This window comes from Diospyros lotus, chromosome 14 (assembly GCF_014633365.1).
Source record: "Diospyros lotus cultivar Yz01 chromosome 14, ASM1463336v1, whole genome shotgun sequence".
NCBI lineage: Eukaryota > Viridiplantae > Streptophyta > Magnoliopsida > Ericales > Ebenaceae > Diospyros > Diospyros lotus.
In genome coordinates, this window is record NC_068351.1 from 14,412,009 (window position 1) to 14,472,956 (window position 60,948).

Consider the following 60,948-nt stretch of genomic DNA (forward strand, 5'->3'; position numbering starts at 1 on the left):
AGAAAAATTTTAATATATTTTTCTAACAAGTGCATGTTAGTATATTCACCATTGAGAGCCTTTTCAGCATAAAAAGTACATTTTCCCTATAATTTCTTGCACCTTGCAGAAGGTAGACACAGAGGATTCTGACAAAGAAGAGGTTCCTGATATTAGTCTGTCGTGTACGTAGGGGAGCTTACTGTGATAAATGCATAATAAGAGAGGCGGGTGTCATTACTAGAATTCTATAGAAGATTGAATGTGGTAATAGGGCCATTTTGTTGGCGCCAACCGCTGGGAACCGAGTATATAAAGTTCGACCCAATATAATTGTAAGCATCGAACACTTTTGAATTGATTCCTATTCAAATTCTCCCCCTAATTCTACAATTCTCTCCCTCTCAATTCTTCTCCATTCTCTTTCCCTACTATTCTGATTCCCGCCTAAACTTTCTCATAAGAAGAACCCCTGTCGGATCCAAGAGGATACGACAATTGGTATCAAAGCATTCGCTCCTTTCTCCCAAGGAATTGAAGACAATAACAATGGCGGATGGAACTCGCATGAAGCAAATGGAACTGCAGCTTCAGCAAGTGTCGGCTACGGTGATGGATGTCTAGGCTCGAGTTGGATCAATGGAGGAGTCATTAGGTTCGGTGATTGATCGGAGGTTGGAGGAGGTAACAGATCGATTGCGTGGGGATATGCGCAACCAAATCAAAGAAAAGATGAGAGAGCAAAGCAATATGCTGCGTGATCAGATGCAACAATTTATGCTTATGTTCTCGAGTTAGGCTCGGGTGAGACTATCTCCAGATTTTCCTCTGAGAGAAAGATCGAATCCAATCTTACCAGGAGTCGGTACGAGCCGGAGAATGGTTGGCTCATCGGAAGCGGAGGGTGATCCGACAGTATTGGAAGACAGCGGAATGGGAAGGAGACTAGAAACTTAGGTGAATTCTAATTTTCCCTTACCAAAATTAGAATTACTGGTGTTTGATGAGGCGAAACCTCGCTGGAGGTTCCGTCGATGTGAGAAACTATTTGGCAGGTGGCGGAGGACCAGAAGATCAGCCTGGCAGTAGCATATTTGAATGACGTAGGGGATGTGTGGTACCAAGGCTGGTCATAAGTGAGGGAAGATTGTAATTGGGAGGATTTTGTCAAGGGAATATGTGAGCGGTTCGGGGAGAAGAGAACCATGGACATCATGGAGGAATTTAACAAGATGAAACAGAATGGTTCGATGCAAGACTACCAACTCCAATTCGAGGAGCTGAAGTCCCAGATGTTGAGCCGTAATCCCTATTTGATCGAAGATTACTTCGTGGCAAGTTTTCTTAGCGGTTTAAACGAGGAGTTAAGGTTCGCAGTGAAGATGACCAAGCCCCAAACAGTACAAGAAGTAGTAGAGAATGATCTGCTTCAGGAGATGAATGTAAAAGCAATAATGAAGGTGCAAAGGACCCAAGCGAGGGGACATGGATCCGTTCCAGCCCCAACGGCATTACCGTCACCAACTAACGCGATGCAGCAAGGAGGAAGAGTAATGGAGACAAAGAGGCCTCTGGGATTGTGTTACAGATGCAGAGATAAGTATTACCCCGAGCATCACTGTGGCAGACAATTGTTATTATTGGAAGGAGGTGAAGTGGAGAATGATACAGGGGAGGAAAATTTGGTGGCTGGAGAGGAAGGAGAAGAGGAGGACAATGGCACCATCTCTCTCCATGCTATAAAAGAGGTGGCTAGCAGTAAAATAATCAAGGTGGAAGGGAAGGTACCAGAGGGGTCACTCATGGTGTTGATCAACAGTGGGAGCACACATAGCTTCATCGACGAGGGAACTACAAGGAAGATGAAGTGTGAGTTATCCAACACTCAACCATTGGCGGTGATAATGGCTAACGGAAGTCAAGTGTTGAGTAAGTTGGCATGTCTGGGGTTTTGTTGGACAATGCAAGGGGAATCCTTTGAAGCTGATCTTAGATTACTAAAATTGGGGGGTTGCCAAATAGTGTTGGGAGTAGATTGGATGAGAGAGGCCAGTCCCATCAGCTTTGACTTTAACAAAATGGAGGTTACATTGGCCAGGGGAGACAAGAGAATTATGTTGCAAGGAAATGTTGAGATAGGGGTGTGCAAGTTGATCAGAGGAAGAAGGTTGCACATCTCTTTACCATTGAGGCTTATGTTGATCAAGAAGAACAAGGAGGCCAACGTTTGATGGGCGACAGTATCCCCGCGACTAGCCAATGGTAGGTACATGAATTATCTTCTCTTGATGCACTACTTATTGAGTTTGGGGACTTATTTGCAGAACCTAACAGCCTACCCCCTAAGAGACCCTTTGATCACACAATTCCCCTACAGCCAAATACAGAACCCATCAATATTCAATCATATAGGTACCCTCCTAAACTTAAAACCGAGATTGAAACCTTGGTCAAAGAAATGCTCGATCAATCCTTGATCCGACCTAGCAGAAGTCCTTTTGCATCTCTCGTCCTTTTAGTTAAGAAAAAGAATGGAACTTAGCGCTTCTGCATTGATTACCGCTAGCTCAACAGCATCACCATTAAAAATAAATTCCCTATCCCTATCATTGAAGATCTACTCGATGAACTAACTAATGCCTCGATATTTTCTAAACTTGATCTAAGGTCCGGATATCACCAAATTCGGATGAACCCCACTGACATTCCTAAGATCGCTTTTAGAACTCACCATGGGCATTATGAATTCACCGTAATGCCTTTCGGTTTAACCAATGCTCCCGCAACCTTCCAAGCCCTTATGAATTATATCTTTGAACCCTACCTCCGCAAATTTGTTTTGGTATTCTTTGATGATATCCTAATCTATAGCCCCTCTTTCACCCAACACCTAGAGCACCTTAGAACTGCATTTCAAGTCCTTAGACTCAATCGGTTGTGCATCAAAAAGTCCAAATGTGCCTTTGCTTAGACGTAGGTGGAGTACCTAGGCTATGTGATCTCTAGTGCTGGAGTTAGCACTGATCCTAAGAAGATATCGTCAATGTTTGTTAGATATGAGCCCTAAAGACCAATTCTAGTCACACAAAGGAACTCGATCTTGTAATTCTTTAAATATTATTTAAATGACAAGTTTATGTTTTATTTAAATTGCAATATGGTTTAAATTATAAAACATATATCCATTAGTATAATAAGGAATGGATACCATTCTTAAGAGTTAAGAAAACAAGTTACGAATAATCCACAGTTCGTTATACTATAAACATGTTCCTGGCCCTAGAATTCATAATCTGGATAGTAGCAACTTGTAAAGGCCAACACATCGTCTTCTTCTTTATTCAGTATGAGATACTGAAAGATAAGGTTGGTGAGTCTCATGCCATTCTGTATGAGATATAGAAGGAAGATGTGTAGGTGTTCGTTACAAAAACGAGTTCACTGAACGGGACTGTTAACATTAAATCACATGGGTTATTTCTCAGGGGTCAATGATTTAATGTTAGCTGTGATTGTGCAACTAGTGCTTAGACCTGAGATGATATGAATATCTATGTATTGGTGAATTAGAATTTCAGCGATATTATGTGGTTGTTCTAATCAAGAATAATCATACGTATCTATGTGCTTGATTCAGTGATACATGAGGCATGTGTGCATCAGACATGAAATCTATCACCTCGAGATTTTTGAGGAATATATCCTATGCGATCTAGTAATCACTTGACAATAAATCCTTGGCTGAGGTAATATGACAATGGAATTTGTTCCATAAGGGTTGTATCATAATTAGTCAAGATTGATTTTGGATTTGATCATATGACGAGATTAAGAGATTCGACCTACTGACCATGATCTCATATCTTGTCGAGATATAGGATGATAGAAGGACCGTATTGCATGGTAACATAGTAAAAGGTTTACAATGCCCGCTTCACAATAAATTGGGTAATCATGACATATTGCTAAGTGTCACTCATGATTTACGAGAATTAATCGTTGATTATTCTCGTTGCCAATTTATTTGTGAACTCAGAAAGTCCCACCTAAAAGAAATCATTTTCAAAGAGAAGATGGATAAATTAGTAATTTTATAATTACTAATTATAGTACATTTATTTATTGGATAAATAAGAATAATTAAATGATTATATTGTGAATATAATTATTTAATCATTAATTGGATTAGGCCTTTTGCTAGCACATTAGACTTAACCCAATGGCACTATTGGTTTGGATTCAAAAACTCCATTTGATTGGGCTTGGCCCAATAGTATTAAATGGAATGGGCTTAGGAAGCCCAACTCATTTCCATTAAAAGAGTAGGGTTAATGGAGCTCTATAAATAGATCCATTAACCTTTCATTTACTATCTTTTGAAACTCTTGAATCACTTGTGAGTTGAGAGAATTTGAAGAAGTGGTGTGAATCCAAAAGGTAAGTTAGAAATTTTTGTGAAAAAATTCTTCTACTTATCACTCTCTTTGATATTCTTGGATAGAAGTGATTTCGGGTGGACCGACTTGGCATCTTACACTTTGAGGATTATACAGTGGGAAACCTAACGGTGAAATCGGATTTTATCAAAGAGGTAACTTTTCGTTTTTGTTTTCAATTTGTAAATCATAATTTTTGAAAAATGGAATACCTGCAAACTAATTTTTAATTCCGCTGTGCATATGATGAGATCTATGTAATCCCAACAATGTTATCATGGCCTAAACCAGGGAATGTCATATCACTAAGGGGATTCTTGGGATTGACCAATTATTACAGGCGATTCGTAAGAAATTATGGAGTGATAAGCAAGCCGTTAACTGACCTATTGAAGAAGGACGGCTTTAAGTGGAGTGAAAGAGCAGAAGCTACATTTGGGAATCTTAAACAGGCTATGAGTCAGGTGCCTATACTTGACATTCCTAACTTCAACAAACCGTTTACCTTAGAGACAGATGCGAGTGGCACAGGTATGGGGTTTATTCTATCCCAAGATGGGCGACCTTTGGCTTTTATGAGCCAAGCCTTGGCTCTAAGGCATCAAGGGCTAAGTACATATGATAAGGAGCTACTAGCAATCCTTGTGGTAGTTGAAAAATTGAGGCATTACTTGGAGGTTGGACAGTTTATCATAAGAACTGATCACGAAAGCCTCAAATTTCTAACTCACCAAAAGTTGAACACCAATTTGCAGAGAAAGGGAATGACAAAGTTGATGGGGTTAGAGTTTGTGATTCAATACAGAAAAGGAAAGGAGAATGTTGCAGCCGACACGTTATCACGGTGCCATGAGGACGGGCAATGTGCAGCCACATTTGTGTTGATACCGGATTGGTACCAAGAAGTAACAAGTAGTTATGACAAGGGATTGTGGACACATGAATTAATGGAACAACTGAGCATAGACAACAACAGCAAACAAGGTCTACAAACTATGCACGACTCACCCTTAGGGGGACATTCCGAGATTCAAAATACATATAGAAAAGTGAAGCAGGTATTCTTTTGGTCAGGATTAAAGAAATCGATGATGGAATACATACTCGAGTGCGACGTTTGCAAAAGATGCAAGCATGAATCAGTGGCTAAACCAGGTTTGTTGCAACCACTGGCACTACCTGATCGGGCCTGGGCTAACATTACAATGGATCTTATAGAAGGTCTGCCACGCTCAGAAGGGAAGAATTGTGTGTTGGTCATGGTAGACAGGTTGACTAAATACAACCACTTCCTTGGTCTTGCCCATCCCTTCACAAGACTAGAAGTAGCCAGAGAATTCTTAGATCATGTAGTGAAGCTACACGGGGTACCTCAATCTATCATCTCAGATAGGGATAAAGTGTTTACTAGTTTATTTTGACGGGAGTTGTTCAGAGCATTGGGTTCTAAGCTTCTTATGTCAACTGCTTACCATCCCGAGACCGATGGCTAATCGGAGAGAGTCAACCAATGCTTGGATGCCTACCTCAAATGTTTTTGTTTTGCACAACCTAAAGGATGGAACAAATGGTTGTCCTTGGCACAATGGTGGTATAATTCCATCCACCATCATTCCATAGGGATGACGCCATTTGAGGCCTTATACGGGTACAAGCCTAACTCAGTATGGATGGGCGGAGAGCCAACTTCGGTGACAGATGTGGACTCCTACCTACAACACTGGCAGAATGTCTTATAAACTCTTAAAACGGAATTGGCTAAGGCATAGAACCGAACAAAGCAGATGGAAAATAAGAAGAGGAGTGAAAGAGAATTCAAGATAGGAGAAGAAGTGTACCTCAAACTCAGCCAGCCCCAACTCAAATCCATCTTAAAGCAAAAGGTGACTACGCTCAATCCAAAATTTTACGGACCTTACCCCATCACAGAACGGGTGGGACCAATAGCTTACAGATTACAACTACCCAAAGGAACCCAAGTCCACCCCTTGTTCCATGTGTTCCTTCTCAGGAAAGTTACCAGAATTCAAGTTGCCAGCTGGCCCCTACCGATACCCTTTCGGGAACTAGAGCCAGTAGTCCAACCAGTCGCCGTTATAAACAAGAGGGTAATCTTTCAACAAGGGGCCCCTATCACTCAGGTGCTAGTCCAATGGTCTACACTACACCCAGACAATAGTACGTGGGAATACCTCCCATAATTTCTCCACCAGTTTCCCAACACAGCCAGCTTGCTTAACATTCTTGGGGACAAGAATTAATTCAAGGGGAGGGGAGTTGTCCTGTACCTAGGGGAGCTTACTGTAATAAATGCATAATAAGAGAGGCGGGTGTCATTACTAGAATTCTATAGAAGATTGAATGCGGTAATAGGGCCATTCTGTTGGCGCCAACTGTTGGGAACAAAGTATATAAAGCTTGGCCCAATACAATTGTAAGCATCGAACACTTTTGAATTGATTCCTATTCAAATTCTCCCCCTAATTCTACAATTCTCTCCCTCTCAATTCTTCTCCATTCTCTTTCCCTACTCTTCTGATTCCCGCCTAAACTTTCTCATAAGAAGAACCCCTGTCGAATCCAAGAGGATACGACATAATTGTAGGGAAGCAATTTTGTGGATCTTTGGTTTGAGTTTCTGAGCATCCATACTATCTGAATACCTTATTGATAATATACAGGTAAAACTTACTTCTCTGTTCAATTGCATTCGTAAAACATGTACCACTTTGTTAGCTTATATGCAATCAAACCATTTACTAGTGCAAAGAATTAATATTCTTCCAATTTTTCAGTTCTATATTTGTTTTAACTATTTGAATAATGTGGAATGTTTTAGGGAAACTTTTTCTGTGTTTCCAAGATGCAGAATTCTTTTATTTATATTGTCAAACAGTAGCATCTTCAAAATCATTGAAATCAATGATTGCAAATGTGAACCCCGTTATTAGATGTCCATAGTAGATAATGAATAAACTTCAGTAATTCATACCTACTAGCTGTGTAATTTGCAGACATTATACTGACTTTATAACATTCTGCTTCCCTGTAATTAGTGTAGCACTATGGAAATTCACAGCAGAAATGCTAAGGTGAAGATATTTAAAAAGTGTTTCTCAGAAAATAAATTTTTCCACTTTGAACTGGTATAGCTATTTTATACCAAATTATGCAGTATTGGCACTCTACAGAACTGTTTCCTTAAATAGGATCAAGAAAATCATAGTTAGGTTATGTAATTGTATAAAAAAACCAAAACAGATGTACAGACTCAAAATTGGTCCATGAGAGAAGTTTTTTTTTTTTTTTTTTTTTGGGGGGGGGGGTTTCAAAATCAGTGGTTTAGTATACTCCGCTACTTTGGAGCCCTTTATTTTTCTTTGCACTGCCACCTCATAAAGCTCTTTATAAACAGGTATTGCACCATCCCCTTGATTATATTTGTCAAAATCCGTGGATGGATAATATATTTACTAATTATTTCATGTAAGTGTCCTGGACCATACTTTGACAGGCTTGAGTTTTGAACTAAGTTGGTTAGCCTTCAAACATTAACTCGTGAGTGACCCAACCTTCTTAAACTCTTATTTAGCCTGCCTGTATTTCACAATGAACAAACTAGCTTCAGCCCCCATGAGAACATTTGATGATTTATCTGTAAATTTCAATTTCAGTGGCCTTCCTTTGAACATGAATTGTTGAGCTCTCCTTCATGTTGGCAGAATTAATTTGAGGTGATTGTTGATTTGCATGAGATGTTAATGGTTCCATTCATTTCCTGCCCTTTTTCAGGGTTCATCTGACTCATAGAATCTACCTGTTTCTTTTATTAGTTTCATTGTGCCTCCACTAATAGGGGATGCAGATGCTATCTATTCAGCTATGAAGGATGAGCTTGTGAGTGCTTGAAAATTGGAATAAACTTTTCCTACTTGTGTTTATTTAGCTAATTTACCTTTCTCTTCTACAGGACAACACCCTGAGAGCTATAGTTGGATCATCCGTAAGGAAATGGATATTTGTTATAAGGCCCTGATACTCCCTATTCAATTTAAAGTGAAAAAAAAGTGACCAGTTCATTCTGTCCCAATTACTTTTCAACTATGTTAGCTTCATCTGACTATAAATGCCACAGCTAAGTGGTTGAAACCATTCTATTATTGGTAGATAGATAAATTTCTGCAGATTGCTTAGCGGCTTAAAGTTCTGGTCTTGAGCAATGCAGATACCCTTGAGTGTGGTTGCGGGTTGGTTTATGGGAAAACCAGTGGACTTGAATTTTGGACTCTTTGAGACAGCTACGCTGTTTATCACAGTTTACTGGTGGCATTGTTTCTGCAGGTTGGTTTATCTATTTGCTTTACCTACAGATTATTTATTTTCTGTAATTGGTATTTATGTTTCCTGTGTAAAGGTTAAAAATACTTAAAATGGACAGAAGCTCCTAAAACTAATAAAACAAGACAAAACCATGGAGCCCATAATACTCATCAACCTAAAGCCCCAAAATAAGGCTCAGTGCCTTTGGCCAAAACTTGATTAGATACAGTTCAACTTAGCTCCATCAAGAAAACTAATTTTCTTTTTATCATATTTTATTTTAGTCGAGTAATGAAGATAGTTCTCTGTTCCATTTCTTTTAGTGAGTCTCCTCATTATAGGGCATGATAAGTGATTTGAGGTTTTCCTTTTTCAGTTAGTGTCATTTATCAAAATATTTGCTAAACTAGAGCATTAGACAGCCTAAGTTGCAATAGAGACCATTTGGCTATTCACTCGTCTATCTTTTATAGCTAGGAGCCACTTTAACACTATTATGTAACTTTTATTTTTTAATCCTACATTTTTTGTATGGCAACACATTTGTTGTAACATCTTTATCTCCATTAAGTCATTCCACGTTAGAACATTTTCAAAATAAGTAAAAAGTTTATAATACTTTATGAATAGTTGCATCTTTTAAAGAAAAAATACATCTTGTTGAGTATAGTGAAGCATCAAATCCTTAAACGCTGCCATTTTGATAATAGATGGAAGGCCAGGTGGCAACCATACACTGGCTACTTCAAAACACTGTTGTTTTGGAACTCGTGTGCTTGGATGGCCCAAAATGACAACCTTTCTCATCGTTTTATGGCACGTTTGATTCTTCCGTAACATGTTGTCTTTTAGCCTATTGTTATTGGAGTCATTGATCTGATTCCCAACACCTATCTAACCGTTGCTTTGTTACGTCCTCTACCTATTGATATCCCTCTATTTCTTGAAATTTGTGCAACAAAAAGCAAGAAAAGGCAGTCAAGTTCTTTAGGGTTTTCTCTCTCGTTGTTTTTCTATACATGTTCTTCATTTCCTCTAGTTCATAGGGATGCCTTCCGATTTGTATGTAATCTTTGGGCATTTTGTTAGAGAACCAGTGAGTGTATAGTGGAGATGAAAGTTTGTACAGTGAGGGTGTAAACATTTTTTTTGAATAGTGCAGTGAACTCTTCTCGCTAGAGCTCAACGTGGGTGTAGCCCCATTTTTAAGGGTGAACCACGATAAAATATTGTTGTGTTCTTTTCATTTTGTTTATTGTTTTTATGTTTGTGTATGTTTATGTTTCCGGCCTTTGAATAGTTATTTCAAATTCGGTTTGGTTCTAAGTGTTAGAGGTGGCCGAGCCTTTTCTCATCCCAACAGTGGTATCAGAGCATAGTTTTGGGATTCATGTTTTAGGGTTAGGTCCAATCAGAATTTAGGTTGTTCAAATCTTGGGTTACCTTGTGTTGTTCGTATCGATTTGATTCTCTAGGGTTTACTATGAGCCTCTATCAGTTGGGTGTTTTACTGTGTGAGTCTCAATCAGTGTAACGAGTTAAGTTACCTTCGTGCAAGGCGAATATGAGATCTATTCAATTTGAAATAGGAATATTCAATGGTAAAGGCGATTTTGAAAGTTGGAAAAAAAAAAAGAGAGTCTTACTCTCTCGTCACAAGGTATTTATAGCGCTAGAACCTGATGACATGAAATGGAATGTGGAGCAGATTGGAATGACTGCTGAGATTAGAAAAGAGGCCTTCAACCTCATATTCCTCTAATTGAGTGACTGTAATACGTAAGGTTGATGGTATGGATAATCCTATTGATTTTTAGAATAAACTTGAATTCTTATATGCTGTTATGACTGCTCCTAATCTAGGTTACCTTAAAGGAATGCTATTTAATTTTAAAATAGATGCCTCTAAGTCTATGGATGAGAATATTGATGAATTTACTAGATTTATTTTATTGTGAAGAGGTACTGATCAAGTCCTAAGTGATACTAATGGAGTTATGATATTATTGAATTCTTTGCGTAAAGAGTACAATGTTGTTAAACATGCTTTACAGTATACTAGTATTGTCCCTAGGTTAGAGATTGTTATTTCTGGGATTAAGACTAGAGAATTAGAACTAACTACTTCTAAGATACTTGGCAGTAATTTGTTTGTAAAAGGAAAAAGTGATTAAAAAAATAAAGTAATGCCGTAAACATTGATCAATCTGGTGGGTCAGGGTCTAAGGGTAAAAAGAAAAATAAGAAGGGAAAACAGAAACAAACTAAGTAAAAATGTTATCGCTATGGGAAGGAATGACATATAAAGAAATATTGCTATGATTTTATTAGAAAACATAAACAAGGGGGAAATGTGACTATAGCTACTTGTAGTTCTAATAGTTTGGCTGAAGTTCTTACTATATCTAGTTCCTCTATCACTAATGAATGGATAATAGATTATGGATGTTCTTTTCATATGAATCCAAATATTGAATGGTTTCAAAATTTTAATGATAGAGAAACTGGTACTGTGTACATGAGAAACAATCATTCTTGTAGTATTCAAGGCATGGGTGATATCTCTCTTAAATTGCATGATAATAAAATTAGAATGCTTATTGGTGTGAGATATATGCCTGATTTAAAAAGAAATTTGATTTCTCTTGGTACTTTAGATGAATTAGGTTTCTCTTATAAAGTTGAAAATGGCTTTAGTATGTATTTAAAAATGATGATCTAATTCTTACTGATACTAAGAAGCATGGTTTGTATGTCTTGAATGGTTGTTGTTAAATCCCTGTTGATACATCTTTTGCTTGTGTGGTTAAATCTGATAAGATAGAGTTATGACACTTAAGACTTGGTCACATGAGCCAGAAAGATTTACAGGATCTGTCAAACCAAGGTTACCTTAGTTCAGTGCTTGTAGAACTCCTGGATTTCTGTGAACCTTGTGTTCTGGGCAAGCAACACAGATTAATCTTCCATAAAGGAACTCACCTGGCGAAGGCATAACTGGAATACTTGCATACAGATCTGTGGGGTCCTTCGCAAATGCCTACTCATGGTAGTAACAGGTATTTTCTATCCATTATTGATGATTTTACAAGGAAAATTTTGTTGTTTCTGCTTAAAACTAAGGATTAGATTTTAGAAAGATTTAAAACTTGGAAAACCTTTAGTAGAAAACTAAACTGATTAGAAAATTAAAATTTTAAGAACTGACAATGGGTTAGAATTTTGCAGTAAGGAGTTTGATGAGTTTTGTAACTCTCATTGTATACTTAGGCATAAAATAGTAACGAACACAACCCAGCAAAATGGGGTGACTGAGAGAATGAATAGAACACTGTTATAAAAGGTAAGATGCTTATTGTTTACTTATGGTATGCCAAAATCTTTTTGGGGAGATGCTCTCTCAACTGTTGCACACTTAGTAAATAGAAACTCCTCAACAGTTTTAGACCTTAGCTGCTCGGAGAAAAAATGGACAAGTAGGAAGCTGAACCTAAACTACCTTAGAGTGTTTAGATGTGAAGCTTATGCACACCAATTTGAGGGAAAGTTAGAGCCTAGGTGCATGAAGTGTGTATTTGTTGGCTATCAAAAAGGGACTAAAGACTATAGGCTATGGGATAAGCATTCAGGTGGAGTCAAGATAATTATAAGCATGGATGTCTTATTTAATGAGGTTGTCTTTCCTTGCAAATTAACAAACATAGAGGTAGGCACTAAACCCAAAACCCCGGATGATTATGTTATTACAAGAGGTACTTAACTTGAGGTGGAGGAGCCGACAGGATTTGATAACCTGCCAGTTGCTCCCACCTCTCAAGAGCCAAACATAGGAGATGATTCCTTACCAGCATCCAACTCGGATCAAACCTCTGATTATGAAATTGATCAGGAGGAGAATGATGATCCTAAGATTGAGGTGGATCAACATGACTCCTTTCAACAAGATCTCAAGGACTACCAACTAACTTGAGACGGAAGTAGGAGGGTTGTAAGACCTCCTACAAGATATGCTTATACAGATTTAGTTTTTTGTACCTTAGTTGTAGGAATGAAAATGAGTAGTGAGTCGTCTAGTTATGAGGAAGCTGTCAGCTCCCAAGATTGCACCAAGTGGCAGCAAGCTATGGATGGGGAGATGGCTTCTTTGATGGCCAATGGAACCTGAAAATTAGTTCCAAAACCAGTGAAGTAGAAGCTAATTCAGTGTAAGTGGTTGTTCATGCTCAAAAAATGTATGACTCCCTCTGACCCCATTAGATATAAAGCTAGATTAGTAGTAAAGGGTTTTACTCAAAATGATGGCATAGATTATAATAAAATTTTCTCATTTGTAGTAAAGTTTAAAACTATTCGCATGATGCTTGTTATAATTGTGCATTTTGACTTAGAACTGGAACAATTAGATGTCAAAACTATTTTTCTACATGGTGACCTTGATGAGCAAATATATATGATGCAACTTGCTGGGTATATTAATTCTTTTTACCCTGAACATATTTGTCTGCTTAAAAAATCAATCCCCTAGGTAATGGTATAAAAAAATTGATAATTTTGCTATAGAGACTCATTTTGCTATAAGTAAATATGACAATTGTTTTTACTTCTTACTCTTTGATATTCCTGTTTGCTTGTTATTATATGTAGATGATATTTTACTAATTAGTAAGTCTCAGTCTAAAATCTGTAAATTGAAATCTTTGTTAAATACAAATTTTGACATAAAAGACCTAGAACCTAGTAAAGAAATTTTGGAAATGGTGATTGAGAGAGATAGAATAGATTTAGTTTAAAGATACATCAACATGACTATTTATTGAAAATAGTGTATAAATTTGGCATGTCTGAATGCAAACCTATAAGTGTTCCTTTGGCTGGACATTTTATTTTATCAAAGTCTCAGTGTCGTTCATTTGATTTTGAGTTTATTAAGATGGACATATGCAAATGTGATTGGAACTATCGTGTACTCAATGATTAGTACCAGGCCAAACTTTGCATATTCAATTTCATTACTTAGTAGATTTATGTCTAATATTGGAAAATCTTATTGTGATGCTTTGAAATACTTGTTAAGGTATATTGGTGGTTCTGTAAATGTTGATTTGAATTATAAGAAAAGATGTGATACACTTGATCTTGTGGGGTTTGTAGACTCTGATTTTGCAACGAATTGAGCCTCTAGAAAATCTACTACTGCTTTCTTCTTCACTTTAGATGGTAACTGCATCAGTTGGAAATCATAATTGTAGTCTCTGGTTGCATTGTCTTTCACTGAAGCAGAATGTGTGGTAGTGACAGATGCATTCAAAAAGGTTATATGGCTTCAAGGCCTTCTAAAGGAGATCTATCTGCTAGAAAGTAAAATTGTGGTGTTTTTAGATAGCTAAAGTGTTATCTATTTATGCAAAAACCCAATATATCATGAAAGAACTAAGCATGTGGATGTGGGATACTATTTTGTAAGAGATCAAGTGTCTAATGTTGTTGTGAGGATTCAAAAAGTGCCTACTGAAGACAATTCAGCTGACGTGGGAACAAAAATAGTGACTCCAACCAAGTTCAAACATTGTTTGGATTTGTTGCATGTTGATGTTGGTTGAAGGGTAGACCAACAAGAGTGATGATGGCGAGGATTGAAGCATGCTGCATAATATTGGAAAGTGTGACCTTGAGGTGTTGAAGTTTCAAGGTGGAGATTATTGAGTATAGTGAAGCATTAACTCCTTAAACGCTGATGTTTTGATAAGGGATGGAAGGCCAGGTGGCAACCACACACTGGCTGCTCCAAAACGTTGTCGCTCCAATGTTTTGGAGCCCATGTGCTTGGATGGCCCAAAACGGCAACCTCCCTCGTCATTTTTATGGCACATTTGATTCTTTCGTAACATTTTGTTGTTTAGCCTGCTGCTATTAAAGTTGTTGATCTAATTCCCAGCGCCTATCTATACCGTTGTTTTGCTTCATCCTCTACCTATTGATATCCCTCTATTTCTCGAGATTTGTGCAACAAAAAGCAAGAAAAGGTAGTCGGGTTCTTTAGGGTTTTCTCTCTCGTTATTTTTTTGTACATGTTCTTCATTTCCTTTAGTTCATAGGGATGCCTTCCGATTTGTATGTAATTTTTGGACATTTTTATTAGAGAACAAGTGAGTGTATAATAAGGGTGAAAGTTTGTACAGTGAGGGTGTAAACATTTTTCCAACTAATGCAATGAGCTCTTTTCGATGGAGCTCAACGTAGATATAGTCTTTTTTTTAAGGATAAATCACGATAAAATCTTGATATGTTCTTTTTATTTTATTTATTGTTTTTATGTTTGTGCATGTTTATGCTTCTAGCCTTTGAATAGTTGTTTCAAATTCGATTTGATTCTAAATGTTAGAGGTGGTTGAGCTCGTCCCAACACATCTCTTAATAAATGGATGCAAATGATAGTTAATTAACTATTAACTATCCAAGTGACTATTTAAATAGTCACAACTATACATAAAAGGGTAGTTAAATATTAGTTAATTAACTATAACCTATTAACTAACTTGATGACTGTTATTTAAAAGTCATAACTTTTCATTGAAGAGATTATTATTTTAAAGACTATCTCAATAGTCACACATTTTTATTAAATGATGTTATGATTGGCAATTAACTACTCTTGTTAGTTAAATAGTGACTAGTTTAATAGTCACATTTTTTTCTTTAAAAGATGCCAAGGCTGCTAATAACTGTACAAGTAATTTATATTGTGCCTACTTGGAAAAGTTACAATGATTTAAAAAAGGGTGCAGACAACCTTATAAATTGAGTGCTCATATGGTTCAAAAGAGATATATGTTTTTTCATATTTGGAGATCATTCTTAACAAGGGCGAAGCCAGTAATATTTTTTAGTGAGGATAAAATTTATTAAGGAAAAATTTAAAAATATATATATAATAATATAAATATACAAAAAATTAACATAATTTAATCAACACCTTAATTTTAAAAAAGAAAAAAAAAATACATTTTTGAGACAAAAATTGGTGAGGCCTTACTGCTCACTGATTAAGCGAGAGGGAGAGAGAGCTGGAGTCAGAGAGGCAGGCGGCGTCCAGCTCCAGCGAGCGATCAGCGACGGAGGGCCGGAGCCCTGAGGGGCGAGCCGGCGAGGGCGAGGCTGAGGTGGCGACGCCAGCGAGCGATGGAGCCAGAGGCCCGAAGAGAGGCAGGCAGGCAACAACTAGCAAGCAAGAGCGACTGACGGTGACGGACTGAGCGAGGCGAGCGAGAGCGACCGTAGATCGAGGAAGCGAGGGAAGGGCGAGCGGAGCGAGTCAGCGACCTCACCTCAGCGATGGTCGGATGGTTTGAGTTGCCGGACGGAGGCCAGGGTGAGTGAGAGTGACAGAGAAGAAGCCCGCAGTCGACTGCTAGCAAGAGCAAGAGAGGGAGAAGGGCAGGGGCCAGGGGGCAGGCAGCGGGAGCTTGAGCGAGAGAAGGATTGAGGGAGGGTTTTGATTTTCTACCCAGACCTGAGTGTAGGCCAAATCAATGGCAGGCCAAGGCCCTCACTGGGCCTACATTGGCTCCGCCCCTGATTCTTAAGGGTGATTTATTGCAAAAACAATTTTTCAACCTTAATAATTTGTTGTCACCAGTGGTTTTCTTAGTGCTTTGATTAGGTTTTGCGTAAAATGCATTCAAGCATAGATTATTTGTATCCTAAAGGCTATTCCAAGATACCCTACTACACACTAATTTAGCTTATGGTGGGGCAAATTAAATCTTGAAGAAAGTGAATACACAGTCTTAGAAGCCATTCTTTGTACACATTATCAACAGATTTTTTTAGTTAAAAGAGATCATAAAGCAACATACAACTTTAAGATAGTCTTGTGGTTGCCTTGTTAATTCTTGTTTATATTTGTAAATGCTTCTTCTTTCATTAACTATTACTGGAAGGGACGTTTCACTATATGAAAGGCTTTATGCCAATGTTAGGCTATCTCATCATCGGGATCGATTTCTTTTTCCACATTAGCCTTGCACAGGATTATTAGCAACTCGAACTGCAAGTTTAATACCATTGACAAAGCCATGGAGTTTGGAATGACCGTCCTTATGCGATTCTCAATATTCGTGCTCTTGATTACGTCAGAAGAGATAAATTGTAAATTGAGCTTTTAACCCTTGCGCATGGCGAAGATCGAACTCGCAACCTATCAGATTGATACCGACATATTATTCATCCGACCACTCGATCGGCATGGAGCTTTTTATCACGTAGAATGCTATTTTTTGCACTTTTAAGTGATTGAACATGTTCATTTTAAATCTTAAAATCTAAATTCTAAATCTTAGTCAAGGCTAAATTGTATAATTTTCACTATCAACGGAGTCTCGATTGGGTATAAGAAATATAATTATTATTCTATTATTGTACCTCAAGTATATGGGTGTTGTAAATAATACCTGCTCATCAAAGAAAACACTTGATTATTCATTTTTCCATGAATAGCAAATTGCTTCATATGTATTTTATAAGGTCAGATGTTTTATCCTTTCAGCAAAAATAAACTATTTGAGGCCGTAGTTTAATTTCACTTTTAGTTTTTTAAAGTAGAAAATAAATATTGAATTTAATAATATTGTGGTTCTCCAAAATTTTGAACGTAAAAACTGGAAATGATGTTTAACAAAAGATTTTAAGTAATTTATTAAATGATTAAATATATGTGAAAATTATTTATGACGAAATATTCATCCCTTTTGAAAACTAGATGATTGGTTATTAGAAATTAAGGGCTTGTTCTCTTTGTTATTTTTGAGTCGTTTTCTATTTTCAGTTTTTCAAAACATTCAAAACGCGTTTGCTTATCTATTTTTAAAAATATATTTTTTAAAACATAAAAAAAAAATTACACATAAAACTCAAAATGCTTAAATCACGTTTTAGCTATTTTCAATTAAAACAGTCACTTTGAACCCAAAACGTGAAAAACATCTCCGGTCTTTCTCTTCCTTCTCTTAAAATTCTTTTTCTTTTTCTCTTCTCTTCTCTTCAAGGCTCAACCATCACTGCCATCCACGCTCGCCACTGCCCCTTCCATCATTCTACTGTCGAATGGCCAAGCATTGCACCTGCCCACTGCCATCGACTGCCCCCTATTGCTCCCCTTACATTGTGTTCAACATCACCGCCATCAGTCGTTCGACTACCGAATGGGCAAGCACCGCCCCCCGTCACTCCTCTTAAATCGCGACCAACAACCCCAGCCACTACCGTTGTTCGAATCGCAACTTGTCTCCCCTTCATCGATCGTTTCTTTCTTTTGTGATTTGATTTCTTACTGCTACGGCTCCTCATCTTTGGATTTCAAATATGGGGCTTTTAATTTTGAAATTAAGATTTGGCCAATTTTGAAAGTAGGGCTTAATTTGATGGTTTATAAGCTTGGTGTGGTTGTAATAATCTTGTGCAATAACAATGAAGGAGAATAAAAAATATGTATGAAATTTTTTTGTTTTGTTTTATTTAAATATTAAATTGAAGATGTAATGGTGTGGTTGTAATAATCTTGTGCAATAGCAATGAAGGAGAATAAAAAATATGTATGAAATTTTTTTGTTTTGTTTTATTTGAATATTAAATTGAAGATGTAATATGATTTTTCTGTATTGATTTTCCCTTTTAAAAATATTTCTAAGATTTTGGATTCTGTTTATGATGAACCAATATTCTGTTATTTTGTAATTTATAATTCTTTTCTCCAATGTTACATGTTGTGGGTAATCTAAATCTCGAAATTAATATCAAATTTCAATTTGTAGGTAAAAATAAATTTATCATAGAATTAATAGTTGAGCCAAATTGAAAATTGCTTTAAAAAGCACTTTACAATTTTAATATGTTACATACGATTAGATTATCAGTTATTTTTTGTATTATAGTTTAAAGCATTTGAATTAAATTTATAATTTACTAATAAATATTTACAATTTATTCTGAATTAAATTTAATGAATAAAATATCATAAAATAATTTTTTTTAAATTTTAAAATAAACTTGTTTTTCAATTTTTTATTTTGAAAAAAAATTCAAAATAACAAAAAAACGTATTTTAAATAATATCAAAATAGGTACTTAAAATATAAAATTAAAAATAAATTAAAAATTAAAAATTAAAATAGGAAGAGAATATCACTTAATTATAATATAATAATGAAGGGATAATGAGCAATGACTAGTGGGCTCAAAATATATTTTTTAATCAATAAGAAATTTTTTATTGAGTATATAAATTACGCTCATGCCAAGCCTATTGTAAATCAGCCTCAGCTCATGACACTGTCACGCTGTCCATTTCAGTAGTGGGATGATGATTGATAACTCCCCTCAACTTAGACTTTGGAGACAATTAAAATAATTAAACTTTGTTAGGTATAATGTTTGTGTCATTTTCCTTTCAGGGAAAAATACTAATAAAAGTATTGGTTTAATGGCAAAATATATGTTTTGATACCTACAAGTCATGCAGGGTTTTCTTGGAATTTTTTATGAATAAAATTACTTCTAATTTAGACTTGTTATTTTTTTGTAATTTGGTCTATTAAATATTTTAAATATTCTTGAAAGCATAAAATAAATATTAGGGGCATTTAAAATATTTTATACCCCGAATTGCAAAAAATAAGTACATTCTGAATTGAAAATAATTAATTTTATTTTTAATTTAATTTATTATTTCTTTTGATAAATAGGTTTTGAATGTAATAAATGTACTTTATTTTTTGGCACGAGACAATTTTGTTAATTGATAATGTTGTCTGAAAAAATACCCAAAAGTAAATGAATTAAGTTTTTTAAAAATTAATAATTTTACCTATTTTGAAAACTCTTAAATTTATAATATTAATATATGATGATTGCAGTAAGATTAATAACAATACAATCACACAATTACAAGGAACAAGAGAAATTTATAAAGGTTCGGCTCTAAAAAGTCTAATATTTTTTCTCATGACTTAGTTTTAGGTTCTATTAAGGAAAATCAATATTAACTTTTAATTGGAGTTAAAACAAACATACAAACCATTGTCTAAACAATAATTACTAGCACATTATTAGTAAATACAATTTTCTTATACAATAAGTGAGTAAAAATAACAAACTTACAACTATAAACAATTATAAACAAGTCACCAAAGGTTTAGAATTTCATCGGTTAGCACACTTCCAGTACTTTAAACATTCTCACTCTTGTTTGAATGATCTATCAAATTTTATATATATATATATATATATATTCCAAACAAACTAGTCATTAAAAAAATGATTAATATGAAGTTTAAAATTTAAAAATTATTTAGGCTTTCCCAAACAACAAGGAACAAAATAAAGAAGCATATCTAAAAATAACTCACATTTAATTTAAGATAAATTTACTTTTTGCATGAGAAATCAAGATTTCAAAATTCAAATATAAATTTTTGAAATATAAATTATTAAAACAATAAAATGTCTAAAAGTGATTAACCTTTAATTTTGTTATGGATATTTCCCGCACTACTACTTATAGGGTGGGCACAACCCAACAGGCCGACCCAATCGTCAGAAGCCCAATAAGCCCAAGGCCGAACTCGTCAGAATAAAGCCACACGTTGCTAAGACCCGATCTCAGACCGTGAATCAAGCAAGCTCAAGCGATCTCCCAGCGATGTTTCCAGCTCGCTGGCTTAATCATCCAGCTTGCATAATAACAAATACTGCAGAACACCCGGAGACAGGGACTCACATATTTTATTTAAAGCAAACCAGATTCCTAGTAATATGAAGCTCACTTCAAGTTTTATGGGATTGATAAGAACATTTTGTCTCCATGATGTCATTCTTCCACTTTTGAATTTTATGCAATTGTAAACACTCCCTCACGATAAATAAAGGTCAAAATATCATTGTAAAAAAAGAAAGAACGACAAGAATAATGCACTGTTACTCTGTCGAAATAACCAGGAAACAGTCATAGAGTATGCATCGTTCTAGCTGAATCACGTAAAAAAACTTTATGTGTCTGTTCCATTTCTTTTCCTCTTCTTTGCATCTGCGCTCAACATCTCATTGCGGGCCTAAGAATCACGGTCGGCTAATTCTGAACGTCGACAAATTCAAAATAAATTTACTTTTTGCATAAGTAAGAAATGCATTTATCAATATATAAAAGTTCAAATATAAATTTTTGAAACATAAATGATTAAAACAAAGAAACATGTCTAAAAGCATTTTACTTTTAATTCAAAATAAATTTACTTTTTACATGAGAAATAAACATAAATAATCAAAACAAAGAAACATGTTTAAAGACAACCTACTTTTAATTCAAAATAATTTTACTTTTTACATAAGTAAAATATATATTTATAACATAAAAATATTTTTATTATCATTAAAATCGTATTTACTTACCCTTGAGCTTAACAGATAATAAATGCATTGCGTTGACGGCCATTACTCTTAGATCAATTATAAGTATTACTCTTAGGGGGCGTTTGTTAAAATGAGCAAGATAAGGTGGTATCAAGATAAGATTGAGATGCTTTCCGGATCAAGATATGGAATGATCAAGATAAGGTCGGGAAGCATTTCAAGATTTCTATCAGACTGTTTGTTAAATTTTTTAGAATCTACTGATAATTGTATTTTTTCTTTCCATGTGCTTGTTAATACATATGATAAGCACCAAGATAAGGGTTTTTTTACCAAAATATCCCTATTATCAAATTTATGATTAAAATAGTATTTTATGATTAATATGAATTGTCAAAAAAATTAAGATTAAAATTAAAAATAATATTTTATTTTTCAAATTCATGTTCAAAAATAAATTTAAAAAGAGTTGAAAAGAGTTAAATAAAATATATATTGAGAGAGAAATTTAAATTTTAAAAATCAATGAAATGAATAATGTCATTTAAATTTTAAAAATTGTCAAAACATATAATAATTTAAAAATATATTAAAAAATATTAATTATAAGAGTTAAATAAATAAGGTTTTTTAATAAATTTAAGTCTTTAAAATGCACTAAATGGCATTAATTATCTTACAAGGGGCAGATAAGTAATTCAGCTTATCTTGAAAGAGCAAGATAAATTTATCCGAGAGGGAAGGTCGGATAAATTTATCTTGAAAGGGGGAGATAAGAAGTCATGTGAGGCCTTTTCTGGAAATTGTCGGATAAGGTTAACAAACACGTTGGAAATACCAAACATCCGAAATGCTTTCCATATCTAACATTTTCTCTCTCTTATCTTGGTTAACAAACACCCCCTTAGTAAATTTGTATTTATTGTTATTATTTTTCATCTTATTAAATATATATTCTATTATACAAACAAACACACCATATTATGAAATCTATTACTAAAATAATGTTTTAAAATATTCTTTGAATATTTTATTTAAAAAACAAAAATTTAATATGTAAATAAGATTTTAACTCCTGTCGTGTTTTACGTCTATTATCAAATTAACTTAAAATTAATTATACCATTAAACTCAAACTTATTTTTATATAAATATTGTTTGAAAAACACTTAAAAACTAAATTAACATATAACACGTGTCACAAAATATATAATTTTAAAAAATAAAATCAATTGATTTAAACAAATTAAATTTAAATACTAAACTTCAACTATCAAGTAAATTTTTTAATTTGTATGTGCATAATACAAGTCACCAAATATATAATTTAAACAGATTAAAATATATTAATTTTTAGAAAAAAGATTTACCATTTTCATTTAGAGCAAATTGTACTTCTATTATCTATTATTATATTATGTAAGTAAATAAGCTCATTTGGTGTTGTGAAAATCTCTCAATAATAAAGCGAATTTTTAAAATATTCTCTATTTATATTTTTAATAAACAAAAAATAAATACCCTTAATAAAATTTAAGCTCATGATTTTTAAGCTATAATAAACTTAATTTTACTAACACACAAATCTTATATTTCGTTGAAATATTGGCTAAAATTGAACTATAATGGTCGATCTTACTCACTAAATTTTCATTTAAATTTTATTTTCATTTGTGTGTGCTATCAACAAAGTTAATTCTCAAAACATCCTTTATATATTTTGTTTTTAAAAAACAATAATAAATTTTTCAAGATTTGAATTCATAACTTTTAAATTATAATTAACTTAATTTGTTTACATTTCAAATCTTATCTTAACTTAGCTTTGCCTAAAAAAAAAAAAATGAAATGCAACTATCAATGTCATTCAATAAATCTTTATTTAAAATATTTTATTTAGTTATTTGTACGTACATAATAAGAGATACATATAGAGTATATATTTTAAGAATATTTGTAGATTGTTTTGGCTAAAGTGGGAGGATCATTTCAAATGGGCAAACTAATTAATCTATTGATGCAAATGGGAAAACTAATCAATCATTGTCTTGTCCATGATTATTGGCTGTTGCACATAGGGGAAATCAATTAACTAATTTTTTTTATCTATTTGTAACAATATTATAAAATAAAAAAATAACTTATCAATCATTGCAAATGGAGAAACCATCTAATTATTTTTTCTATCCATGATCATTTCAAATGAGTGGATTACTCAATTTTTCCATTTGCAATAGTGAAGCAACTATTTTTCTCATTCGCAATGGTAGAGGAATTGTAAATGAGAAAAAACGATTAATGAACTATTGCGACGGTTAATTGATTGTTGAGAAATGAGAGTTAATTAATTGTGTTTCTTGTCGCACCGTTGTAAGTGGGCGAAGAAAAACGATTAACTCGTTTCTGTTATTTGTAACTGATCGATCGTTACAAATAAATAAAAAAATAGATAATCAACTTATAACTAATAATAACTGTTCGGAGTAAATAATTCTTACAGTATTTGGTCAAATGGAATGCCAATTAACAGTTTTTATTTATTTTTTTTTCATTTGCGACGGTTGATAATCATTAATAGAATATTTGAAAAGAAATAGAAATCCTTACGTGTAATTATATAAAACTTTGAGAGGGTATTTCTCTAAATTAGGGTTGAAGTGGCGTGCAAAAAGCAAGAATGATAGGTGCACTCCACCCCTGGTGGGCCCCCAGCAGCGGTTCATTCACAATGATAGAGATCAGCAAATTTAGCGGATTTACGGGCCCACCCCACAGCCGGCTTCCGCATGAATGAAAACACACGCGGACAGAAGGAAGGAGAGATATCAGCGTTTTCTAGATATATGTTTTAATTTCCAAATTAAGGCAGGGCGCCTAAATTAATGGCTTTTTCTGTTCAACTACAATCCCTCTCTCTCTCTCTCTCTCATGGCGAGAAAATTATGATAGTTCAAAGTTGGAACAAATCTGATTAGAGACTTCTAAAATATACAGTTCCAAGGGCGCTCCTTCGTGGAACCTTCCTATCCTACGCCTCGTGCCGCCCACTTAACGCCACCGTCTCTCTCTTTCTTTCTCTCTCTCTCTCTCTCCGCAGAAGAAGAGCAGGATCGGCGTATTGTTCTCATCGATCTATCTATCTATCTTTATAATCTGCTGAGGTTTAAGCATATACGTACATACATACATGATTATATGTATGTACGGAGTAATCGGATAGTTGTTCTGGAGGCTTTTGTCCGAACCGAAGCGGTGGATCACTTGAACTAGCGCAGTCCTTTTGGATCCAACGAGTTGCTGTAAGTATCTCCTCCAGTAGCCAAACATTTACTTAGATTTGAGTTCCGCTGATCCGCAATTGAGCGGGATTTTGTTCGGTCTTTGAATATCTGATCCGACTTCTAATCTACTGCATAAATTTTTTTTGTTATCTTCTCGTAAGTTCTTACTGATCTGATTTAGGTGTTAATTGTGATCCTATTCTCGGAGATAGTACCATGCCTATTCGTTATTTGTCCCGCTGGAACTCGTTTTCGTGAATTTATGTTTTCTGTTGGTTCCGTTCCTCAGCAGCATGGCATTATATTGCGGTAAATACTATAATTTGCTGAGGATCTATAGTGGTAGACTGGACTTGGAAGGGGTGGATCAGAGTTTGTGAATAATGCAGATTATAACAGCCAATGGGAGATGAAGTTAAGCTGTAATTTTTATATTTTCCCCCCTCCTACAAATTAAATAACTCTTGATTTATACCTGTCTAAACAATTAACCCTACTTAGCAATGGGAACTTCCGACTCGGTTCTCTGCCTTTATATGTTAGTCTTGATATTGGCTAGAAATGACAAATTTGAACAATTGTTCCGGCTCCAATTGCTCAGAGAAAGATGTGCAACAATTAAACTTTAGAAATAACCTGCTCCGTCTGTCAAGTCTTTATCAAGACTTGTATGACAAGACTATGGGGGCTTTTGGTGCTAGAGTGGTACTTGCAAACTTGCTACGTATTTTAGTTTACTAAATTAACCTGGTACCAGCATTTATGTTTCATGGAAAATGGGAGATGAAATGAGCCAGTCTGTCTCTGCCTGCAGGTGTTTCACAGTCAGTTCTGCTAAAATTTGGGCAAGGGAATGCAAATGTTTTAGGAAAATTGTTGTGAAGCAGCTATGGTGAGAAGCATGTGTGCTATATTTGGGGTATGCTTAGGGAGATACATAGAAAGTTAGTGTCCCAATAACTGTTGCAGAATAAGCTTTCAGTTAAACTTCAAATGACGTTCTTAAGTTGACACATTTAAAAGTAACTAAAGGTGGATCCTTTTTCCATCCATTGAGAACAAATGGTGTGTGCACAAGTTCCACACTTTCAAATTTCAACAGGAAATTCCTACTAACTGCTTTATTGCTATATTTATTATCTTTTTAATTCTGAGATCAGAATGATTTTACTTGAAGTTATATATATGGAAGGCCGAAATAAATTGCAGTGGATACAGGAATGTTTAAATTATGAAAATATTTAGTTTCATTATTTGTAAAGGGTTTTGCCCTTGTCATCCAAAGTTTGGAAGTCTTAAATTTGATAAACACTGAAATGTTCTGGGAAAACTTAAGAGGAAAGCAGATAAACTCGGGAGCTTTTATCAGTTGATGTTTGCGCCAAATATGTTGGGGGTCGGCCTTGATGTAGTGATAAGGTTGCTCTATCTTGACCTTGACTTGTAGATTTGGAACGTAGGAGCTGTATGTAGTTCTTTCCAAACTTCACAGCCATAGAAACTTGATTGTCTAGCATTGACTATGAAATGGATTCCAGTGTCCACTTCCTATCATCTCTTGCAGCAAGTTGCAAGTAAAGAAGCAATGGTTCAAAATTACAAATACCCGAATACAAATACAAAATTTTATGGCCAAGCTAGATATAAAACTTGTTAAGAAAAGCTTAAAAGCGAACAGTCAGCATACAGTAACAAAAAATTATATATTTATATGTTTATAAGAATAAATAACTATATATTCATTTTTAGAAATTATAAATACACATATTTATGCCAAAATAATGATAAATTACATTCAAAATCTACATTACAGTCGAGAATGAACGTAAATGAGTTGATTTCATTATCTGTGATTATAATAGCTGATATACTCTCAATTTATTTGATACAACAACATATCCAGCCTTTATCCCACTATGTGGGGTCGGCTACATGAATTCTAGACTTTCATGTATTTCTATCTTTTGTCATATCCTCATTTAGATCCATATATTTCATATCAAATTTTAATATCTCTCCCAAAGTCTTCTTGGGTCTACCTCTATCTCTTTTTGTGACTAATTGTTCCATTTTATCAACTCTTCTCACAGGAGCGTCTCTTAGTCTCCTTCTCATATGACCAAACCATCTTAGTCTAGTCTCTCTCATCTTCTTCTCGATTGGCACTACTCCTACCTTATTACGAATAACTTCATTTCTAATTTTATCCTTTCTTGTATGTCCGCACATCTATCTTAACATCCTCATCTTCGCTACACTCGTCTTTTGCTCATGCTGGTATTTGACTGCCTAACATTCTGAGCCATACAGCAAGACTGGTCTTATAGTTGTCCTATAAAATTTTTCTTTCAATTTTAATGGGATTTTACCATCACATAACACCCCCGATGCATTTCTCCATTTTAGCCAACCTGCCTTAATTCTATATGCGACATCCTCGTGGATTTCTCTATCTTTTTGAATCACTGATCCCAAATATCGAAAATGGTATTTTCTTTGTAAGATTTGGTCTTCTAATTTTATTATAACATCATCCACTGTTGCATTTTTACTAAATTTGCATTCCATATATTCTGTTTTCTTTCTACTTAATTTAAATCCCTTAGATTCTAAATTGTTTCTCCACAACTCAAGCTTAGTGTTCACTTCTTCTTTTGTTTCATCCACCAACACTATGTCGTCTGCAAATAGCATACACCATGGCACATCTGTCTGAACATCTTTAGTGAGTTCATCCATTACTAGGGCAAATAAGTATGAACTTAGTGCAGAACCTTGATGCAGTCCTATTGTAGTTGTAAATGGTTCAGTATCCCCTCCGCATGTTCTGACCCTTGTCTCTACAACATGATACATGTCCTTAAGGGCTTGTATATAGGCTATTTTGACTCATTTCTTCTCTAAAACCCTCCATAATACTTCTCTAGGGACCCTATCATAGGCCTTTTCTAGATCTATAAACACCATATGTAGGTCCTTCTGATGATCTCGAGATTATGTAGGTTCCTGAGATTATGTAAATGGATTCAGATTGTAAATAGCTTCTGCCTTGACCTTGCATTGTTTGCAATACCACTTGGTTGATTAGAATATTAATGCTTGCAGATGGGAGGTGAAGAGGAGAAGATAGACCTTGATTCTGATGAAGAGATCCCATTTACCTCATCACAAGCTACAAGTAAGGTACATGGTTTTGATTTTGAGGCGCCTCATGTAGGCTCCCATGCGAAGGTTTCCAATTCATGGCTTTTTAAGCAGACGCGGGCAACACCTCTCAGGAGTATTTACATCGTGTTGATAAAAGCAAAGATTAATGTGTTGCTTCCATTTGGTCCTCTGGCTATATTGCTGCACTATCTTACTGGAAAACATGTAAGAAATACCAAATTCAATTATCATTTTCTTGATTGCATCAATGAGAAAAAAATGTGGAATAAAATGAAAAGTACAGTGGCTGATGATATACTTCTATAATGTAGACTGGTGATATTTTGAAGTAATTATGATTATTTGGGAAGGCGTGTAATGTTCAGATTTTGTTCCTCTCAAGTTATTGTTTGTAGGATTTGGTGATTGATGATGCTTCTCCCATGGGTTTTAATTATTCTATGATTGTCATGCTGTAGGGTTGGGTCTTCTTCTTCAGTTTATTGGGCATTACACCTTTAGCAGAGCGTCTGGGTTATGCAACTGAGTAAATATTTGGTTTCTCCAATTAATCTTTAGCATTTCTTCTTGTTGTTGTTGATTCTCGCTTCGTTTGTAGCAAACTAATATGTTCACTTGCCAATGTTCTGCAGGCAGCTAGCCTTCTATATAGGGCCAACAGGTATATTAATTATTTTCCCATGCTTTTTCCTTATAAAGGACAAAAACTTAAAATTTTTGGATTATAGTATGGATCATCATGATGAGGATGCACTTGATATGGAAATTGATCTTCAATATATCTTATTCACAATTGTTCCATGAGATTCTGAGCTCATTCTTTAGAAGTATATAAGTTGATTGATTAAATAAAGTCTCATTTGGAATATTTGAACATCAGAATCTGCATTTATATGCAATGACATTGAGGATATGTCTCTCCTTTTCTAATCCTCCATCTTGCATTTTCTTTTATAGGGAGATGATAAGTTCTGTTGCCATGAGAGGCACTGTCCCTGTGAAATTGGTTTCCTGCAAACTATTTTCTGAAGTAGTAATATAGTTAGACCTCTCGAGAGTTCATTTAAGAGATTTAGAAAAGAAAATGATACTTGCAAAATGGCAATCTGTCTTCCATTTTCTAAGTGAATAATAATAAATCTTGTGACAATCAATTGCTATTTATCATTAATGTTAATGAACAATGTTATGTTATTGTGGGTACGCGTGGCACCTTTGCAAGTGGCAGCCCTCATATCTCCATCTCAAGAATTGAATTCATGTGGGACTCCATGTGTCAACCTTGTGCAAAAAATGTCATATTCTCTCCTTATGTGAATCAAGCTCTTAGCAAGCTATAGCATAGTGCATATGGTGACAATGGACCATTACTAAAGTAGACGATGTGATGCCTCGTGGGTCATTGTACAAACTCTTCACCCTTGCACTTTGTTGGACACGCAGGAGACCTCCTCAACTAGGTTGAGGGAACCTTATACCAGTGCTCTATGATTTCCTACCTTTTGTAAGGACTCTTGAGAAATATATATATATTTTTTTTGGCTCAACTCTTGGATCAAAATGATTAAATGTACATTTCTGTGTGCTTATGCACTCCTTCTTAACAAATGCTCTTTTATGAATGATATCTGTGGCTCCTGAGCCTGGTCTTGCAATGGGTGACTGATGATGAGGTGAAGGCTGTGTTGTCTGGAGCAGTAGTAAGTTGTTACATTTGGATGGTATTTAGTAGAGGTGATGGATGTGGAGGATGAATTCTTTGCACCATTAAATGCATGAGGAGATGCCTACAAGACCAAGATTGCTGTTATGAGGCAAGTATTGCTGCAACCACAAGAAGTTTGATGGATATTGCTATGGAGGTCCATGAAATGTATGCCTTGACAACAAAGCACAGGGATAAGCTGCCCGCAAACCCATCAGGTTGGTTGGATCTCACCTGGTTAGGTCCCTGTATCGATAGGGAAGCAAACCTCATTGTATCTATTCAAGGACTTTGATGCACTATAAGGAAGCAGATCCATATAAAAAAATGTGTCTTTGAAGCAAATGCTTGAACTTTAGGGGTAGTTCAGGAATTTGTGGTCTCTACTGCTTAGGTGGAAACACTGTGGTAGTGAAGTTAATATTTGCTAATTCAAACAAGCATCACTAATGTGCTGCATCCTCCAGTTTCAAAATGAAGAAGCCTCATTGAAGGCAAGGAGGTTCTGCAACCTTATTATAGTGAACAAATGATGAATGGCACTTGTATCGATAGAGTTCTCATAGTGAAGGTAATGAAGTGCACCGAACAATGAGTGTCTGGTGGAGTGCTTGAGTAGAGAGTTCGGTCGATAAAGCCAATGAGATAATGCAAGCATCATTGGTAGTTTACCTTTGTGAATTTAGAATCAATATGAGAGATTATCAAAACTTCAAGTAGTGAGTTTTGTTAGGAAAACCAATGTCATAATGCAAGCATCTTTATAATAATGGCCCATTGGTAGTTTGCCTTTGTGCTACGATTACTCAAATTAGAATCAATCCATATGGGGAGAGATTATGAAAACTTCTTCACATAGTTACCTGGTTTGTGGAATTGATATGAGGATATGGTATGCCACTTTGCCTAGAATTCAATACAAGGATCCTAGGCTTCTTTGCTTCAAGCTCTACAAGAATATATGTATATGTTTAGCCTACTGACCCTTTTAGTGCCCAAAGGAAAAGGCCACTATCTTCACGAAAAAGAGAGCCCATTTTGTGAACAAATAAGAAGGCCCACCCTCCCATTTATTTCTCTCCTAGGCTTCGTTTCGATGTACAATATTTTTCTCAATGTAAAAGCTCAGTTTAGCCAAGCCTTGAAAGTAGTTTATTCAAAAGACCATCTTCTAGTCTTCATCTACATCGAAAAAGAGCAAAGTGATTTGCTTCCTTTTTTCCTCAAGGATGAGGACAAAAATGCCCTAACCAGGGAGACTTGGTTCCATCACACATCACGGACTAGACAGACAAGCATTGGTCAAAGCCCAAAAAGCCACTTACTATTGAAGTCTCCGTCTCCTGATGGGGAAGTCGTATTAATTGCCTTCAATTCACCTCTAAAGGTGCTTGCTTAGAAGGAGATGCTACCACCCTAAACTAAAAGGATTTCCTCTTTTGGGAAGGAAAGTCAACAGTTCTAGAGCTGATTCTTTTAAAGAGCTACTTTGCACTAAGTGATTGACTAGCTATCGAAATGCCCATTTGAACTAGAGCTTGGTTCGCTCGATTGATTGAAGACTACTTTGTTTGCATTGGTACATAAAGAGAAGGCTACATGGGTCCCAACGTTCAAGCTCCATCCCACATTTTTGGTGTTTGGTTGACCCCCCCCCCCCCCCAAAAAAAAAAAAAAAAAAAAAAATGGAAAACATTTTTATAATGAGAATTACATCAAAGGATGTAAAATGATTTACCAATTCAAAATCTGTATTATCATTTTCTTATTTACACCAGAGCTAATAAATTGTTTTTTTTTCTTTTATCAAAACATCTTGTGATGTATCTATATGCATTTATCTACAAGTACATATATACACAATGTGTATACTTACATGTATATAAATATAAATACATACATATTCATACATGCACGTACATATAGATACATACACATGCACACACATGTACATATACGTACATACATACACATACACACAAATATATATTCATACACATACATATATGCACACACATGCATATACACATACCCATGCACACAAATATACATACATACATGTATATATGCATACGTACACACTTACATATAAATACACAAGTGCGCGCACACACACATATATGTTTATTTATGTACCTATAGCTAATTTTTGAAAAATATTTTACCATGCAAACCAAACACCATAAAATAAGGTAAACAATATTTTTTGTCTAAATATTTTAGATTGAAAAATATTTTCCAATTTAAAATGTTTTATGTTGAAATAGACACAGCTTTATTCTCATGAGATTAGAGATGCCTTAAGTTAGTGTTTTGACTCTTGAGAAACAGAGTAGAGGAGGCAGCGAGAAGCTAGCTGAGAAGGCATTGCAGGCTGTCATAACCTTAAGGGTATTTTTTTGTAATAGAGACTATAGATGAATAAGCAGTTGTACTAAACAGTTATCGCTTTAGGCACTTGTGCCTATTTGGTTACGTTATAACAATCGAGGGTAATAGCCTATAAAAAGGCCATGTACGGAGGATGGGGGATCATCAATGAAGAGATCGATTCTTTTCCTCTAATTTCTTTCCCTCTCTCTAATTCTCCTTCTTCTTTCAAATTCTCCATCCATTTTCCTATATGTTCTATAATTCTAGAATTGGCCAAGCCTCAGATTAGAGACATGACATTTTGGTATTAGAGTCGTCGGTCCCTAACGAAGTAATAGCGATAGGAGCGAAATGAATTACGGTCTATCAGTGCAATGTTTGGTGATTGGATTAGACGATGGCATGAGGAACAAGGCTAAAACAATTGGAGTCTAGAATGGAAGCGCTAGAGTTTGGGATGACTCAGACACACGAGACAGTCACTGAAAGTTGGGAAGATGTGGCTGCAATTAGAGATGGCATGCGGGATGACATCTTGGGAGAGCATGCAACGTGAACTAGAAAGGCATTGGGAGACTATGGAGCAGTACGGCTAGAGGATTAACAACATGTTTTGCATGTTGTTGTTCTTACCTCAATTTTAGTTGCCTCTAGAATTTCCTCCAAGAATCATAGCCAATTTTTATCTAGCTGGACAGCGCATACTTCCAAGGCCTCAAGGAGTGACAAAAGCAGAGGAATTGTAGGACATGGGGCCCGGTGTTCAGGTAAGAGAATTAAATCCGCATGTTAGTAATCTCACACCATTGCCAAAGTTAGAAATACTTTTATTTAATGGATCCAGGCTGAGGTGGTGGATCCATTGGTGTGAGTGTTTCTTCCAAATCTATAATGTGGCCAAACCTTAGAGAATTACCTTGGCAACAACCTATTTCCAGGGGTGGTTTCAATCTAGAAGGGTTGAGACATGTTGGATTGATTTTGCTGAAGAATTGTGTAAAAGATTTGGAGAAAAGAATATGACGGATGTAATTGAAGAGTTTAATAAACTCAAACAGGAGGGAACAATTACTGTTGAAGATAATGAGGGGTTGAGATAATGCCTTTGTGTGCGAGTTTATTATTTCCGTGTACTTAGTGTGTTATTTGTTATTTTCCTATGCTGTTAGTTTCTGATTTCATAAGGCGGTTGATTTGTTATGAGCTGCCTATATAAAGGCAGCTCATGATGTATTATTTGTTGGCTGTTATTCTAATCAAATAAGTTTCTAGCCTCGCGATTTCCTTAACCTTGGTTTTTCAACACTTCTATCCTAGGGTTTACTTTTCTCACACGATATCAGAGCTTTATTTGTTTAATGGCTTCGAATCAAGCTAACAGCTCCTCCTCTACTCCTTCTCCTCCTCAATCGACATCAATTCTGTCGACTGCTTCTCAATCGGACTTTGCTGCAGTCTCCAAAGCGTTTAGCTTCATTCCGTTGAAATTGGACTCTAAGAACTATATCTTCTGGAAAGCACAAGTTCTTGCGACAATTCGTGTGTTCGACTTGGTTTCGTTTCTAACTAAGTCCTCTTCTCCGTCTAAGTATATTGCGAATCCAAATGGTGATGAGATGACGGTTAATCCTAAATATATGGCCTGGCTTCGGTTTGATCAGTTACTCCTCGGCTAGCTTTTCTCTACGATTACTGAAGAAGTCTTGGCGCAGGTGATTCAATGTGAATCATCTGCTGGGGTATGGCTCTACCTTGAAAATTTGTATGCTAGACAAACAATAGCCAAATCTTTTAAGTTGAAGCAACAGTTAAGATCGGTTAAGAAGGGTGATATGTCGATTAATGACTATGTACTGAAGTTAAAAACAATTAGTCATTCCCTTGCGGCTATAGGAGAGCCTTTAAATGATAATGAATTGTTGCTTGCAATTCTAAATGGTTTAGATCAGGACTTTGATACTGTTGTCAGCTTGATCACTTACCAAATGGACGAGATTGATTTGGAAAAGGTTCAGTACTTACTACTTATGCATGAACAACGGTTAGCTGTTAAGAATGTACCATTACCAGTAAGTCAGTTTGATTCATTACATTCATCGATGAGTGTTAATATGGCATCACATTCATCTGGTGCATCAAATACTGGTAATGCTGGTTATAATCAAGGAGGATTTTCATCGTGAGGCGGTGGTTCTGGTTTTAGAGGAGGTCGAGGCAGAGGTAGAAACTCTAATAGGCGGATTTACTGCCAACTGTGTGGTAAACCAGGACATTTTGTTGACAAATGCTATTTTCGGTTTGATAAGAATTTTACTTGAGCTAATCAAGGTTTTGGTCGATCTTCTAGTGTTGGATTTAATACTGGAAACAACTTTGGTCCAAGTGGTGCTTATATGGCAACCTTTAGTGATTCTAGTGGAGGCTACACTCAAGACATGGGTTTAGTAACAGCTTTACCTTGTGACAGTGTTCCGAAACCTTTTGCTCCTCATGAACACTGTTCTACAAACTCTTCTTTATCCGATCCAGCTTGGTTTGTTGACTCCAGTGCTACAAATCATATTACCTCAAGCCTTCAAAATTTGTCTTTACACACATCTTATCATGGTGGTGATAGAGTTACAATCAGCAATGGTAAGCAATTGCCCATAACTCATGTTGGCACTGGTATTTTACATACAAAATTGCCTCCTAATTCCTTTCTTTCTATTCCTAACATTCTGCATGTTCCTAGTATGCAGAAAAATTTGCTTAGTGTTTCTCAACTTACTAGAGATCATAATATGGTAGCTGAATTTCACTCTAATGTGTGTTTTGTTAAGGACAAATGTACCAGGAAGGTGCTACTTCAGGGACATCTTAAAGATGGGCTATATCGGCTTGTTTCAGCTCCTTGTTCAGCTGTGAACAACACTCCAGCTTCATCTCTAGCTTCTTATCGTCCTAATTCAGCTTGTGTTTCTTTGGATACATGTAATAGAAATAAATCATGTAATAGACAGATTTCATTTTCTCATGAACTGTCCAAAAATGTAAATGTAGCTCAGCATTCACATGTTTGTCAGGATTGGCACAATAGGTTAGGCCATCCTTCGTTACATGTTCTTCAAAAAGTGTTGAATAAAATTGGAGTTTCTTGTTCTTCTTCCAATTTGTCATTTTGTGATTCTTGTCGAGTTGGAAAGTTACATCAACTTCCATTTTCTACTCATGAAATTACAGCTACTAGTCCTTTGCAGCTAGTATATTCTGATCTTTGGGGTCCAGCACCTATGCTGTCTACAGAAGGTTTTCGGTATTATATAGTTTTTGTGGATGCTTACACTAGATACACTTGGTTATATCCTCTCAAGCTTAAATTTGATGCCTTGTCTGTTTTTGTCACTTTTCATAAGCTTGTTGAAGTTCAATTTCAAACTAAAGTTCAAGCTTTTCAAACGGACAATGGGGGAGAATTTCGAGCTTTCTTACCCTATCTTCATGCTCATGGCATTCAGCCCCGATTTACTTGTCCTCATACTCATCAGCAAAATGGTATTACTGAAAGAAAACATCGACATATCACTGAAATGGGTTTAACCCTTTTGTCTCATGCTAACATGCCATTGAAGTTTTGGGTGGAAGCTTTTTCTACTGCTGCTCATTTGATCAACATTCTACCTTCTTCTTCAATTCAGTTTAATACACCTTTTGAAAGGTTGTATCACAAACCACCCAACTATCATTTTCTTCAACCATTTGGCTGTGCATGTTTTTCCTTTCTACGTCCTTATAATAGGCATAAGCTTGATTTTCATTCTACTAAGTGTGTTTTTCTAGGATATAGCTCCACACAAGCTGGTTATAAATATCTTCATCCATCTGGTTGAGTTTATGTGTCTCGACATGTTCAATTTAATGTTCATGAATTTCCTTATTCTAAAGTTTTTTCTTCAGCTAATGCTTCAGTTCATGTGCCTTCTGGCATGACACAAAATAATCTGTCTTTAGATTTCTTGCTGCCTATTTCTTCTTCATCTTCTCATTGTAGGTGTCCTCTAGCAGTTCAATCCTCTCCTGCATCAGTGCTTTGTCCTTCCAACACTACAACATCAGTTGCCACATTCTCTAGTCCGTTCTTTAATCTAGTTGTTTCAAATTTCTCTTTACCAGCTTCTCAGCCTAAAATTCCAAAGTATAAACTTCCTCCCGCTCCTTCAATTCATCCCATGGTTACTCGCCTTAAAGCAAAACATCCTTCTTTTTCTACCTCTCCTCATGCCCTGGTAAGCTCCCTTGAACCCAGTTCTGTCAGTGAGGCTCTATTAGACTCACGATGGGTTCAAGCTATGAAAGAGGAGTACACTGCACTTCACCGAAACCATACATGGGACTTGGTTCCTTATTCAAAGGATATGAATCTCATTGGTTGTAAATGGGTCTTTAGGGTTAAGTTTAAACCTGATGGATCCATTCAAAAGTATAAAGCTTGATTGGTTGCTAAAGGATTTTTACAAAATCCGGGTGTGGACTATGCAAAGGCTTTCAGCCCAGTTGTGAAAGCACCCACAATTCGCGTATTGTTTTCCTTAGCTGTTGCCTTTGGCTGGGAAATACAACAAGTAGATGTTAATAACGCCTTTTTGAATGGTGATTTGGCGGAAGATGTGTTTATGGCGCAGCCAGAAGGGTTTGTAAGTACTGCCGCTCCTACTCATGTCTGCAAATTAAGGAAGTCTCTCTATGGCTTAAAGCAGGCTCCTAGGGCATGGTACAACAAGTTAAAGGCAGCTTTGCTTGGTTGGGGTTTTGTTCGATCTGTCTCAGATGCCTCTCTGTTTATTAAAAGGACTGATGCTTATGTGCTGTTTGTATTAGTTTACGTTGATGATATTCTTCTTACAGGATCTAATCCTATTGCTTTACAAGCTTGTATTCATGACTTGGATAAGCAGTTTGCTCTTAAAACCCTAGGAGCTATTAATTACTTCCTTGGTTTTGAGGCTCATAGGACTAACAGTGGGTTTAATCTTACACAGTCTAAGTATGCTCTTGATTTGCTGACAAAGGCTGGTTGACAGATTGTAAACCGTGTGAGACTCCAATGACTGCTGGTGTGTCATTAACTGATGAAGGAGAGGTGTTTACTCGTCCAACTGTATATAGAACCATCATAGGCTCACTGCAATATTTGACCTATACAAGGCCTAATATTGCTTTTGCTGTTAATAAACTGAGTCAGTTTTCAGCTTGCCCTAAGTCTCAGCATTGGATTGCTTGTAAAAGATTGCTGAGATATATCAAGGGTACAGTCGATATGGGTCTCTTTTTCTCTTCATCTCCTAGTGATTTGTCTTTGGCTGTGTTTACCGATGCAGATTATGCTGGTTGCAGGGTTACTAGAAGGAGTACTAGCGGTTTTTGTGTGTATTTGGGTAGTAATCTCATTGTTTGGGGTTCTAAAAAGCAGTTAGTGGTTGCTCGCTCAGTGGGAGAAGCTGAATATCGAGTTGTGGCTTTGGGAGTAACAGAATTGCTATGCCTCAAGTCTTTGTTTGCTGAATTGGGCTATCCGGTTAGCACAATTCCTATTGTTTGGTGTGATAACTTGGCTGCGAAAAGTATGGCAGAAAATCCAGTTTTTCATTCTCGAACAAAACATGTAGGTGTTGATGTTCATTTCGTTCGAGAGAAGGTTGAAAATAGAGAAGTAGAAATTCGGTATGTTCCTACATCCGATCAAGTGGCTGATATTCTCACCAAGAGTCTGTCTAGAGATAGATTCAAGCTGTTGTGCAGTAAGCTTGGATTAATTAGTACTCCTATTTGTGCTGATGGTGTTATAGCAGTTAAGAAGTTGCCAGAGCTTTATTTGAAGGGGAATGTTGAAGATAATGAGGTGCTTGATTTGAAGGGGAATGTTGAAGATAATGAGGCATTGAGATAATGCCTTTGTGTGCTCGTGTGCGAGTTTATTATTTCCGTGTACTTAGTGTGTTATTTGTTATTTTCCTATGCTGTTAGTTTCTGCTTTCATAAGGCGGTTGGTTTGTTATGAGCTGCCTATATAAAGGCAGCTCATGATGTATTATTTGTTGGCTGTTATTCTAATCAAATAAGTTTCTAGCCTCGTGATTTCCTTAACCTTGGTTCTTCAACACTTCTGTCTTAGGGTTTACTTTTCTCACAGTTACAAAGTATTTGGAGAAGTTTAAGGAGTTAGGAGCCCTATTGTGGAATGCTCAACACCCCTCACTAAGCAATATTTTGTGTCAAGTCTTATTAGTGACCTTAGGGATGAATTGAGATCCATGGTGAAAATGATGATGCCCTCTACCGTTAGACAAGCAACAAAGAAGGCTATGGTGACAGGGGTGGCTTCACGCCTACCTAAAGGGAATCAACATGCCCTGGCAATCAAGAACCCCATCGTGGAACATAGGAGGCAATTGGGATTATGTTATAAGTGTGGAGACCGATATAGCCCAGGCCATCAATGCAGAAGGCAATTTTTAAACATGGAAGAAGAAGAAGAAGAAGAAGAAGAAGAAGAAGGAGATAGAGACAGTGGAGATGCTGCAGAGGATACCCTTGAGGAGGACCAAGGAGATGAAGGGGGAGAAATCTCATTTCACGCATTGAATGGGGGACCTATGAGAAAAATTATCAAGGTAAGGGGACAGGTAGGGAGGAGAAGGATCATGGTATTGATAGACAGTGACAACACTCACAACTTCTTGAATGAAGCAACTACCACTGAATTGGGGTGCAAACTCATGGTTACTACTTGTTTATTAGTCACAATGGCTAACGAAAATAAGATGTATAACCATTACAGGTGTGCCAACTTCAAATGGATGATGCAAGAGCAGGAGTTCACTGCTGAGATGAGAATCTTAGAACTAGGGGGTTATGATGTAGTCCTCGGTGTGGATTAGATGAGGACAATGAGTCTCCTGACCTTTGACTTCAACAAATTGGAAGTCACGTTGGACATTGAAGGGAAGAAACTGACATTGAATGGTAGCTTGGAAGCAAGGGAGTGTAAGGTGTTCACTGACAAAAGGCTACAAAAGCTAATATCTAAGGGGAAAGGGCAGATATTCCAGATGTTCTCAATTCAGGCTATGGAAATGGGTGCAGATGAACAAAGGGAGCCCTATTGCCAATGACTCCTTTGCAGAGGTAACATACCCTAAAGCTCTACAATTACTACTGTTGGAATTTAAGGAATTATTTGTTGAACCCTTGTCTTTACCACCAAATGGACCCTTCGATCACTCTATCCCACTCATACCTAATTCTAAACTAGTAAATACCCGATCCTACTGGTACCCACCTATCCAAAAGGATGAAATTGAAAAGCAAGTCAAAAACATGCTTAATACTTCAATAATCTAGCTTGTCGGAGCCCATTTGCTTCCCCCGTTCTTCTTGTCAAGAAAAAAGATGGCTCCTAGCGTTTTTGTAGAGATTACTGCCAGCTTAATGCCCTTACTGTGAAAAATAAATTTTCTATACCTATAATTGAGGACCTACTAGATGAACTCAAGGGGGCTACCATTTTCTCCAAATTAGACCTCTGTGCAGGGTATCACCAAATAAGAATGAACTTTGTTGATATCCCAAAAACAGGTTTCAGGACCCCCTAGGGCCTATATGAATTTAAGGTAATGCCCTTTGGGCTTACCAATGCCCCAACCACTTTCTAAGCCTTGATGGACCAAAAAAAATATCAGTTATGCTGGAATGGACGAGACCCTCGTCTATCAGGGAATTACGGGGATTCCTAGGTCTAACTGGGTATTACAGGAGATTCATATAGCATTATGGAATGATAAGTAAGCCCTTAACCGAACTACTCAACAAGGATAACTTTTAAGTGGAACTCGCAAGTAGAGGTAGCATTCCTTACACTTAAAAAGGGCTATGACACAAGCTTTGGTCTTAGCCTTACTCGATTTCTCTAAACCTTTTGTGGTTGAAACGGATGCTGGTGACAATGGGTGGGAGCGATATTGGTGCAAGAAGGGAGACTAATAGCCTATATTAGTCAAGCACTTGCTACTAAGCATCTGGGGATGGGTGTATATGATAAAGAGCTCCTGGCCATGATAGTAGCTATAGATAAATGGAGACATTATCTGGAAGGCACACAATTCATAATTAAGGCTGATCATGAAAGCCTAAGGTACTTACTTTAATAGAGGTTACACACCCAACTGCAGAGGAAGGGGGTATCCAAGTTATTGGGCATGGATTACATAATATAGTACAGAAAGGGAAAAGAAAATATGGTGGCCGATGCTCTCTCTAGAAGGGAAGAAATGGGAGCTTGCCAAGCTATCACTGTAGTTGTATCGGATTGGGTAAGGGATTTGATTGATAGTTATGAGAAATCTGAGTGGATAAAAAATCCTACAGGCTTAGCTGGCCATTAGATCAACTAGTGCTCGAAGGTATTACATTTCCAATAGCCTAATCAGGTTTAAAAGGAGATTGGTTGTGGGGGATGACAAGGAATTGAAAACTAAGATTCTACTGATGCTGCATAGCTCACCATTGGGGGGCCACTTGGGCATCAAGGCAACTTACTACAGAGCAAGACAGTTATTCATTTGGGTAGGGCTAAAGAAGGAGGCGGTGGACTTTGTGTTAGCTTGCACAACGTGCCAACGCCGCAAGCATGAGCAAGTGGCACACCCTAGCTTGCTACAACCACTTGCTATACCTGAACAGGCTTGGGAGGAAATCTCCATGGATTTCATTGAGGGGCTTCCTAAGTTAGAGGACAAGGATGTGATTTTAGTGGTGGTTGATAGGCTAACTAAGTTTGCTCACTTTATCAGCCTAACTCATCCCTTTACAGCCCAAGAAGTAGCTCGAGTATTTTTGGATTCGGTAGCCAAGATACACGGAATTCCCAAGTCCATTGTATCAAATCGAGATAAGGTCTTTACTAGTAATATTTGGCAAGAGCTATTTAAGAATCTGGGAGTGGGGTTGCACATGTCCACCGCTCATCACCCGGAGATAGATGGACAAACTGCGAGGGTCAACCAATGCCTAGAATTCTATTTGAGGTGCATGTGTTTTGCCAAGCCAAAGAGCTAGAATAGGTGGCTTTCCCTAGCCTGGTGGTATAACACAAGCTACCATAGTGCTATTCAAAGGGCTCCATTTGAAGCATTGTTTGGATACAAAACTCCTTTACTACTAGCGGTGATAGATTTTCTAGAAGCCAAGACAACAACAGAGGACTACTTGAAAAACAGACAGGAGATGCTACCACTACTCAAGAAGGAGCCGACCACAACTCACAATCGAATGAAGCAGATTGCAGATCGAATGAGAAGTGACAGAAATTTCAATGTGGGGGATTTGGTGTTTTTGAAGGTGAAGAGGTTCCTACAACACTCATTTTCTGCAACAACCCCATCCAAGCTAAGTCTAGAATACTTTGGACCTTTTAATATAGTGGCAAAGGTGGGCAAGGTGGCTTACAAGCTACAACTACCTGTAGGAGTCATAAGCTACCATGTATTCCATGTGTCTTTACTAAAGAAGTCTATGGAGCCTAATGTTGCCATGAGTCCTGACCTCCCCTTGATGGATGAAGAGAAGTTGAAGTAGAACCACAGGCCATTGTGGATAAGCGGGTAATTCATCAAGGCCCCCTACCCCTCACTCAAGTCATGGTGTAGTGGACTCACTTGCACCTAGATAACACGACATGGGAATACCTACCACAATTGTTGAAGCAATTTTCGCGAGCTGCTCAACTACTGACCTTCCTTGGGGACAAGAAAGGCTTCAAGGGAAGGGGATTGTCACAACCTTGAGGGTATTTTTGTAATAGAGACTATAGATGAATAAGCAATTGTACTAAGTGGTTTACATCTTGAGCCACTTGTACCTATTCGGTTACGTTATAACAACCGAGGGTAATAGCCTATAAAAAGGCCTTGTACGGAGGATGGGGATCATCGATGAAGAGATCGATTCTTTCCCTCTAATTTCTTTCCCTCCTTTTCTCTCTCTAATTCTCCCTCCTCTTTCAAATTTTGACTCCACTTTCCTCTCTGTTCTATAATTCCAGAATTGGCCAAGCCTCAGATCTGAGGCGTGACACAGGCCAGAAGTAATCTTTGAGAACATCGCCAAACGTGCATGTCGCAAGCTGAGATCTTGTTGGGAGCAAGACAATCATGATTTGATCTAATCAGGGAACTAGCAACCCAGATCTGGGTTTGCGTAACCAGATCTGGATGAAGATTAGGTGGCCATGAGCTGTTGCAGAGAGAAAGGAAGAAGAGGAGCATCAGAGGTCTGGGTCTTCAATCTTGTCAATCTGGGGTGTTCCAAGATGCCAACGCATCGTGTTACAGTGCACGCACTGGAATGTGGTTTGGGGGGGGGGGGGGGGTTGCGGGGTGGCGAATTTGGTAACTATGCTTCATTTTACCTCATGAGGCTGGCACATGAAGTTGCATGTAGTGTCAGTGTTATTCCATTGCATGTCTTGTTTACATAACTGTTATTTTATGTTATATATGTGTACTCTATGCATATGTTCAGTAACACTGATATATTGATAAATGAAATTTGAATTGCCAGAATGAAAAGATTCATGTAAGTTACTGGAAAGGAGAAAAAAATTTCTCACTGTTTAATTACTTTCTGTTGAATCTGCAGTTGGGGGCCTTTTAAATGCTACATTTGGCAACGCAACAGAAATGATAATTTCAATATATGCATTAAAGAATGGGATGATCCGGGTAGTTCAGCAATCATTACTGGGCTCCATCTTATCAAATATGCTATTAGTGCTTGGGTGTGCCTTCTTCACTGGCGGGATTTTTCATCACCAGAAAGTTCAGTCTTTCAATAAGGTACATATTTCAGTTTACATTTCTTCATGTATGAATTAATTCAATTGCTTCTCACATTCATGTGATAGATTCAACATTATGGTTGGCTAAGCCATGTTTGGCTTAAAACAATGTAGACAAATGATTTTTCTCAACTGATTCAAAACAGGCAGCCGCTGTGGTGAACTCAGGATTGTTATTGATGGCTGTTATGGGCATATTATTTCCAGCAGTACTTCACTTCACACACTCAGAGGTGCATTTTGGGAAGTCGGAATTATCACTTTCTAGATTTAGCAGCTGTATAATGCTGGTGGCATATGCAAGCTACCTTTTCTTTCAGCTTAGAAGTCAACCCAAATATGACTCTATTGATGGAGGCCCTGTCAACGAGGTAATTTCTTTTGGATTAGTCTTGTTACAAGTTCTGGTCTGTGAGTGTCTTAATGTTTAAAGTGTAGGGTGGATATGTTATTCTCTTTTGTGTTTCTGTAGAACTTATCAATAACTAGGTCTCACAAGGAAAACGTTCTTCTGCAAATTTGTGGCATATGCTCATTAAATCTCTTGGATTTTCAAAGACACATTTCTAGTATTTATGAGACCTATTTCAGTCCTTTATATTCTTTTTATGGTTTGGGACACGAATGTTGATATTCATGATTGAGAACCATGTCCAGCATCATAATGCATATATTTGTCATGTTTACTTACTCTTGTGTGTGTGCATATATACACATGTATCATAGGAAAGGAATGTTATTGAAGAAGACTCTGATGAAATAGAGGTTCCGGATATTACTCAATGGGAAGCTATTGGGTGGCTTGCTATTTTGACTTTGTGGGTGTCTGTACTATCTGGATACCTTGTTGATGCTTTACAGGTATGACCTACTTCTCTGTCCATTTGGCATGGTTGTGGAACTGGTATCACTTTGTTAGCCTATATTTGGACCTTGTCCAGTGAAAAGAACGGAAGATGCCCTGGTTTTACGAAATCTTGAAAATGATTAAAAATGGATCTGTTTTGGCTAGTAGCTAGCATTGTTTTAAATTAATTTTTATATCCAATAATAATAAATTCCACATTGGAGCCATTTATTCTTATCCCTTTGGGTTGGTTTAACAATAACTTAGCATTAAGAAAACTATATTTACATGCATATTTAGCTCATAGTTCCTTTATTGGGATTTGGAAACAGGGAATTATGGGAGGAATGTAACTGTGAGATTGATAAAAGAATATTGGGAGTAAAGGGAAAAAAAATGTAAGATTTAAATAGGATATCCTATTAGTGAAACTTCCATGATCACTGAAAAGAACATGGAGATATTTAAAGAAACTTGCAGGAACGTTTACATATCATTGATTAAAAAATGATCGTCTGCAAGTCTGGAAATCTGGAAAATAGGATATGTTTCTTTTGCTAGCCTCCGCAATTTTTAACTGCTAAAAGAAGAATTATAAAAGAAAAAATTGTAGAGTTTCTTGGAATAGTAATTGCAAGTCCCTAGAAAGACAATGTAATTGTTTTACAAAAAATTTATATATATTCATTTTTATTGGTACGCTTGAACTTTTTAAGTTGCCCTGTATAGAATACGAGTCTGATTGATCCACAGACCTAGTTAACTCTTCCTTAGTTGGTCTGGACTCACATGGAACAAAAACTAACTTTTTAGGTCAGCCTGTTTCAAACTGCACAGTCCCAGTAATTACCACCTGAAAATTCTGTTTTATTTCATGTGTACTTGCTACTAGGAATTCTCTGTGAATTTCAAATTCTAGAGTTTTACTTTAGGCATGAATTATTCTCCTGTTTTTTTAAGCTGACACAGTTTTTAGAATTAAGGTGATAGTTCATTTGCATGAGCAGTTGGTGGTTATAGTTAATTGAGGTGATAGCTATCTTGGTCCTGTACCTTTTCAGGGAGCATCTGACTCATGGAACATGCCTGTGGCTTTTATTAGTGTCATCCTGCTTCCAATTGTGGGAAATGCTGCGGAACATGCAAGTGCTATTATGTTTGCCATGAAGGATAAGCTTGTGAGTGCTTGAAAACTGGGTGATATTTCTTAGTTATGTTGATTCAGCTAATTTGTCTGTTCTCTTGTGTAGGACATTACCCTGGGTGTTGCTATTGGATCATCTACACAGATATCTATGTTTGTGGTATGGCCTTGATACCCAACTCCAATTTTTTTTTTGGGCTGCATATTAACTTTTGCAATGTTTCTAGCGCACTCAATTGCTAGTTTAGTTTTTTGGTTACAGAAAGAAAAAAGAATTGACATGTTCATTTGTTTCCCAAATTTCTTTCTCAACTGTGATTGATTTGATCTTGCATGACATGACTGAGCAATTGAAACCACTCTGCTATGAATGAACTGCTAAATTCTGCATACTAAGTAGTGTCTTAAAATTCTTGTGCTCTTGACAAATGCAGATTCCCTTCTGTGTAGTTGTTGGTTGGATCATGGGGCAGCCAATGGACTTAAACTTTCAACTCTTTGAGACAGCTACACTCTTTATCACAGTGTTGGTTGTGGCATTTATGCTGCAGGTTGGCTTTTATATTTGCATTTCATACTGATTTCTCTCAAATTTGTATTGCTAAATCTGCTTCCTATAGAAATTTGAAATGCTTATTACCTGTATTATGTTCCAGAACTGCCCTTCATTTGCCATTTTGGTTTGTGTTTCTATATTTTTGTTGTGATAGACTGGTAGTTCACCCACCACTAACAAAGAACGCCATTTCTTTTTCCAGAAGTAAACATACAGCTTAAGAAGGCACACTTCTACAAAAACTACTTGGAGTTTTTGTTTCATGAAAAATGGACCATATATTTTACTGCGGTTTTGCATATATTCTACATTTTGTAATTGTTGTAATCATTAGTGTACTAAGGTTTTGCTTCCCCATTTTTTACGGGGTTCTTTCTAATTGGGTAGAAAAAAAGAACAGAAAAATATCTTGTAATGGATAGAGGTAGACTTAAGGATTAAAACAGATATTCAAAACAGCAGTGAACAAAAACTTGTCTGGATGTAGAAGTGGAAACACCTGGAAGCTCTACCCGGTAATGCAGTAAGCCCATGGGCAATTATGTTTTTCCTCGTGATGTCTCCGTGACACTTTTGTTTTACCTTTTCTTATTCTTTTGGTTTTCCAATTTTAAGTTCTTAAGCACAGACAGAATTACATGTAGAATAGCAGTCGCTTAATATTTTGTTTTTGTCCCAAGTGAAATGTTGCTCTTGGATATGACTCATAGCCATTGCTCTTGTTATTGCAGGAAGGAACGTCAAACTATTTCAAAGGCTTGATGCTTATTTTATGTTATCTCATCGTGGCAGCCAGTTTCTTTGTACATGTCGATCCAAAAAGTGGTGAGCCAGTAGCCAGTTAAAACTGTTTCTCTTTTTCTTTTTCTTTCTTTTTTTCCCTCCATTTTCTGAGAGTAGCATGAAGTTTTCCTAAGATGAATATTTTAAGTAACTTAAAGGATGAGGATATATGATTTCTGAAATTAAAAATTGAATCACATTCAATGAAATTGAAGTTCTCTTTTCTCTTTGTTGAAGTAGATTAATCATGAAAATGCTGATAAATAGCAATTGCTTCAAAACAATGGATGTCATACAACAGTAGATAAATTGCTGCCTTTATATATCCTCAAAAGAGATGGTTAAAGGGCAGAGATGATAAACATAACCTGTTAAGACTATTACGCTGTTAGAACCCAATTGTTTTCCAGTTCTTAAGCTTTACGTTAATTACAAGCTGAGCTGATGGTAATTGATATGGTCGTGGATGCAGATTCTAACTAAAACTATCTTGGGATGGAGAGTGGGCCCGCCATTGACAGCAATGTCATGTTTGGTCTCCACAGCTAAGACCCTGCAGACGGTATATATCTGAAGACTTCTGAACTAACAGCGGGGGGGGTGTAAGCTGTGTCTTTAGATGATGGAATTGAGCAATTATTATGTTCTCCCAGTAACTGTGTAAGAAGGCTGAGTGACTGAAAATTACTTGGGCCTTCTGGTAAAAAAGAAAAAGGTTGAGGAATGAATTTTGTGTTCGGTGATGAAGCAAGTAGGGCGTGCTTAATTTCATTTATCTTGTGCAGTTTTTGCCTTTCTGCATGAATTGGGGCTGAAACCATGCCCCCTAGCAATTGGGTCCTTTCTTTGCTTCTTTCCGGTTTAAAAAGTTAATAGGCTTTGCTTAGTTCATTAATTTTGATAAAAGGGACATCTAGTGCCCGAGATTTTACAATTCACAAGTCAGGATAAGGTTCTTCTTCTTTTTATTTTTTTATTTTTATATGGAATGCTACTTTTGCTTTGGGAGTAGCTTTTGGAAATTGATGAATGAATGCATTGAGGTGTCTGAATTTCTTATGCCGAGGTGGGGAATTTTCCATTTTATTCCTCTCCAAACCTTGGTTCAAAAATCATTATCTTTATTTTTTTATAAACTTGAACTTGTGATCTAATCACAACGGAACAATTTTATGGAGGGTTAGCCTTTTTAATCCACTAACTTGAATAAATTAATTCAGCAAAATGATTGATGCTTGTGTAGTATTACTATTTATTTTGGTTACGTTACGGTTTCCTTTTTTTTTTTTTTTTATGATAAAACTTGTATGTCTTCCTTTGTGTTTGTTTGGGGGTTGATTTTGATGCCCACTTGTCTTATCAAGTCCGGGGCAGGGCAGGGCAACTGGAAGCCCATGTATGGGGAGAGGATTTATCTGAGTGAGGCAGCCAGCAGAGAGGGTGGCAGTGGTAGCAGCCAAATTACAAATAATTCTGATGCTACTGGTGACCAACCTATTTTAAACTTATTTTTTTTTTATTTTTTAGGTTTCTTGGATCAGTTCACCAAAACTGCTAGAACTGGACGTAACCTGGACCGCCGCACTGGTCAAAATATTTCAACTCCTCCAGCAACTACCCGACACTAAATAATTAATGTTTATAATAATAATAATAATATGTTAGCAATGGCAGACCCTGGTAGAATTGGACTTTTTGCACAAAAACTAAATGTAGTGAAGTGTAACCGAAGCTAGCAGTGATTTATAAACTTATATATCAGTCACGGAAAACTCCTTTTTTAACGGTTAAGATACATAAAAAAATATACAACAACGTGAAATCCTCCGCGTTATATGAGTTAAAAAGAGTAGGTCGCATTTGTAGCAACACCTTGACATGACATGACACGGGCATGTTGACAAGAAGGACAAGGCCTAGATTAACTTAATACGCCCATTCCCAAAAGTCAATCCCAAAATCATAAGAAAACCAAACAGAAAATTGGAAAAGAATATATACTAACGAGTAACAACAACTCGGTGCATACGATCGACGTTAAGTGTACAAGCTACGCAAGTACATATATATGTTCAGTGTAATGGAAAATAAAAATAATAACAATATCCTGCAAAGATAGATAGAGGGGGGCAAGGTGGAGAGTTATCTCCGAGCTGACAGACATTACACGCTTGGCCCTGATTGGATCATCATCACAGTTTGCAACTAGGTGAGAAAGGTCCGCCTTCTAAGCCGCCCCCCAAAAGAACGAAAGTAAACGCTTTTTTCTGGATTCAGACCTCATATTTTCTGTTATTGCTCTATGTCGACATCACCCACTCTTCCCCCCCCCCCCCCCCCCCCCCCCCCCCCCACTCCTCTCTCTCTCTCTCTCTTAATGGCCAGATTTTGTAAACTACTAAACTGCACGAACTTGGAGGGCCAAAAGGAGTGGAGGTTATCAAACTGCACATGATTGAGTATTGCTGTATCTTGCCATCGTCAACTCTCTTCTTCTTCTTCTTCTTTCTCATTTGTAATGCCCAAAGATGTTAAAGATCCCGGCCGGCTTTACGGCCTCGCGAATAATCATCATCATCAGCAGCACAGAATAGCCATGCTTTGCCAATTCTTGGATGCCTTCTTGCTGACTAGTGTTGTGGTTCTCCCTTGCTTTGCCAATTCTGCATATGCTTCTTGCAACCAACTTGATCATGATTCTCTTATGCAGCTCTCCCTCAGTGTTCCCAGTCCATCAGCTCCTCTGAATTGGGCTTCTGGAGTGGACTGCTGCCTCTGGGAAGGCATTGCTTGTGATGGGAATGGTCGGGTGGCGCGCCTCTGGCTGCCCTCCAGAGGCCTTCAAGGGAGGATTTCGCCTGCTATCAGAAACCTCACCGGTCTGTCTCAGCTCAATCTCTCGTATAATTTGCTCTCCGGTCCCCTCCCAGATGGGTTCTTTATCTCTCTGAATCGACTTGAGATCATTGACTTGAGCTATAACCGCCTATCTGGACAACTGCCATCATCGGGTAACTTGCCCATTTCTGTCCACACAGTGAATTTGTCCAGCAATCTTTTTAGTCAGAAAATCCAGTCTTCATTTCTTCAAACAGCTTGGGATTTATTGGCTTTTAATGTCAGCAACAACAGCTTCAGTGGCCTGATCCCTTCGTATATCTGTCTCACTTCACCATCTGTCAAACTCCTAGATTTCTCCACTAATCACTTCAGTGGCCAGGTTCCTAGAGGATTTGGGGGCTGTTCTAAACTGGAGGTCCTGCGGGCAGGTTTCAATTTTCTTGAAGGACCTCTTCCCAATGACATCTACAAGGCTGGTACACTAGAAGAAATATCCTTACCTGCCAACAATCTCACTGGAAACATTGGTGATGAAGTAGTTAATCTGAAAAACCTCAGAAACCTTGAACTCTATGGTAACAATTTGACTGGTGAGATTCCCCAAGATATTGGGAAGCTCTCCAACTTGCAACAGCTGCTGCTGCACATCAATAACCTAGCAGGCACTCTGCCCCCATCACTTTTGAATTGCACCAATCTCAAGACCCTGAACTTAAGAGTGAACTCCTTCAAGAGTGAACTCTCTTCTCTTGATTTTTCCAATCTCTCTCAACTTAGCATACTGGACCTTGGGAACAATAAGTTCACAGGTGCCTTGCCAATAAGCCTTTTTTCATGCAAATCGCTAAAAGCAATTCGATTGGCAAGTAACCAGCTAAAGGGACAGATCTTGCCTGACATACGTGGATTACAATCACTGTCATTTCTCTCGCTTTCTTCGAATAACCTAACCAATTTCACAGGAGCAATCAAGATTCTCACAGGCTGCAAGAACCTCAGTACCATTCTCCTGTCGAAGAACTTTTATAATGAAGCCCTGTTAGCTGATGATAACATGGTGGATTCAGAAGGGTTTCAAAATCTCCAAGTTCTGGGGCTTGGTGGTTGCCGATTTACTGGTCAAATCCCAGCTTGGTTGGCCAAGCTTCAGAAGTTAGAGGTCCTAGACCTGTCTTACAATCAAATCACAGGTGCCATTCCAGGTTGGTTGGGAACTCTTCCAAACCTCTTCTATGCAGACTTGTCTAGTAACCTCCTCTGGGGAGACTTCCCTAATGAACTTACTCAGCTGCCAAGACTGGTATCCGGACAGGGTGATAATCCAATAAGTCGGAGTCATCTAGAGTTGCCTGTTTTTGTTCAACCAAACAATGCTTCTAATCTGCAATACTACAATCAGTTAGCCAATCTCCCACCAGCAATATACTTGAGAAACAATAGCCTCAGTGGAAACATTCCTGTTGAGATTGGCCAACTGAAATTTATTCACGTTCTAGATCTCAGTATGAACAACTTCTCCGGCAACATTCCGGTTCAAGTATCCAATCTGACTAATTTGGAAAAACTTGACCTTTCTGGAAACAATCTCTCTGGTGAAATTCCAGCTTCACTGACAAGTCTACATTTCTTGTCCTCATTCAGCATTGCTAATAACAAACTTCAAGGAGCAATACCAACAGGAGGTCAGTTTGATACTTTTTCAATCTCAAGCTTTGAGGGGAATGCAGGGTTGTGCGGTTCAGTTCTTCACCAGCCCTGTTCCAGTCAGACACAGTCTTTCCATCCCTCTCCACCTAATAAAATCCAAAAAAAGAAAATCATTATTGGAGTCATCCTTGGCATCAGTTTTGGCATTGGCTTTACTCTCACCATGCTAGCGTTGTGGATATTATCCAAGAGGAGGATCCTCCGAAGAAGTAACCCTAACAAAATGGATTTAGATAGTTCCTTCAATTCCAATTCCGGAATATCTACTGAGCTTGGCAAGGATACAGGTCTGGTGAAAGTATTCCCAAATAATCCTGATGGAATCAAGAATCTTGCAATCTCCGACATTCTGAAAGCCACTGAGAATTTCAGCCAAGGAAATATTATTGGCTGTGGGGGTTTTGGACTGGTCTATAAAGCAACTTTAGACAATGGCACCAAGTTGGCTGTTAAGAAACTATCAGGAGAAATGGGTCTGATAGACAGGGAGTTCAAAGCAGAGGTAGAAGCTCTGTCAATGGCACAACACAAAAACTTGGTCTCCTTGCAGGGTTATTGCGTGCACAATGGCTGTCGATTACTGATATATTCCTATATGGAAAATGGAAGTCTTGATTATTGGTTGCATGAGAAGACTGATGGAGCAGCACAGCTTGACTGGCCAACTCGATTGAGGATTGCACAAGGAGCAAGTTGCGGTCTGGCTTACATGCACCAGATCTGTGAACCACATATAGTCCATCGTGATATAAAGTCCAGCAACATCCTCCTTGATGATAAATTTGAAGCACATGTTGCAGATTTCGGGTTGTCCCGATTGATTCTTCCATATCATACTCATGTCACCACTGAGCTGGTTGGAACTCTGGGTTACATTCCCCCGGAGTATGGTCAAGCGTGGATAGCCACATTGAGAGGGGACATGTATAGTTTTGGAGTAGTCATGCTGGAGCTGCTGACAGGGAAGAGACCAGTAGAGGTATTCAAACCAAAGGGGTCTAGAGAATTGGTTCTCTGGGTGCAGCAGATGAGGAGCGAGGGAAAACAAGATGAAGTCTTCGATATTCTCCTGAGAGGCAAGGCCTTTGAAGAAGAGATGCTCCAGGTGCTTGATGTAGCCTGCACGTGTGTCAACCAGAATCCTTTGAAGAGACCAACAATTACAGAAGTGGTTGAGTGGCTCCGCAATGTAGGGGCTAACAGGGAGCCATTAAAATGAGAAGGCACGGTAAGCATAGGTAATTTTGTGGATGTGTATATTGTTAGGCAAGTTCTAATGCATCAGTATCTTTCATAACTGGTTGCCTAAGCAGGTGGCCATTGTTTCTTTCACAATTTTTCTTTTACAGCAACGAGGGATCCTAGTATGAAGAGAAGGGTTGCACCAGAGCGATCAAACTCAACAGTAGAAATTTACAAACAAATCAAAAGTCAAAGGCATAAAATTCCAATCTTTTCTTAAGGAAAGTTAAATTATTCACTAGTAATGTATTTACTTTTAACTTGTACAAATCCAAGTCAGACTACAATCATAATCAAGTGCATAGATGGAATATCGTGTCCTTGTCAGCCAATAAGTCAGTGCAGATGTTTGACAATAGAGAGACACCTGAAATTTAGGGATGAGAAAATTTTGTGCTTTCTTTAACACTGCATATCATCCAATAAAACCTCATCTTTAAGAAGCATATAATGCCATTAGGACAAATAACCATGAGCTAACAATTTAATAGTTAGATTTAACATTAATGCACCTTTTATGATTTCTGGCAGATCCCACCAAGTGGGATTATGGTTTTTGATGGTTGTTGTTGTGTTATTGCGCCTTTATGATTTCTTCTGTTAATAGGACGTGAATATCCTAAAATCATATAGAGAAGTTAATTAAAAGGACAAATTTGAAACCTTCAATTAGCAGGAAAGAGCCCCAGCAGTAATACTTATGTGCTTCTGTATTCTTTCTACACCGCAACACATACGTAGTATAGACAAAAAAAAATGTTGTATCATATCCCTGCCCCGTGGCCCTATCTGCCCCAGCAATGGACTTACGTGTGCCCAAGTATCCAGTAGTATAGACATAAAAAAATGTTATGAAATGTTTGGGCATCTGTCGGACGCACATTTGGAAGTGTTCGACAAGTGTTGATGTCTGACAATAAAGAAAATTAGTAGAGATGCTCACTCCCCTTAGAGTTTAGCCTCATGATGGCCTTGCATCTTTCATCTTACAAAGAAATACAAGGGCTTTCACCATTGTCGAGTTACGTCATATGCGAGTGGCTTGTACCATGTTGATTGTTAGTCTTTGTCCCAAAGCTTGCTTATATCAGCTGGCACACATTATTTGGCACACACTGATATTGTGATGCCTAGGCTTGCTCAATTCAGCTGGTGCATTGCTTGAGGGAAGAGCATGTTGTTCGACATACATTGATATTGTGGGGTCATTGATGTTGGAACCAATAGGCATGGAGCAAGTGAGGCGAAGTGCTTCGTTGTATGACTAGCCTAACTTATCAGCCTATGCCTATGAGATTATGGCTACAGTTCTTTACTGATAAGGAAGAACAAATTACTAATTTATTCTATAGGAAAGAGTACTCACAAGTTAGAAACAAACAAAAAGAACATTCTAAGTAGTTTGCACATCTGAAATAAACGAGAAGAGGTTACTAGCTCCTAAATTTTGCTGCAGTGCCAGTGGGTTATCCAATGCATGCATAAAAGGGCTCACTGAGTCAAATGCATCAGTAGATTCCCAGCAATTTATTAGAGGCGTAAAGAGAACTATTATTAAGATGTAAACAAAGAGACTAAAGTTTCAGAAAACAAAAATTTCCGGACAGATTTTCTATATTGAACAGTGTATCTAATAATGTCGCTTTCGTTTCAAAACATAACCCCATCACCTAAGGGAAAAATTCAAAATGCCACCCTCATATCCTTCTAGATGAGTTTTTAGGGTAGAAATCTTGTTTGTAAAACGTTTGCCAAATGAAAAGTTTGAAGCACAATAAGCTCAAGCACAGGAACCCATAAAAAGAAATCCTTGGCAAGGCATTATAGCAGATTACCCAGTGTACACACATCCACATTCAAATTTGTGTTAATATAGAGGAGATGTTGACTCAGTTGATCACTCAGTTACTGTGATTAATGTGTTTGCGGAAAATGATGGAAAGTTGACTTGCGTATCTGGCAAATCCCCTAGTGGCGCATTTTCATGAACAGGTGGTGGGATAACCATATTGGGAGAAGATTTGTTAACAAACCAATCAATCTTTGAATCTCCAAATCCTGCAGTCATTCTGTATTCTTTTTATCAGCACCATCAGAACGCGTGCTGATGAATATGCGAACTTAGTTGGAATTGATTTGGTTGAGAGAGGGACATACGCACAACGAATGGGGATTAACCAAGCACCAGCAATCTTTTCAAAAGTCGCAGCATTTTGGAGAAGATTCCGAAGATGATACCCACTAAACATTGGAGAGTAACTCAATAGATACGCAGATCTTTTACCGATGGTTGAAACCAAGAGCCATCTTGAAGATCCCAACTTCATGAAACTATTTTCAAGAATTCACATCATTACCTGGTTTGATTATTTTTATACATCATCTTATTGGTATTTTTTAACAAAAATATCTCTTATTTAATGTAGTGAAGCGTCGTGAGACGATAAGGCGCGATGAGTATTTTTATCATTTTACATGTATTGTGTAACTCAATGTGTAGTTTAAGACGTACCAATAGAATTTTTTTATTTTCATACTTGATTGTCAATAGATGAAGATAAAACATAAATAATATAAAAAACTCGTAATTTCTTTGTTATTAATTACAAGCTACTTGTGTGTGTGTGTGTGTGTTGATTGTCCAACTTTAATGATTGGTATAATTTCATAATCCGAAATAGAGAGAAGATAGAGAATAGAGTGAGAAGGAAAAGAAAAAAATAACAACTTACCTCAAATTAAATTACCTGCCAGTGACAATCAAACCATTCGATTGAACCTTATCAATGGGGTTTGACTCACATAGCATTTAACCTTTTTTGGCAAATTAAACCACCCTCCTTGAGACATAAAGAAAGATTCGAGAGAGATGAGAGATGGAGATACAGAGAGAGATAATTAGATAGCCATGCAAATAGAGCTGATGTTGAAAAGGTGGGAGAATAATAGAGTGAAAAAGAGATGAAAGAGAAGTTTTTAATATTTAATTAGACTTAACTCTTGTTCTTTGCTCTTGTCGTCTTTTTTTGACCGAAACGATCATTAATGTTATCAATTTTGTGTCTCGTTAAATTAGTTTTCTTGACAATGTGTATTTTTGGGTGACACTATAGAATCTTCATAAAAAATTTATAATTTCACTTTATTTTTATCCTAATTAAACCTTCTTATATTAAAAAATAATGAACCCATTTATTAAATCCTCACAACAACCCTTATAATTGTTAATTATATTAATAATCACTCAACTTTATATTCTGTTATTGTTTAATCACTGAATTTTGAAATGTTATCTATTAGTCACTAATATTTCAAAACTGTTATTGTTTAATCACTGAACTTTAAAATGTTACATGCTAGTCATTAATATTTCAAAATTGTTTTTTACCCATCACTCGTTAGTCACTGAACTTTAAGTTCACGAGTGACGGATGAAAAACAGTTTTAAAATATTAGTGACTAATAAGTAACATTTTAAAGTTCAGTCACTAAGTAGTAACAATTTTGAAATATCAGTGACTAACAGGTAATATTTCAAAATTCAGTGACTAAACAGTAATAGAATACAAAATTGAGTGATTATTGGTGTAATTAACCCACCCTTATAACCTTATCATCAAATAAGAATTAGATTTGATTTTTGTGAAGAAAAACCCATGGTCAAGAACGTCATTTTTATAGTCAAGATTGACCCTTCGAGTGCTTATATCCTTCAATCTCTATCATTTTTCCTTTCTCTTTCATCCCTAGGTTAGATAGTAGGATTTGGCACCGACACTGGCAATGCAGCAAAACAAGTTGTGCAACTTGCAGACTTTTCAAAAATTACAATTCCACCCCTCTATTTTTGATCTCTTATATTCTTGCCCTTTTATGTCACAACCTTAGCTTCCCCTCATAATCCAAAATCTTACTTATACCTCAATGATTTTTAATAAATTTTATCATCACCCTTAAAATTTTAAAATAATTTCTTAGGTCCAAAAACTTTTAGAACTATACTTTTGCCTAAAACACCCTTAAATCATAAGAAATTGTCATTAAGCCCCATTTTGTTATTCTAAAATAATAAATTCTTATTTCTCAAATTATCTTAAAAACCCTAAGTGTTACTTAGCTGCCCTTGGACACTATAGAACTTCCCAATACATGTCTTCTCTTTAGCTTGTTGAGACTTTTTGTTGATCCATTAGGTGATCGGTTGGCTCGCAAATTTATTTTGTATTTCCAGTGTTATTTAGATTTTTTGAGATTTTATTTGTTTATCATACTCTATAAAGTTTTATTTTTAAATTAAAACATCTGAAATATTAATATTACACTCAGAAGAAATATTGTTTACTGTCAAAACACTTGAGGATTATTTTTCCTAACTTATGTAAGTTAGCTGAACACAAACTAACGATTTTATTTGATTCTAATGACTATGGCATAAAGAATATAAGTTAATCATACTGGGCCAATTAAAAATTAAAAAAGACTAATTAACAACTCTAGAGAGATTCCACATATGACTCCATGTATTATCCCATCTCAATGTGTTAAAAAATGAAATATAACTTATTTTTGCAACAATATAGATTAAGCAAGAAAATCAATTTTCAAGATTAAGCTCTCTTAAATATTGTTTTCCAAATTAAGGTGAGAATAATTTGCATTTGAATAAAGAGATTTCTTTTCTTTTTATAATTACTAGATGAAATTTTATTAAATTAGAAAAGAACATCTCCAAAGGGGACCAAAAAAGCATTAATCCCCGTATTATAGAAGCACCCACAAAAACAAACTAGCAAACAAAAACACAGCCACCTAGCATGGAAGACCTTTCCATACATCCACAAGTTTTCCCAAATTTGGTCTTATTTCCTAAGTCCCTTGTTATAGGAAAAAGCTAATAACAAAAGACTCAATCATTTACTCGAAGCAAATGTAAATACAACACTGGAAGTATCAAATTTACATTACTTTGCAAAACCATATGCATTAGACCACTGTACCCTATATTTGGCATCAAGACTTTTCCTAGAAAACCAAAGCTTAGGTTACATGGATAGACCCCAACTTGATCATTAAACCCTTCTCTAAACCAATGATAGAAGGATAAGGCCAAAAAGAATCGCCCAACACTACCCTCAAGAATAAAACACCTAGATTACCAAAACACATATTAAAAAACCACAACCAAACCACCATATTTGGGTCACCAACCATAATGAACCTAGTTATAGTTGAGTCGAAATAAACAGGCACCAAAATCGCCAAAAAACCAAAGCAAACATACTCCTTTGTAAATGCCAAGATCTACTCTTACATTTTTCCTACATCCAAGCCATGAAGTCCTTTAATCTCTTTACCACATTTCTTAAGACATTTACTATTGTGATTCCTTCTCAATTTAATGTATGCTAAAATCTTACCAACTTTAAAGGGCTCAAGCAAACCTCTATGTTGTGTAATGTTTCCCTAACCTCCATGGATTAGAAGAGCTCTTTGTTGAGTTGAGCCAACCAATCACATTCAATGAGTTCGATTCCAAAATAATAGGATAATTTCTTACAACGTTGGACTCCACAGAAAGATTCAAAGCTTTAAGCACCACCAATAATTTCATTTCATTGAATTCCAAAATACCCTTTGTACATGAGAATACACACAAATGAACCTTTATAATTCCTCGATACACCCCAAATCCCAAATTTCCCTAGCTTACCCAATGTTGCCCCAACAATTTTCCACTTGTGGTCTTAGCTATTTATACCTACCCTAGTGTTAAGAGTGAATAAATTGCCCTTCCCACAACCGGGGGGGGGGAGCTCACTTTAAACTTGCATTCAGTTATGTAGTCATATTAGGGTTCTTCTTGAATCCATCATAAGGTTTATCTTTTTGTTTTTAAAAATCATGTCATTATGTTCCAACCAAAATGAACAAATAATACAAAAGAAACCTGTACTAATAGCCAACAAGCCGCATTGCTCCCCAGAAGTCCCATAGTGAATCAGGGCATACCCAAGATAACCCTCACCACTTGAAGACATGTATCAGATCTACCAAGAAATAACACACAACTATGGAAAAGATGATTAGAATCCTCATCTGTAGTGTTGTTATTAGAGGAAAAAATGCCCTTTCTGATAATTTCTCCCTCTTTATTCAACTTCCCAAGCATAGCCAACCAAACCCTAATTATGATTATTATAGAAGCAAAATTTTCCCAAAAATATTTCAAGGAATTAACCAAATAACAACATTAAAAGACTAACAATTCTCAAGTGAACTGCATAAGGAATTAACTGAAAACCTACCATATGAGTAGAGTGACTCTATACCAATTGATTTGGTACACTTTTTTTAATGACTAATATAGGTTTGATCACGTCCCATAAATCTTTAGCCAAGAGCTGCTGCCATTGAAGAAAAGGCCTCCGCCACCGAAGCTTTCAAACCCATGAACCCCATTTGCTTAATAAAACACCCTTTTTTCCAATGAAATTTTAACAATATTTGGAATCGAGACTTGAAATTGAAATTGCAATCCCTAGCCCAAATATCCTCCCAAAAATTTGTGGAAGTCTCATCTCCCACAAGAAATCTGGTGCTGAAGAGTAATATTGATCACAAACAACCTTGTCTCCACAACTCCCTTGCCCAATATCTTTCCAAAGAAGCCATTAATTAGGCAATGCTTCCATCAATTCCAACACCAACAGATTCTTACCACCATTATCACCTAAGGAGCAAATAACCTTTTCCCATCAACGCCCCTTTGCATTGAATCCATCACCAAATCCACTTAAACAATAGAACTCTATTTATATGAACCATTGAACCCACCCCGGCCCAAAGCCCCTCATAGATTTAACTTTAATTACCCAACTCTAATCTATGAGGGAGGGCCCTATTCTTATTGCTTTCTTCTACCCTTCCCAAAAGAACTTTCTTTGAATTTTGATAATCTCCTTAATAATGCCTTTTTGTAACTATTTTTTTAGTTCAAATTCAGGGTGGAGTTAAGTCCAAATTTAAATCTTTCCAACAATTATATAACCTAAAAATGAAATTGCAATTTTAAATTCTAAATAACATATGATAAGATCAAATAACTCAATTTAATCACAACCTTAAATAATCGTCTTTGTTTTATACAAAAAAAAAAAAAATCATAGAACAAAGTTTCTTTTATCTACAATATTCTTTTTATGGTAATGCTAGTAATAGTTAAGATGCAATAAGTGCACATTATTTATTATTTTCAGACAAAATGTATTTTTTATATTTTGTTTTCAGCTTTTGAAAAATTCTATTAATTAATTAAATTTTTTAAAATTTGATACATCTATCATTTATCAATCATATTGCTTGAATGCTGAAAATAAAGTGTAACAAATATACATAGTTTGAAAATAAGATGTTGCATCTTAATCATTGTTTTGAGGGTAATGGTTAGCATTACCCTATTTTTATTAGTCTAAATAATAACATTATAATAAAAAGGTTAAAATCCACTAAGCTCCCTTAAAGTTTATGACTTGGGACACCTAACTATCTTATAGTTTTATTTTTGACTGAAAATCTCCTTAGACATAATTTTTCAACCCAAAAGAATTTAGGACTTATATGCCCAAAAAAAATGACTATAATGTCCCAATTACATACAATTCTATTTTTACAAATCAATTAATTATAAAAATACCATCTTACCTTAAGTGGAGGAAATGGCTCCAATTGATGATTTGGGACGGAAAAAACAAAAAAAAAAAAAAAAAAGAAGCAAGAAAATGTAACCACTAATCTAGAAAAAATGTACAAAAAAATATAACCATTAACCTTAATTTCTTATACCCAAATATATTTCAATTTATCTCCCCAAAAGTGCAAAACAATCTTCAGTTCATCTTTCTTTAATTTAGTAAACATCGATCCTTCAATCTTGGTCGTCAACTTCTAATTTAACTTTTTTTTTTCATCGTAGTCAGTAAGTTTCAGGTTTATTGAACTTTTTTTATTTGTTAGGTTGTAATTTGATGTCTGCCCATCTTGCATGAATTGAGTTTTGCATGAATTTTTGCTCTTATGGTTCTCATTCGCATGAAATCTAGTGTAAAATATATAAATGTTTCTTATTATTTTGGACCCAACTTGACAACATTATCCTATTGACCAGTTTTCATGGATTCAAAAAGGTTCACACTTGCAATTCGATATGGTGGGTATTTTGGGCTACATCTAGTATTAAAATATGTTGGGGGAAAGACATATAATGTATATATAATGTTGACCCAAACTTTAGGTTCTCTTTTGATCTAGTTGGTGTGATGAATGAGTTGGGTTATGATTAACAAATGCTTCATATCTAATTTTGTTGATGGATTTATTCTGCTAAATAATGATATGATGGTGAAGGATATGTCTGTTAAGCACCCTAAAACTAGCACAACCTACATGTTTGTTGAACAGAATTTGTTTATGGTGAATGATGGCATAGGACTATAAAATAATGTTGGTCAAGTTGGGAATGAGGGTGGTGACAATGAGAGGGTGTAGACACTAATGAGGATGAGGGTGGTATGGTGCAAAATATAGATATTGTTGTAGTGCAAATTGAGGAATAAGGAGTTAATGATATGGAAGATAACAAGGGTCAAGGAAATGAAGAAGATGATAGTAATTCAGATGAAACCTATGTGCCTAATTCTAAAGAGGGAAAATTTAACTTTGATGATAACCTTGTGAACTTCACAGATGAGGATAGGTTCAATTACACTTGTGAGCCATTTGATGTAGTTGCAATAGAAGAATTAGAAATACAACCTAATGAATCTAGTATCTCTGAAGTTGAGAATTCAAAAGAGGTGGTTGAGATGATTCACAGAGATGATTTCTTTTGAAAGTGGAATGGGTTAGAAGAAAGGAGTGTAAAGTGATCCAGAATCACTTCATAGTGTAAGTGAAGCGAAGTATGAAATAGGTGACACAGAGAGATAGAGCATAGAATGGTTTAACGAAGCGGCAGATATGGAAAATTCCATATTACATGTTAGTTTAGGCTTTTTATCAGTTCAAGTATTTAGGAAGGCATTGAGATAACATGCTATTGAAAGGGGCTTCGAACTAAGGTTTACAAAAAATGAATCTAATAGTCTCATCCTATTGTAAGAAGAAATGTGGTCGAAGGGTTCATGCTAGTTTCTATAAGAAAACAATAGCTTTCTGAAAAAAAGATGCTATATGGAATACCACATAAATATCATCGAAATTCAAGTACAAAACTGCTACATCTACATGGGTTGT

General features: G+C 36.4%; 2 protein-coding genes across 7 annotated transcripts; both read left to right on the plus strand.

The window, feature by feature from the left end:
• The first annotated feature begins 24,036 nt into the window (after positions 1–24,036).
• On the plus strand, positions 24,037–46,638 carry LOC127789743 (vacuolar cation/proton exchanger 2-like). 6 transcript variants are annotated; one of them, XM_052318699.1, is made up of 14 exons: positions 24,037–24,436; positions 25,233–25,337; positions 27,524–27,601; positions 27,677–27,790; positions 28,045–28,112; positions 28,219–28,247; positions 42,339–42,535; positions 42,684–42,908; positions 43,264–43,398; positions 44,446–44,562; positions 44,635–44,688; positions 44,963–45,079; positions 45,816–45,909; positions 46,340–46,638. In XM_052318699.1, the coding sequence occupies exons 2-14, from the start codon at positions 25,308–25,310 to the stop codon at positions 46,348–46,350; spliced, it is 1,269 nt and encodes a 422-aa protein (XP_052174659.1). In that variant the 5' UTR covers positions 24,037–24,436; positions 25,233–25,307; the 3' UTR covers positions 46,351–46,638. The 6 variants fall into 6 exon arrangements, with proteins under 6 accessions (XP_052174659.1, XP_052174660.1, XP_052174656.1 ...); XM_052318700.1 differs by having other exon boundaries at positions 24,038–24,436; positions 25,233–25,310; XM_052318696.1 differs by having other exon boundaries at positions 24,039–24,436; positions 27,524–27,790.
• Positions 46,639–48,053: 1,415 nt separating this feature from the next.
• LOC127789742 (tyrosine-sulfated glycopeptide receptor 1-like) lies at positions 48,054–51,902 on the plus strand. Its single transcript, XM_052318695.1, has one exon. It carries the CDS (start codon positions 48,386–48,388, stop codon positions 51,632–51,634), a length of 3,249 nt encoding a protein of 1,082 aa, XP_052174655.1. The 5' UTR covers positions 48,054–48,385; the 3' UTR covers positions 51,635–51,902.
• Positions 51,903–60,948: the final 9,046 nt, after the last annotated feature.

What these genes read in the sequence shown, in the direction of transcription:
- LOC127789743 (XM_052318696.1), top strand. Translation starts at nt 25,308, where the DNA reads ATGGTGAGAAGCATGTGTGCTATATTTGGG. An exon ending in CTTCTATATAGGGCCAACAG is followed by an intron (nt 28,248 to 42,338) that starts GTATATTAATTA and finishes TTGAATCTGCAG; the next exon opens with TTGGGGGCCTTTTAAATGCT. An exon ending in TTGTGGCATTTATGCTGCAG is followed by an intron (nt 45,080 to 45,815) that starts GTTGGCTTTTAT and finishes TTGTTATTGCAG; the next exon opens with GAAGGAACGTCAAACTATTT.
- LOC127789742 (XM_052318695.1), top strand. Translation starts at nt 48,386, where the DNA reads ATGCCCAAAGATGTTAAAGATCCCGGCCGGCTTTACGGCCTCGCGAAT.